At 47.2% G+C, this 72089-nt stretch overlaps 1 protein-coding gene across 1 annotated transcript; it reads right to left on the bottom strand.

The window, feature by feature from the left end:
- Window positions 1-16067: 16067 nt before the first annotated feature.
- Window positions 16068-59740, bottom strand: Emp2 (epithelial membrane protein 2). Its single transcript, XM_057776927.1, has 5 exons — window positions 59615-59740; window positions 27308-27470; window positions 21970-22075; window positions 19398-19544; window positions 16068-18613 (listed from the first exon to the last, which is right to left on the bottom strand). Exons 2-5 carry the CDS (start codon window positions 27383-27385, stop codon window positions 18426-18428), a joined length of 519 nt encoding a protein of 172 aa, XP_057632910.1. The 5' UTR covers window positions 27386-27470; window positions 59615-59740; the 3' UTR covers window positions 16068-18425.
- Window positions 59741-72089: the final 12349 nt, after the last annotated feature.

Below are 72089 nucleotides of genomic sequence, written 5' to 3'. Positions count from 1 at the left end.
TTATGACAATGAGACATGTCTGCTCCTGGCAGCACCAATCTACTTCAGAGACAATAATGGGCCTTGAAGAAACTCCACATAGAGTTTACTTTCTTTGTGGCAAAAGTAAGCCACCAGGCAAGAAAATTCCTTTGCCTCTACTGCTGACAGTATGCTGTCCTAATTAGACAAGCAGGACAAAAAAGAAAGTGACTGCCAAACATTGTCAAGACATGGAGGAACAGCCCATCAGAATATTCTGCTTCACAGAAAAGTCTGTCGGATATGCTAGTCCTGTAGGCCAGAGATGGATGTCCCGACTTTGTAGAGGAACTTTGTGTGACTGTCCAGGCAGCCTGCTGTTTCTCACATTTTTTTGGAAGTCGCTTGCACTTCCTGCTTAATCAGTTAACATTATTTCCTTCTTGGGTCTCTGAGGGAGCTGAAGACTAAATAGTTATAGTTTTTCTTGTTTACCTGATACAGAAAGCAAGTTATAATACAAAATAAATTAGGTACAAGACTTTGGACTCACCAAGATAGGATAGATATGGAGTATTTTCTCTGAATTTGTCAAATACAAATGGACTAGATATTGTTGATGTATTTATTGCCTTATATATTGTATATAGTCATTGTACCATATTGCATATAGTTTTTCTTATATTAGTTATAGCCTTTTTATTTTTAGACAAAAAGGAGAAATGTAGTGATATTTCATTTGTATTTTAATAAATAAAGCTTGCCTGAAGATCAGAGAGTAAAACAGTCACACTGGTCAGCCTTACAGACCAGGCAATCTTGGCACACACCTTTAATCCCTGCAGCTACACTAGTTAGCCATAGAAGCCGGGTGCTAGTAGGGCATGCCTTTAATCCCAGCACTAGAGAGGAATATATGATGGGAGAAAACAGGTTTCAGGCTCAGTCTCATTCTGAGGACTCATGGAGACAGGATTGCCATTTCAGTTTGAGGTAGAGGTGGCTTGGCTGCTTTGCTTTTTCTGATCTTCAGGTTGAACCCCAATATCTGTCTCTGGGTTTTCATTGTTCACACTACAGCTGGAACACTTACATAAACTTTAAAATTTTCCCAGTCATTTACCATGAGACACATAAACTTTAAAATTTTCCCAGTCATTTACCATGAGACAGGTAGTTGATTACTGACAGCAGTAGTTATAACCAGGTTTCCTTAAAAAAAGTTCTTTTCTTTTTTTTTTTTTTTTTTTTTTGGTTTGTCAAGACAGGATTTCTCAGTGTATCAGTGTAGCTCTGGCTGTCCTGGACCTCTCTCTATACAACAGGCTGGCCTCAAACTTACAGAATCTTCCTTCTTCTCACTCCCAAGTGTTGGCAGAGTTTCCAAATAAACATCAGCAGCTTCCAAATAAACACACAGAGGCTTAATTAATTATTAACAATATTAATATAATTAATAATAAATGCTTGGTCAATAGCTCAGGCTTATTATTAACTAACTCATACAACTTAGCCCATTTCTAGTAATTTATGTGCTACCCCAATTTTGTGTGTCTGACTCCTGTGTCTGGCTCGTGACCCTCTCTAACTCTGCCCTCTTTCTTATCATTCTCAGTTTGGCTTTCCCACCTAACTTCCAGCCTGGCTACTGGCCTGTCAGCTTTTTTTAACCAATGAGAGTAATACATATTGACAGTGTACAGATGGATTATCCCACAACACACAAGTGCTGGGATTAAAGGCATATACCACCACCACCTAGCCTGGTGACTTTATCTCTTTTCAGAGTCTGGTAGCAAAGTAAACTGTCTCAGCTGGAAGTCTAGGAAAGAGAGGCATAAAGCCTTATTTTTACATATGAAGAGAACTGAACAGGCAGCTCAGTTAAACTGTTAAATTGCTGCTATTAAACTGGCAAAGCTGTCACCAGACTAGTCATCAACACCATCAGAGATCTGAGAAGGATAAATTTTACCTGAGTAAACAGGAAGTACAGACAAAGCAGCTTCTGAATCCATTAAAAATGGCAGAGACTTACCAGCTACCTGGACAATCACCCTAGGTTCTTCCATGATCTTTGCAGGCAAAGGTCCCAGGGCAGTGTCAGTCTTTGGCTATTAGACCTGAAAGTCCAAGAGACTTTCCTGTGAGGGAGGAATTTGAGGGGTTGGCCTGCCTTGTCTAGAATTGTCCACAATTTGGACAGGGTCCTGACACCAGGCGAGATGAAGGACAGATTTTCACTCAGTGGCCTGCTTTGCCACATTTAAAGCAGGCTCCTGGTGGAGTTCTTCTGTGCCCTGCCATCTTCTTTGTAGGAGATCTTAGGGCTACTGCCAGGAGCTGGCACTTCCTCTCTATCATGGGAAGCTTTTATACTAAACATTTTAAATGCCGTGGTCGGCAGATCTCTGAATAGTTTGAGGACCATCTATCTATTAAGTATATCTAAATCAAACAAATGTTGCTTCTTTCTAAACCAGAGTTGAATCACATATATAGTATGCTGTAGCAACTATAACCTTAAATTTTTATCCTACAAAAATCCATGCCAATACAAAGCATTTTGGAGACTTATTGCTTCTTTAGTCTAAAAAGAGATAGAATGATAAATTAAGGGCTCAGTAAGACTGAGAAGTTTTATAGTTGTTTCTTATGCCACCTTAAGATGGTGAAGTCATGTGGCATATACTCTTAACCTTAGTAAAAATGACTGTCAGTCATGTGTTGCTTCCATCTTGATGAGGTCATCAGCTAAGATGGAGGCAAGCCACATAGTTGCTGTTTAAAACATGTTTTCCTAGTCGATCTACTTTTTAAAAATAATTGAATCCAAGTTACATATTATTAACTATAGTTGAATCACATACATAGGATGTTGTAGCAAGTTAAAATTCCTATGGTTAGGTTTTCATTATAAGCCTTTGTTATAAGTTTAAAGCCAAATTTAGTTACAGATTCTTTAAGCACACCCAATGAATTTACAAATCCTGAGATAAAGACTTAAAATATTTTTTGAGAGCAAAATTCATAAAAATAGAGATAAAAGATTTAAGAGTAGAAAGTTGTAAAAATCTTAGAGATAAGAGACTTTGGGATCATTAACTTGTGTGGTGACAGAAATTTTTTCAATCTGCAAGAATTTGGAACTGAAGTGTGCCCTTTGGCCATCAGGCTGTACTGGAGCCAGCCATTTCCAGGAAGACAACATGGCTTTAAGAAACCCTAATTCCAGTACTCGGGAGGCAGAGGCAGGAGGATCTCTGTGAGTTTGAGGCCAGCCTGGTCTACAAGAGCTAGTTCCGGGACAGGCACCAAAGCTACAGAGAAACCTTGTCTCAAAAAAACCAAAAAAAAAAAAAAAACCCAAAGAAAGAAAGAAGAAAAAAAGATGCAAAGAAACTCCACAGGCCCTCCTGATGCCATGCGGCTCAGGCAGGTGAAAAACACCCACATGGGTGCGTGGACCCTCACAGTCTGGCCTGCCTGAAGCATCCACAGGCCCACCCAATGCGCAGGTGGGTGCCATCATGATAAGCAAGTATATGGGGGAGAAACGGTAGGGAAAGAGGCAGAATGGTTCATGTGTTGTGGTAAAGGACAGTTCTGAAGACGTGAGAACGGTGAGGAATGGACCAGGACCAGGATGATGTCCAAGCCTGGGCTGCTACCTAGGGCCATGTCTGGGTCCATGGTCCTATTGCAGCTGAGGTCCATATTGACTTCCATGACCCTTGTCACCACCAAGGCCAAGGGGATGCCCAGGGTCTGGGTTGCCACCTGTGGCCATTTTGGTGTTCCGGAGCTGTGGTGCCACTGGGGGACATGATGACATCCAGGCCTGAGGTGCCATCATAGGCTATGTCTAGGTCTGTGACCCAGTAACAGCCACCAGGGTCTGTTGATATCCATGGCTTCAGTAATCACTGAAGGCTATGAAGATGTCTGGGGTTCTTGTCAGACACTTGAGTACATGTTAGTGTCTGAGGGCACACTGCTGCCAAGACCCTGCTAATCTGGATGGCCTGTGATGTCTGAGCCCAGGCTGTGGCAAGGACCATGTCTGAATCCATGGCTCTACTGCATCTAGGATCTGGGTTGATATCCATGGCTCCCGACACCAGCAAAGGTCTTGAAAATACCCAGGGTCTGGGCTGTCACCTGAGGCCAGGTAGGGATCTGAGGGTCATGCTGAAACTGGGGTCATACAGATCTGAGTGGCTTGCATTAACACAAGTTGCCATGGTAACATCAAATCCCAGGCTGCTTCAGAGGACTGGGTCTGGGTCTGTGGTCCTACCACAGCCTGGCTCTGTGTTGATGTCTGTGATTCATGGTACCAAAGGCCACATGGATGCCCAGAGTGGCAACCTATGACCATGTTGGTATCTGAGGTCTGTACCACCACCAAGGGCCATGCCGATCTGGGTGACCTGTGCTGCCACATGGGGCCACAGTGTCACCGAGGCCCAGGCTGCTGCTGGGGCTGTACTGATCTGGGTGGCTTGTGCTGCTACCAGGGCTATGGTGCTATCTGGGCCCAAGCTGCTGCCAAGGGCATATCTGGATCCATGTTTCTGCTTTAGCTGGGGTCTGTGATGATGCTCATGGCCCTTGTTACCACAGGGCCTCATAGGAACCATGTGTGTCGAAACTCCAAGGGTCATGCTGAGCTGGCCCCACCTATCACCGGCCCTGGGGATAGCTGACCCTATCCCTCAGTGGACACTGTAACAAGAGAGCTGTCTCCCCCACCCCATGAGAGATCTGACTCCATCCCTGCACTCCAAAGAGATAGCCCCACTCCTCACCAAGACATGGGAGAATTGGCCCAGATGGCCTGGGCCTAGGAGAGCCAATTCTGCTCCTTACCTGAGAAGGGTGGTTCCAGTGGCCCAGACTGACCAGTTCAGCTACCACCTAGACCCACATCTTGGGCCTTGGGTTAGTCCACCCTAACATCTACCCCATCTATGACCTGCTAGAGGGTGAAGGGACTGATCCTGTGGAACAATAATCACAAAATCTCCTTGACCTGGGCAACAGCAGGGTATCCAAGAAGAGTCTAGGTAAGGGTCCCGTGATGCTGTGCAGAGAGCCTGAGTCAGACTCATTGCAGTGGACATTTTAAGGGTGGGGTGATTGGACAAAACGGTGTACTGCGTGGCACATTGCAGCTCCCCATGCCTACTTTGTGAGATTAGAGCAAATGCTCCAAGCGGAAGAGAGAAAGGAAGGGGTCACAGACCCTGTGGGATTTAGTAGGCAGCTCCCAGGGAGAGCTGAGGAAGTTCAGGAAAGAAGGAGCCCGAGGGAGCAGAGCTAGTAAGTGCTGTGGAAACCAGAATTTTAATCCTGGCTGTCCCCAAGAGGATGGAGAGACTTGTCAGAAAGGAATGTCCTAAAGTGTCTCTTTCCACATGGTGGGGACCTGGGAGGGTGAGAGGGGCTTCCTGGCCCACCAATGTGGTCTTCATAGGAAAGGTAGACAAAGCAGGGAGCTCCAGAGTAACACACAATAGAAGGCGAGGGGAACAGACAGCTGGAGATGCTAGTGTCTCAGCAAGCAGAGGTGCCTGCATGTGGGGCCCTGAGGAGCACAGCAGGGAAAGGGGACACCTAGTGAGTAGGTGAGGAGAGATGGTTGCTTGGCAAAAGGCAGCAGAAACTAATGAATCGTACATACCTTAGGATACTTAGGATGGCAGCTTGGCTGGGAGTGGCCAAGGCCCTCAGAAGGGAGCTCCTTTATGCTACTCCTGTGGTTTTGTGCACCAGATGAATGAAAAATAAATAAAAATAAAAAGGAAAGAACATGACTGTTCCTATGTTTGGTGGAGGAGAAAGTTTATTATAGATAAAAGGGACACCCGGGAGAGTCCAGAGTGGACATGACCAGACTGAGCTGGGCCATGTGAGAAGTTGGGGAAGGAGAATGGAGATGGGAGAGAGTACAAGGAGCTGCAGCCAGGAGGCTAAGGGTACAAAAGCGTGGATAACCAAACAGGCCCAGATGTCTCTTGGTGGGTTGGATCCTAGCCCCAGATAAAAGATAGATTAGCAGTTGAGCTGGGAGAATTAGCTTTTGAATGATTTTTACACTGATTGGTTGACTGATTTTGTGTGCATGCGTATGAGTACTCGGGTACCAAATGGAAGTCAGCAGACAACTTGCAGAACTCAGTTCTTGCCTTGTGTGAGTCCCAGCAATCAAACTCAGGTTGCCCATCTTAGCAGCAGACCCCTTTACCAACTGAGCTCTCTTGCCAGCCTGAGCTGAAAGAATTATGACATGATAAGGGTCTGGTACACACAGACACACATACACACACATACCCATATACACAGAAACACGTGCACACATATGCACAACTCAAGCAACCTAAGCTATTCTATCACCCATTTGTTGAATTTTCAGAGAGGGATCTATGCATTTAATTATGGCACATCTGAGCAGATGCTGCACCAGGCACGGATGTGGTGAACTCTAGGCAGGTTCTACCCTCCCAGAGCCTGCTATCTGCTGGGACAGCAGGGCTAGGACAAGCAGAGAGTACACATAAGATGCCCTGTGTAACGAGTTGTGATCTGTAAAGACAGTAAGCAGGAAGGCAGGAACTTTTAACTGGAGTTGGGGACCGGGATGCTCAGGAATTCGTTGTCCTCTTGCCTCTACCTCCTCTGTACTGGGATTGCAGGTGTGCGGTACCCTACCATTTCTATTCGAGATTTTAATTGAAATTAGAAAATGTGCATCTCCCAGGTCAAGATCCGAGGCACAGAACTCACCTGGAGCACGGATGGGTTTATCTACGGCTCTCACGTACACAGCTCAGTCTCTAACCCCTGTGTTATGCAGACACCACACCACCACTTTTGTGGGCTGCTGTGATTGAGCCCATGGCTTCCTGCTCTAATCCTTGAGCCACACCCCTTGTTTCATATTTATCTGTGTACAGAGTAACAATTTTGTCCCGTCTAAGAAAACAATTCTGGCAAGTGACCACAGGGGGCAGCAGCGTCTTTCTCTTTTCTGCCGCCGACCACTTGCGGTACTAATTGGCCTTCACAGCGCAGCTAAACAGTTCCATTATGCTAACGGAGCCAGAAGGCTCTCAGCTGACACCTCTATCCAGCGTTATTCTCCCCAGGTCGCCAGGCAGATCTCCTCTGCTTTTGTCCTTTGAATCCTGAATCTTGCCTGGAATCACCTTGCTGTAGTGTCCCTGCTCTTTCTAAGCCTATTCTAAGTCTGGAGCCTCTAACCCAGAAACAAGTCCTCAGGGCTGCGGAGTTTTAACCTTAGGTCACACAAATGTTCTTGCCTTCTCATCAAATCTCTGCCCAAACGACACAAGAGTCAAACCAATTCACTGAAGATCCAACATACATGAACAAAGATTGAAAGCCCGCTGAGGCCATGGAAGCTACTGCTGTGTAGTAAACTCAAACACACACACACACACACACACACACACACACATTAATAATAATAATCTTTAAAAACAAAAGCCAGAGTACTCAGGGCTTAGTGAAGCAGAAAGAAAAGTAACAAACATGGAGCAAAGGAGTCTGGAGAAGAGAAAGAATACTCTAACCCAGTTAGAGTAAATCAAGACTCTGAAGATGCAGAGCAGAAGGAGCAGGCATGAAGGCCCAGCATAGTGCTCCCTGGTGGTGGCTATGGGGGTGCTGTGCTAGCACCCTGGGGGTCTGCCTGTCCTTTGGGCTGCAGTTGGGATTGTACTTTCCCAAGTTCTCCCTGGGCTCTGAGAATTCACAGTCACTCTCTAAATCTACTGATAGCTGGCTGGTGTTGGCCATGCAGGGGCTGGGAAAGCCCTCCAGTTCTTTCTAGACACCAGGATGTACACCTTGTGAAACAATGTGCCAAGACTAAAAAGGAAAAGGGGAAATCAAGACCTACCTGGGAAGTCTGGTGTTGCCACTATCATCTGATATAAAATACCACACAGGACAGCTTGGAGTCTCCTGCCCCCCCACCACATCCCATGATCCCATTAGGCATCCAGAAAAGTGGAAACCACACAGAAAGGAAAAAGAAGAGGACTGGGGCATGTAACCATATGCCTGTGGTGCAGGAAATTCTAGGGTTTGGTGAGCCCAGTAAGAGCTCAGTGGTACCAGGAAGTTTTATCGATGCCACCATTTATGGTTAATGTCATGTGGTCCATTAGCCAAGATGGCAGTTAAGTCTCATGATCATCACCATCTTGATATCACTAACCAAGATGGTGGCCAAGTGACCAAGCCAGCTCCACCTTGATGAGGTCACCCTGTCACGATGGTGACAAAACTACTGGTTACTTTTCCCTTATGGTGAGCTCAGGGCAGAAGTCCCTATGGACATAGGAGCCAGCAGGTGAGATGTAGGTCTAGGCATGCGGGCAAGGAAAAGCAAAGCAAAGAAACAGAGGAAGGAGAAAGTGACCTTGGTGTCATTTTGTTCCACCCAAGAATAAAATGGGCTGAGACCAGATGGATCTATGAACATTGAGTAGGGTGGGGGGCTTTTGGGCCAGAGGAGTTGCCTGCTCCCCTAGCTTGGGGGAGGCCTCTTTCCATTCTGGCTTCATGAGAGCTAAGCTGCCAGAGGTTCAACTTCTCACAAGGGAAACTTTTCACACTCTGATAACCAACCGAGTCACCTCCTGCCGTACAAGTTTCTCTTATTCTGATTCCAAATGCTTTATCCACTCCCTTATTGGGTAGGTGGGTGGGTGTCTGTGCTAGGTGCTTCTCAATCAGAAACTACTCAACACACTAACAGAGCTAGGGCTCAGGACTCCACTGTAGGCAAACACATCTCATTTAGTTTCCTTATTTAACCTCCAGGGACCAGCCAAGAAGAACTTTGCCATTCTTTGTGCCCACTACCTTGGTCTCCTGCACAAGAGTTACCTGGTTGCCTTGGTACTCTCTTGGTCCCTTCCTGAGTCCTGAGAAACTTCTGTCCTGGAATCTTTATTGATCCAAAGGAATGTCATTCACCCAAGATCACTGAAACAAGGGTTGGGTGTGCCTCCTCCAAGAGAGGAGACCTGAACACCCCCAGTGTATTTGAAATCCCAGACAGCCTTGAAATCATTGGAAAAGAAAATCTTGGTGTCATGCAAAGAACACATGAGCAAAGGAAAGTAATTTGGCAAGGTGATTTGATCCAGCAATAGGTGCATGCCACAAACAACAGGGCTAGGGAGCAGCACACCAAGCCAAAAATGGCCTCCGTCTTCACCGCTGGTGTAGGTTAGCGTCGTCTCATTCATGGGTGGGAGCTCAGCATCACAGTCTGACTGGGTGGCTAATTGTCACAAAGGAGGAGGAGGTTTGGTGTAGGAGGTCCTTCTGTCTGTGTGCAGCTTTCATTGGTCAATGAATAAAGAAACTGCCCTGGCCTGTTGATAGGGCAGAACTTAGGTAGGCGGGGAAGATGGAGTTGAATTCTGGGGGAAAGAAAGCAGAGTCAGAGAGATGCCATGGATCCGCCACCAGAGTAAGACATGGTGCCAAAACTTAGCCGGTAAACCACTGCCATGTGGCCATACACAGATTAATAGAAATGGGTTAAACTAAGATGTAAGAGTTAGCCAATAAGAAGTTAGAGCTAATGGGCTAAGCAGTGTTTTAATTAATATAGTTTCTGTGTGGTTATTTCAGGGCTAAGCTAGCCAGGCAGCTGTGATGAACAAGCAGTCCTTCCCTGCAACAGAGGTTTGGGACATATGAGCGCACATTAGGCTAAATGCCTTTGATAAAAAAAAAGTAAACAAGTAAACAGAATGTTTCTCATATCACAAAAACAAAAATATGAGGAAATTCTCATTCCCCAGAGAAAAGTAAAGCAGGACAAATCCAGGTACAACAGCACACATATGTAATCCCTTCACTTGGGACATAGAGTTCAAGGTCAGCCTTGGCTACATAGAGCTGGAACCTGAACTAATTGAAACCCCAAAAAACAAACAAACAACAAATAAAAACCAAACAAACAACAACAAAACCACAAACCAAACCAATGAACAAGACAGGAGGGGAGGTGTCAGAACATAAGTTGTCCAGGGCTCTAGAGCCTACACATCCCACAGAGCCTCAGAGCATGGTATAGAAGCTTCAGGACCTGACAGAGGTTCAAAGTGTGTGTGAGGGGGTCAAGGTGGAGATGGGGTGGAAAGCAGCTGTTCCTCACCCTCCCATCACCAGGCTCTTGCTAGGGGATGTGAGTTCCAGGCCTGGGTTATGTGTAAGGTGGGCTTCATGAAGAGACAGTCAATAAAGTAAGAAGGGTTTAGCAGCACAAAATGAAGCAAATACCACATTGGGGGATTAGTATGTATTTTAAGGTATGCATTTTTAAAATTTCTAAACTATAAAATGAGTTTCATGTTCATAAAAGTATTTTTGGCTTTACGATGTTAAACCAAGATATTACATTTATTTTTTTTTAATTTTTTTTTTTTTTTAATTTTGAGACAGGGTTTCTCTGTAGCTTTTGGTTCCTGTCCTGGAACTAGCTCTTCTAGACCAGGCTGGCCTCGAACTCACAGAGATCCGCCTGCCTCTGCCTCCCGAGTGCTGGGATAAAAGGCGTGCGCCACCACCGCCTGGCAAGATATTACATTTATTTACTTTGTTTTTTCTATGAGCATGTGTGCTTAGAGTCTAATGTAGCCCAGTCTTCTAAACACATCACCAATATTGACCATGAACTTTTTTTATACGTGTGTGTGTGTGTGCCAGGGCACATAGTATGTGTTTCTCAGATCAGAGGACAACTTGAAGGACTCAATTCTCTCATTCCAGCATGCAGTTCCAGGAATTGCACTTACATTGTCAGGTTTCTGCATATGAGAAAAAGCCATTTCCTCTTCCTCCCCACGTTACTTTCCTGTCCTGCCCCTCTGTGCCCCTTCTTCCCTGACATACTCCACCAACATCCTTCAGGAAGGCATGGTAAGGCAGTGGACTCCAGGGTCCCAGCCCCAAGGCTCCCATAATAACAAGCCTGGGATTTGGCCCAAGGATCTGCATCTTCTACATGTCTAGACAAGGTGTCCCCAGAACTTGTTTTCAGCTGGCAAATCTGGAGTTCTTCTAAGCACAGAGATGGGGCGGGAGGAACCTGCCCAGGAGAGGCGCTGCTGGAGTGGCTGCCATGCCCACTGCCGTGCCCGCTGTCTGGCCCGCTGCCGTGCCCGCTGCCGTGCCCGCTGCCGTGCCCACTGCCGTGCCCACTGCCGTGCCCGCTGTCTGGCCCGCTGCCTCCCTGTATCAGTGTCACAAGCAAGAGGGCAGCTGACTGCCATGTGGAGGCAGAGGGATCAACTACCGTCAACTTACAATCAGGCATGGATGCAGCTGCAGCCAGGCCTCTCTGAGGTGTGGAGGCCACCATGAGTTGTCTGCAGGTCTGGAGGCAGCTGCAGATCCTACTGGAAGGTCTTCTGTACTCAGTCCTCTCTTTTATCCCAGAGGCAGCGCCCTGGTGCCAGCATCTGTCCACCCACCCACTTCCCAACTCCCCTGTTCTACTCATCTGTTGTTGGTGGACAGCTGCTGCCTCCAGGAAGCCTGTTAGATGCAATCCTCCTGTCCATGGTCTCCCATGAATAACATGGCATCAACATCCATAGATGTGTGCGTAAAGAAATGTGGTCCAAGGGAGTGAGACAGCTCAGCAGTTAATGCTCTTACAAAGGACCTGAACTCAGTTTCCAGAACACACGTCAGGCAGCTCACAATCCTATAACTCCAGGGTCCAAGAGATCCAACACCTTCTTCTGTGCTCTGCAGAGACTAACACACATGTAAAAACACAGACACGAGGCAGAGACAGGCAGATCTCTGTGAGTTCGAGGCCAGCCTGGTCTACAGAACAAGTTCCAGGATAGCCAAGGTTACACAGAGGAAACCTGTTTCAGAAAACCCAAACACACATACACATGCACACACACATGCACACATACACGTGCAAGCACCCACACATGCACACTAAATTAAATTAAAAATTAAAAAAAACGAGATCTTTGATTACTGTTTCCTGGTTTATATCAAACCTCATTGTAGAAGGCCATCCAGGACAATGGTACCCAGCTCCTCAAAGGGGACATTTAGCAATGTCTGAAGATGATCTTGTGACACAGGGGCATGGGAGAGTGTTCTGTGATCATCCTGGAAGCCAAAGCTGCTGGGAGAAGTATGACGGTGCCTAGCACAGTCCACACTGGAGAATTCTCCACCTCAATAGCATACTGAGGCCAAGAACTCTGCCCACAGGGACAGCGTGAAGCACCTGCCAGAAAAATTCACCCAAGAAAAATGCACAAAACACTCTTTACAGCGTGCCCACTTCAAAAGACCTCAAAGATGTTCACACCAAAACCAGAGCCTTCTCTTGAACATGTCTGATAAGGCCCAACAAGCCAATCACGCAGACCCAAATACCCAGATGCATAGCCTACCCTGCTGGGACCAAGAAGCCAGGGGACTGAAGGACAGAGGTCAGACTCAAAGAGCCAAATGCATGGATGCTCACATCCCTTGAAGAAAACTGTTGTGTGTGTGTCTATGAAACCAAGCACACTTGCATCCAGAGCACTTTTTAATTTTTTTAATACATATGGTGTGGGAGGTCCTTCTGTCTATGTGTTGTTTTTATTGGTTAATGAATAAAGAAACTGCCTTGGCCTGTTGATAAGGTAGAGCTTAGGTAGGTGGGGAAAAACTGGACTGAATGCTGGGAGAAGGAAGGCAGAGTCAGAGAGATGCCATGGATCCTCAGCTGGAGGTAGATGTGCTGAAACTTTGCTGATAGGTCACAACCTTGTGGTGACATACAGATTAATAGAAATGGGTTAGGGTCTGGAGAGATGGCTCAGTGGTTAAGAGCATTGCCTACTCTTCCAAACGTCCTGAGTTCAATTCCCAGCAACCACATGGTGGCTCACAACCATCCGTAATGAGGTCTGGTGCCCTCTTCTGGCCTACAGGCATACACACAGACAGAATATTGTATACATAATAAATAAATAAATATTAAAAAAAAAGAATAAAAAAATAGAAATGGGTTAAATTAAGATGTAAGAGTTAGCCAATTAGAAGCTAGAGCTAATGGGCCAAGCAGTGATTTAATTAATACAGTTTCTGTGTGATTATTTTGGTTCTGGGTGGCCAGGACAAACAAGTGGTTCCTTGCAACATTTTTTTTGACCTGCATGTATGTCTGAGCACCAACTGTGTACCTGATGCACATGGACACCAGAAGAGGGCATTGGGTCCCCTGGGACTGGAGCTAGACAGCTTTGAGTTACCATGTAGATTTTGGGAACTGTACTGGGGTTCTCTATATGAGCAGTATACATTCTTTTAAAAAAGATTATTTATTATTTTTGGTTGTGAGCCCAGCCTTTAATGGTTGAGCCATCCCTCCAGGCCTACTTTTTTTATGTATACAGTTTCCTGCCTGCATGCCTGAAGAGGGAATCCAATTTCATTATAGATGGCTATGAGCCACCTTGTGATTGCTGGGACTTCTGGAAGAGCAGCCACCTCTCCAGCCCCAAGGTATGTGTGCATTCTTTTTTTTTTCCTTTTGTATGTGTGCATTCTTAATTAACTTTAAAACAAATTAATTAAAAATTAAAAACAAATTAATTAAAAAATAAAGGAAAGGAGAATAATCCAGGAAAGACACTGCCATCCACCTGTGGACACACATGTGTGCCAGTGCAACCACCTACATACAGCACACACACACACACACACACACACGTGTGCAGGTGTACCCACCTACACTGACAAGTACATACAGCACACAAACACACACCCCAAAATATTATTTTATTGGAGAGTGACTTGATCCAGGACACATGGATGTGGAGCCTACAGAGAGTAGGGCCACTGTTGGTAGTTTTAAGTTGGTATCTAATTACCAACTATAAACCTATCTCAATGCAGCAGTACTCTGTAAGGGGAGGAAAAGAAACCAAACCCCACGGCTAATAATGACTACACTGAGATTAGGAGAAATCAGCTCAGGTTGTGTTCTGTTGGTAGCAGACTTACCTGAGGAGGAACTCCCACAACTTCATCAGCAGATTTTCCCGATGGGGGTGGGTGTGTGTGTGCAGGTGGGGGTGGGGGGGTGGGGTGCGGATGGGGTGGGGATGCAGGTGCGGGTGTAGGTGGATGTGGGTGCAGGTTTGAGTGGGGGTGGGGATGCAGGTGTGGGTTGGGGTGGGGGTTGGGGTAGATGTGCAGATATGGGTAGGGAGTGGGGGTGTAGGGTTGGGGTGGGAGTGTAGGGGTGGGGGTGGGGGTTTGGGTGGGGATTGGGGTCTAGGGGTGGGTAAGGGTGGGTAGGGGTGGTATGGGGGTTTGGGTGTGGGATTGGTTTGGGTGGGATGGTCTTTGCTGTTGTCGCTATCCAGCACCACTAGGGAGGGTGGTGGGAACTGCTGGCTCTTCTGCCAAAATGTATTAGATTTTGTGTTCAGATTGTCTTTCTCCTTTCTCAACAAAACAAAACAAAAACAAATACATCCCTCAACTTGAGCTGTTGCTACATCTCAGAAGACCAAGCACTTGCTTGCCTTGCTAACACAAGGATTTAAGTTTGATTCCAAGAACCCATTTCTTTTCTGGAAGAAAGGAAGGACATATGGGGCTCTTTGCTCCAAGAGCGCTAAGATTTTTGTTTTTGAGAAAGGATCTCATGTGATCTTTAAGAATTTTCAGAGAGTGCCCCATCATCCACATCCACCACCAGAGAGTGCTCCGTCATCCAATCCACCACCAGAGAGTGCTGTCATCCACATTCACCATCAGAGTGCCCCGTCATCCACATTCACCATCAGAGTGCTCCGTCATCCACATCCACCACCAGAGAGTGCTCCGTCATCCACATCCACCACCAGAGAGTGCTCAGTCATCCACATCCACCACCAGAGAGTGCTCCGTCCACCAGAGAGTGCTCAGTCATCCACATCCACCACCAGAGAGTGCTCCGTCATCCACATCCACCACCAGAGAGTGCTCTGTCATCCACATCCACCACCAGAGAGTGCTCCGTCATCCACATCCACCACCAGAGTGCTCAGTCATCCACATCCACCACCAGAGAGTGCTCCGTCATCCACATCCACCACCAGAGAGTGCTCTGTCATCCACATCCACCACCAGAGAGTGCTCCATCATCCACATCCACCACCAGAGAATGCTCCATCATTCAGAGAGTGCTCCATCATCCACATCCACCCAACCACCAACATCTGTGTGAGCAGCTACTATGCCAACCCCATGATGGAAATGGATGGAGTTTTTCCTGTGATGAGCCATCAGTCACTGGTTGCTTGCCATAAAATCTATACACTACTCCCCATCTCCCAGTACTAAGGCCTGAACCAGCGCCCTGTATGCTAGGCACGACCTCACCTCCGAGCTACAGCCCTCTACTGACTTTTGCTTTTACAGAGGGTCTCACTGAGCTTCCCAGGAAGGTCCTGAACTTGACATGACTTCCCGAGTACTGGGATGCAGGCTTGTATAACCAGGCAGGGCTCACATCACTGTGTCGATGGGACCTCCTATGGCTCCCCGCCACTCCAGAATTTGACCTAGGCTCTACCTTCATAGACAAGGTAGCTTTGGAGAATTTGGTTGTACAGTTCTTCATGTACAGTTATGGGTTACAGCAAACGGAGTAAGACCACCCTACAGTATCTTACTGCCTGAAATCACACCTGTCCCCAAACAGGATTCAACATTAAGCTCTCAGCTTCCAAGGAACTTCCCTGCCACCTCTGCTTTTGGTAGACAAAATTCTGCCTTGCTGTGTGGTAAGCGACAAGCCCCGCTTGGGTGGGCTTGCTGAGAGAGCTCCTGGGGGAGGAGGGGTGGCTGTGTGTAGTGAGTCTACATTTGGGCAGAGTGGGCCCAGCTTCAGCTCACAGGGAACATTCTAGAATGTCAGTCTGTTTGCCTGGGTACACACAGGCCCACAGCCCTTGGCAGAGGGTAGAAGGGAACACAAGGTATCTTCTTCTGCATCCAGGACCATGAACACACAACACACAAACATTATCTGAATTCTTTAAACAGAGACCCAAAATAATTTTAATGCAAATGACAAACATGGGTTAGTCTGTCTCTGTCACATGCCCCACCCATGAATTACAGTACTTTATAAAAATGTTGTAAGATGCGCAAACTAAAGTTCCTTTAAATACAGTGATGGGTTTGGTCCTAATACATGCTTCTTGGATATCCCGGCTGACTTTGTCATTGTTCTTTGGTAACTAGTGATGAGCACCAATTTAGAGCTGATCCCACACAGGAGAAGGGTGGATCTGTTCTCCCTCACACCCCTTTCTCTTTCCTAGCACTCCAGATGCAGGGCACAGAGCAGGAGAGAGGCACCTCTCATGTCACAGGGAGATGGCACCGAATGCTGGCCACAGTGGCAAGCAGACAACCCCCATCCCATTCCCATTGCATCTGATGGTTTGCTTCTGTAGGCCTGGGCTCTCTGAGGTGGAAATTCATGTTTCGTGCCTGTGGTTTGGTCTGTTTGTTTCCATCGTGACTACCAGAACATTATTACAGAAAAGTCCCCAAGGGAAGTTCTCCATCAAGGCAAGGGGTGGCCACCTGCCCTATCTCTGTCCCATGCCACCTTGGCACTCTCCCCAAGGGATGGACGGAAAGGAGGATAGGAGAGCCGGAGGGAGGGAAGCCAGTCTTGTACTGAGGAGGTGTCCATGGTGGCTCTGAAGCCACTCAGCCCCAACAACCCCAGCTCCACTGGAACTGCGGTACTCAAACGACCCCTCACAGAAGCTCACATGTAAATGTGTTTAAACAATGCAAATCTACACACCCTGTCCCAGAGTCACCTCTCCGACTTGATGCTAACAATGGTGAAGGGTACCAAAGGGAGAAAGGTTGCCATCTTAGAGTCCTTGGATCTCTAGTATGATCTTCTCATGGCCACGTTTATCAGGACATTCTTACTGACTGGAGGGCAGCTGGGTTCTCCTCCTTGGATGCCTATCTTGAGAGCCATGGCTCTGGGAATCCTTTCCTGCTGTCTCAGTGTGGGACATGTGGGATCCTCTACTAAAGTACCCTCTGGGGAAACCCCAATGAATGGCACCTGTTGAAGCTGAGTGTAACTCTGTCTAGAGCAGTGTAGACGCCACAGGGCACTTCAAGGCAGGCATGCAGAGAGTGGGCTTCTTCTCGCCCCAGGAGGTTTTGACTGGTGACGTTGCTGCTGCTCCATCACAGGTGGCAGTGTTTCTGAGTGGTTCTGGCGTGTTCTTCACTGACCCGAGTCTCACGAGGAATGGTTTGAAAGGTAACCTTTGCACCTGACATGTGGCAAGACTCATTCATGTTGAATGATGGGTAGATGAATGGATGGAAGACAGATCTTCTGAGTCTCCAGAAACAGGGGCCAATGGAAGCACCCACGTTAGAAAGAAGGGCAGGAAGGACAGGGCAGGGAGGAGGCTGCCCAGTCCTCCTTGAGGATGGAGGCTTATGGCCTGGGAGTACGACACAAGCCAGATATCAGCAGCTGTGAGAGAAGTAGCAAGAGCTAGTGGGGCCAAGATGTGGCTGGCAGTGGGGCCATCTTAGTGTGATGAGACTGCTAACATTTACAGGGCGACTCTGCTCCCCTGGCTCTAGGACTCTGCTCCCCAGTTTCAGTGCATCTAAGAATATCGCAGGGAGATCATCGGAAATTCAGACATACGGGTTCATCCCGTTGATGGATTCTGAGGGTCTTCGAAGTGGACCTGCGACTCTGCATGTAACAGATGCCCTAGGGAATTACCTACGGAGACTCAACATGACAACTATCCTTAAGGCAGACAGGCGACTGTCAGGAAGTCTGCATGATGACCTAACTCACCGCAGAGGGACTGGGGCTCTGGGTCCCGGACAGACCAAAACCAGGGCTAGCCTTTGCCCTCTGCTTACATGAACTAGGGGTTAATATCTGAGGATATGTACTCCTCACTCGGGCCCCTCATCATCCTACCTGTGGCTGCCAGAGTGGCGTGGGCAGGGGGAAGGGGCCGGGGGAGAGGGGCGGGGCAGAAACCTACAGAGAGCCTGTGCAGGAAAACAGGCTTTTTCCACCTTTGGCCACACCCCACCCCAGGTCCACCGGGGAGAAGCATCCTGCAGATTCCACATTGCTGGGTCTTGCTGGGCCTTGCTGAGACTCTCGGTGGGCTTGCATTCTGAATGCCAGCCTTCGTGGTCTGGTCTCAGACTCCAAGAAGGCAGAAACTCCTCTTTCTCTCTCTCTTCTTTTTTATAAAAGCTTTTAAAGGAAACAATATGTTTGCTAGAAAAACCACAAAAATGATTATATACAAAATGGTTATGTGAATGTGTATGCCATACTGTGGGGAGAGAGGCTGGGCTTCCGCAGCCTACTTGCGCTTCCTCAGGATCATGTACATGAGGCCACTGATGAAAGTGAAGGAGAAGGAGACCCAGGCTAGAATGAACGAGTAGCCATAGCTGCCTTCCTGCGTCAGGTGATAGACCTTGTAGTTCTGTTGGTGAAGGTCTTGGCGCCGGTCTGTATAAATGGAAGCCCCGATCATGGCACATAAACCTGTCAGGAACCAAGCCGGGGGTCAGATATATTGCAGACCATGGTGTAACTTGGAACTAGCCTAACACTTGGTAATGTATTCCCACCAGCTTAAGAGTCAGACCTCAAGTCCCTTCCCCAGCCTCTGAGAGCCCGTCAGGTCTGAGCCTGCACATTCTAGCCCTCACAGTTCCGGGCTCTTCATCCGAGGCTTCTACCCGGCACACTGCTCCTTCCGCTGTGTACCCAGACAACACACTGTAGATTGTGGTTGTCGTGCTCATAAAACTCACGCTCAGGCTTCATGCTTCGGGGACACCTTCCCTTCCCTCCAACTAAATCCAAACTCCTCCATCGTAAGTGTGTGGCGCGCTTCTCCCTTCTGGGTGTTCCTCGGCTTCTCTCCTCCAGTCATTTTGATGGGGGCACAATGCAGGCACAGCATAAGCTACATAAGAAGAGCACGCGTGTGCTCCTTTCTGCAGGACGGAATCTGCATGTACCTGCTGCTAATGGTCTACTTGTTCTGAGTTAACCTTAACTCTAGATGTCATCCAAATCGGCTACTGAGAAGAAATGCAAGGCTTGGCGGCCTTGGTGCCTGCAGGAGAGCTGATGAAGAGGGAAAGGGGAGGCTTGGAAACAGGAACTACCCAGCAAGAAGGAGCCCGGGGAAAGGACCAGAAGGCCCGCTTTGCTCTGGCTCCCAAGACTGCCAGCTACTGGACTAACATATGGTTTAAAGACTCGGTTCTCAACTTCTGTTTCTGCGGCGGCAGTAGAGACTGCTTCCAGTTTCACTTACAGGACATGAGCTGGATGATGGCAGTCAGGATGAACCTCTCTCCCTGCTTGAGGCGGAAGAGCTGGAGCAGAAAGATGAGGAAGGAGAGGCTGCAGAGGATGGTGGAGAGGATCATGGTGGCCTGAACGGCCTGCATGATGGAGTAATCTGTGGGCAGAAGAAGGCGAAGGCATATCTGAGGACCGAGGCATCACAGAGGGGTCCCCAAGACTGCCTACAGTCAGGCATGTCCGCCCAACCTTTGGACACGGCAACACAATACTGCCATATATAAACCACACTGAGATCCGCACAGTCTTAAGGAAATTTACAGCATTGATTGGGCCCCCCTCAGCCCTAGCTGTGGGCTGCAGGTCGCAGATTGGATACACCTAGCCAGCCGAACGTTCCCGCTGCTGTGGAATCTTGCGCCCAGCTCCCTCTAGTGTCCAGCCAGGCACTTGACCAAAATACCAATTTGGCCAGAAGATGGAGCCAGAACTCTGACTTCTGCCTGCTCTGGGTCGAACTTGACCTGTTTGGCTCAGGAACAGAGAAGTACAGCCCCGGAGCTCAAACTGCAGCTTCCTTGCTTGCCTGAGGCTGGCTGGAGGGAGCACCGCTCGCAGAGGCCCGACGAGAAATTTACAGCAGTGGAATTTAATGCATCCCAGCTGCATGTACATCAGGGGCCAGCAGAGAATGCCTGGCTCCGCTTCCTAGGGGACAAACATATTCTCAAGCACAAACGCATCGCCTGATTCCACTCCTCAGGGCCAAGATCAGGAGCAAGAAAGCTGTGGGGGCGGGGTGTGTGTGGCAGGGCTGCCTGGATAGGAACTGAGGGGAACGGGCAGACGGACCTTGTAGGGTGTTAAGAATGTTTCCTACTTAGTTTTCAATGGTGGCTTGCTAGGAAGGAGTATATAAAATTGTCAAAACTCATTGAGCCCAGGAGCCCTTAAGAAGTGTATATCCCCATGTTTGCTAATGACAGCTCTGTTCTAAAATCTATTACCAAACTTCACCGAGACAAAAAGAACCGGAACACCGGACACTGAGAACACTCATCTGGGGGCTTCTAGAGTCTCCTGGGGAATTTCAAAGTGGGCCAAGGTTGTGACCCTGTGGCTCTGAACATCACTTATTAAATTTTCCACGGAGCCACCGAGAACGGCTTGTTTGAGCTGCTCTTCCTCTGGGGTGGGTGCCTAGAATCTGTATTTTTAGCAAGTGTCCCAGGTGCTTCATGCCTGGTGAGGAGGCAAATGTAGAAACTGGTTTTGTGAGGAAAATGACTCTGTACTTTCAGCATAGGCTTTCTTGGCATTGGATTGCAAAGTGTGCCACTGGCGGCTAGCTGTCAGTGAGGCCGAGGCTGAGCAGGCATGGAGAGCAGAAACTCAGTGTGTGTGTGTGTGTGTGTGTGTCGCCTTGCTGTGGCTTCTTCATTCCTGGAGGCCTCAGGAATCGGCTCACTCACAGGGTTAGCATCTCACAGCACCTGCTAAGAGCCCTCCATATGCAAAACTTCTGCATTCCTGGACTCAACAACCGTTTTTGAGGTATGTGGATTGGGGGAAAGCCCAGAAAGTTCCGGAAAGCAAAATTTGAATTTGCCATGTACCAGACCGAATCCACACAGATGAAATGACATACAGCGATTGTATCCGATGTCATAAGTCATCTAGAAACCAAAGCATAGAGGAGGGCAGGCATAGGTTGCATGTAAATTTGTGTCATTTTACATCCTTTGGGATCCTGGGGGAGGGGCAGAGGGCGTCTCAGAGCCAGTCCTGCAGATTCAGACGCACAGCTACAATTGCATGTAGGGTGCTTCTGTTTTTGTTTTAACACAAAGAGAACTGGGGACAGACGGGCTGGAGAGAGCTCAGCGGGTTACAGCGTCCGCCACCTGGCTAGACAACCTGAGTTATGGAAGGCAGAGAGAAATGACGCCCACGGATTGTCCTTTGATGTCCATGTGTGTGCCATGCCCTTTGATGCAGCCAGTGTGGTCAGACTTCACCGAGGGTCTCTGGCTTTTAGTCTAGCATTTTCTTCTGCTTTCATATGACACCAGTTTACCACTGATGGTAGGACCGGAATGAATTAACATATGGAAATAAATTTACATGTGGAAAAAAGTCTGAGCTGGCAGGATTTTCTTTTTATTCAGCAAAGAGTCAGGCAATACATAATTTAAGCTTCTGGTCACATTTCTTCTTTTTTTTGTTTTTTTTTTTTTTGTTCCTTTCACAACTCTTAAGATGTCAGAACTATCCTTAGCTCCTGGGCCATACCAAACAGGCCTTGGGCTGAGTTTAGCTGGCAGGACACAGATCCCTGCAATAACATGGAAATAATCCCACATGGAGAGCAAGGGACACAAACAACAGAGGCCCAGAACCCCTGTCTCTGGGCACACAAGCTGTCCTGACTGACCCTGGTTACCACCACAGTGGACCCTTCCCAGGGCTCACGTCAGCATGACAAACAGGGACAGAGAGCAAGCGCAGCGCCCTAGGTCTGCTGAGGTGGTCCTGCCTGGGTCTGCCTGGGTCTGTTAGGGGGGCACCAAAGCTCCGCTCACCTGAGAACTCATCACTTCCACTCAGGTCGTTGATCTCTGTGCAGTTTGTATTGTTGATGCACACTCTCCAGATGTCTGCTGAGAAGTCTTCTCCAACCCACCAGGCCTGCAAAGGCAACGGGAGCTGCTGGTTAGGATGCAGCCCCTGAGTGCTGCTGGCCTGAGGAGTAACTGTGGGCCCTTCGCAGAGGGCAGAGCACGGCGAGTCTCCTGGAGACTTCATTCAAATGCACACTCCTAGTCAAGAGGCCTCAGGTCAGCTCTGGGTCAATACTGAGTACCCTGGGATGCCAGGCTATAAGTCCTCAGAAGGACCTGAGGTGGCCCGTGTTCTCATGGCGTGTGGGGGGAAACACTGAGTTAGCAGCCATCGGAGTAAATGGAGACCAGCTCCACCAGAACGGCAGGGGCAATGTGTACAAGAGAGGACGACAACAAAGGACAGCCTGCTGCAGTAACGAGGGAGTGGGACCAGGCTGGACGTCTGGATGCTGAAAATGTGGCACATGTACAAAATGGAACTGAAATAAAGCCATGACGTTTGCAGGAAAATGGGTGAACACGCCAGGCTCAGGGAGACTAACACTCATGGTTTCTCTTAGACGAAGAACTAAATTCACAACTGTGTATGTGTGCATATTTATGTGTGTGCTTATAGGCCATGGGACTAGGACTGGGGTCAGAGCCCAGGAGAAGACTTTAAAAAGGAGGGAAATAGAAGGTAATGGAATTCACATGACCAGACAGCCGAAGGGGCTCACTGGGGAAGAAGGAACTAGCTGGAGGAGGGGAGCCAACCAGAACAAAGGATGATGTCACACCTGTATGAAGGTGCCACGAGGAAACCCATTACTCTGTATGTTAACCCTAAAAATCATTTCAGAAAAGTATCCAAGGCCTGGCAAGAAGGCTCGGGGATGAAGAAAGGCTCTTGCTTCTGAGCCCGGTGACCTGATTTATTCCCAGGATCCACATGGTGGAGGGAGAAAATCAGCTCCAGAAAGTTGTCCTCTGACCTCCACACATGTGCCCCCCCCCCCGCAAGCAAGGAATGAAAAATAGAAATGCTTAATTTTTTTTAACACTCAAACAACAAACAAATTAAAATAAAATGAAAAGGGGGGCATCCTGCGATGAGCAGAGGAGACTCCGCCTTGGCCCCGTGCCTTTATTTCCCCTTGCACTTCTATTCCTGCCCCTTACCCTTGATGGCCCACCTCCTACTTTCTGTCCCTCAAAGGCTGAGTGCCTCCTTCCCGCCCACTGGGCCCACAAACGCTCCATGTTCCCACTTCACATCCAGCCTCAAGGGCAAGCACAATTTCAAGCACATACCAAGCACAGGCTGACTCACTGGCTGGCACACCTCTGTCCATCATTCTAGTACCATGCTAATATAAACACCCGGGTGTGGGAGCGCATTCCAGCACTCCTCCCCTGCCCCTCCCCCGTACCCCTCCTCTGTGCCCATCTAATCTTTCACTAAGCCTGGGAAATCTCTGGGATCCTAAAGGACTAGCTGCAGGAAACACACACACACACACACGTGCACACGCACACACACACTCTAGAAGACCTTCAGTTTATGTTTTTTACACTGTAGGCCCTTTCCTTGGAGGCTCCAAACACTTCAAATCAACACATCTATGTGACCACAGCCTGGGCCACCCAGCAGCTCGGCAAGACCCTCGAGGAGGCTGTGTTCACATCCTCCGGCAGAGCCTAATAAGGAGCCTCTGGGATGGTTCAAGTCCTTGCTCCACCTCTCACTACAGTGTACATTCTGGCAAGGGCCAGAACTGACTAAAGGTTCAGTCCATCTAGGAGCTATCAGAGGCAAGCCCCTGCCTCCCGGATAGCCCAAGATGATGCACACAAGAGGGCTGAATACTGCCAAGGAGATCGCTGGAGTGACGAATGTAAGACTTAATGGTGCCACTGTTGTGACTAACCAGGAGGTAAATATGCAGGCAGCACTGGGGGCCATGTGCGCAGTGCACGTCAGCTCTCGGGATTAAGGAATGTGGCTGTCCACTTGGTTAGACTGAGGGATGACTAGAGGCTAATCACACCTCTAGGTGTCTGTGAGGGGTTTCCCAACAGAGCTGACATGGGAGAGTAAGGGGAGAAAATAGACACCCCGCATGGGGCAGTGCTATCTAACCAATGAGCTGGATGGGAGGACATTGGAGGAAGGGCAGTGCAGCTCATGTATGTGTCTGTCTGGTGTGTGCGTGCGTGCGTGCAAATGCTTTTCTTCATGAGTGATGCTGTCTGTCACTGCCACCATCCTTCACTGCCATGGCAATGGAATGTCTTCAGCCATCCATCACGGGCTGATGACCTGTTCTCCACTTCTCCACACTTCAGTGCCAGCCTGGGGCTGCTGAGGCATCCGGCCTTGTGGACTTAGCCGCTCTGCGCTCTTGACCTCTCCAGTGTGAACGCTGATGTTGCACCACTCTGCTCATGTCAGCCATCTAAAGCTCACATACGCACCGCTCACACAGTAGACAGACACACAGCATGTGCGCGCACATACACACACACACACACCAGATAGAGAACACCGCAGTAGACATACACCACACATACCAGACATACACACACACACACCAAATAGAGACACACCACACATACCAGACAGATACACACACCACACACACATCACACACACACACACACACCAGACAGAGACACACCGCAGTAGACATACACCACACATACCAGACATACACACACACACACACACACCAAATAGAGACACACCACACATACCAGACAGATACACACACCACACACACATCACACACACACACACACGCACACCAGACAGAGACACACCGCAGTAGACATACACCACACATACCATACATACACACACACACACACACACACACACCAAATAGAGACACACCACACATACCAGACAGATACACACACCACACATACACCCACCAGATAAGATACACATATACCACACATAAACACACACATACATATCATATGGATATACTCAACACAAATACACACACACACACACTCCTATAGATGACCAACTGGTTGGCCTTCTGAGCAGTTTTCTTCCCCTTAACAGTCTCTGTGGTTTGAAATGACCAGATGAAGCCAGGCATGGGACAAGACCAGATCTCCATTAGAAACATCACCTCCTGCCTGGGACAAGGAGCTATCAAATACTCTCTTGCTAATTCAGCTGCCAGCTGGACCCTGAAGGAACAAGTTACATGTCAGGGGCTTATGGAGAGTTTAGAAAGTTCCACTCAGGAAATTTGATGGGGAGTCTGTAAGTGGGCAAGTAACTCAGGGCCTGGCTAGGAACACAGTGCTTGGTTAGTAACACAGTGCCTGGCTAATAAAAAGATGCAGGGGACACGGAGGAGGTGGCTGGATTGGTCATCCAGGCTGATTTTGCTTCCTGCAGGACAGCTATGAACATCTGGAAAAAACATCCCTTCGACTATGAGTGGATCACAACCTAGTGATGAAGGCCAGGAATGTTGCTAGACCACTGCAAGGTGCAAGGTGGCCTTTGGCGTGAATGATCATGCCATTAGCCACCGTGAATAGAGCAGCAGAGATCATCGGCGTGCAAGCAGCCCTGTGGTAGGATATAGGCCTTTGAGAACACACCTTCTGGGTGTGTAGTATTGTTAGGGGAGTGGCAGTGCTAATTTTAGTTAAATTTTACCTTATTTATTTGTTTGTTTGTTTGTTTGTTTTTTCGAGACAGGGTTTCTCTGTGGCTTTGGAGCCTGTCCTGGAACTAGCTCTTGTAGACCAGGCTGGTCTCGAACTCACAGAGATCCGCCTACCTCTGCCTCCCAAGTGCTGGGATTAAAGGCATGCGCCACCACCGCCCGGCTACCTTATTTAAAAAAACCAATCAGGACACACAGCATTAGGTGTCACTCTGCCACTGTCAAAGTAAGTTTGTTCTCCCTGATTCTCCTCCCCGCTTTTCCTCCATCCTCCTGCTCCGCCCTTAACCATGCCCACACCCATAGCCTCCTTTCTCTTGCACCTCGCATGTCCTGCCATGCTCCCTCTTTACCTCCTAACCTTCGGGTGGGTTGTTGTTTGTTTTTAAAAAATACTTTGACTATTTCATACATGTATACAATGTGTTTGGGGCCCTTTGCCCGCATCACCGTCTCCTCCTCCTCCACTCGCACAGAACCCACTTTGCTCCAGCAAGTGCCATCACGCTGTCGTGTCTTTCCCACTGAGTTATCTGGTGGTGTCTGTGTGAGCATGGGTCATGGTTATTTGCTGGCACACAGGCAACTTGCCAGCAGCTACACCACCGAAGAGAATGCTGTCATTTGTTTTCTTGATGATAGTCACTCTGATAGGGGTGAGATGGAATCTTACAGGAGCCTTTAATTTGCATTACCCTGATGGCTAAGGATGTTGAATACTAAAAAATATTTACAATATTAACTCCTTGTCTAAAGCAAAAGAGGCAAAACCTTAGCAACCATATTTTGTATCCTAATTTTAAAAGCAAAATAGTAGTGGGGAGAAGGTTCAGTGGTTAAGGACATTTGCTGCTCTTGCAGAGGAGCCAGGTTCAATTCCCGGCACCCACATGGTGTCTCACAACCATCTGTAACTCCAGTTCCAGGGGTCCAAAGTCCTTTTTCTGACCCCTTTAGGGCACCAGGCACTCAAAAGTGGTCCATAGACAGGCATGTAGGCAGAACATGCAAATACACAAAATAAAATAAATAAATTTAAAGAATAAAATAAAAACACTGAGTAGAAAAAAGGAATTAGGGGGCTGGAGAGATGGCTCAGAGGGTAAGAGCACTGGCTGTTCTTCCAGAGGTCCCAAGTTCAATTCCTAGCAACCACATGGTGGCTCACAACCATCTGTAATGAGACCTGGTGCCTTCCTTGCCAGCAGTACATTGTATGCTTAATAAATAAATAAATGAATGAATGAATGAATGAATGAATGAATGAATCTTTAAAAGAAAGAAAGAAACAAAGAAAGAAAGAAAAGAAAAGAATTATCTAGCTCTGAATGGCAATGGTGCTGAGGCTGAGAACCACAGAGAGCGGGACTTACCCTCGGGGCAGCTGGAAAACACACATCACACCACCTAGCCCAGGCTAGCCTCAGCCAAACCTGAGCACAGGATGCTCCCAAAGTTCCATCCGTGCCCAGGATGAGAGCACCGAGGCCTGGGCTGGGGAGATGCCTTAGCAGAGAGGACACCCACAGATCACAATCACACCCTCCCCGTTCTCTACCCTGCTCTGTGGTCTCTACTGCCCCATGACTTCAGGGTGGTTGACGAGGATAGGAACTCACATTGTTAATGGTGGAAATAAACAGCAGCGCCGCGCAGATGATGTGGAAGATGATGATGAAGGCTAGAATCACCAACATGTTCTCAGGGCGGTGAAGGCCAAGGGGCAGCTGGAAAGTCCAGAGAGGGATGAAGAGCCAGAGGATGGCAGAGAAAAATCCACACCTGTCAATGACAAGACAAAATTCAAATCAACAACTTTTAACAGGATCTCAGAAAATTTAGGACAGCTCTTCCTGTTTTCCTGCCTTGAAGCCCAAAGGCTCTGCACCGCTGGATCCAAGTGGAACAGGAGGGTGAAGATCGATTAAAACTTCAAATTCAGAGCTGGGACAGTGCTCAACTTGTAGAGCGCTTGTTTAGCATGCATGAGACCTGGGTTCGATTCCCCACCACTGCAAAAGCATGGGGGCACATGCCTATAATCCCAGCACTTCAAAATGGAGGAAGCAACACAGTGAGTTAGAGGCCAAAGGCCGGGCTGAGTTGCATGAGAAACTGTCTCAAGAGCAACAGGGGCCAGACACATGCATCTACAAGTACCTGCCGCATCAACAATGCTGGTCTGACGACCTGAGCTCAATCCCGGGAAGAACTACTCCACAGAGCTGTCCCCTGACCATCACACGTGTGTTGTGTCACGCATGCCTACCCACAGCACACAACAGACATGTACACATGTACATTTTGTTTTAGGTTTTGGGTTTTTTTTGAGACAGGGTATCACTATGCAGACCAGACTAGCCTGGAACTCATGGAGATTCACCTGCCTCTGCATCCCAAGCGCTGGATTAAAGGTATATGCCACTGAGTTCAGCTTACATATACATTTGAACAATGTTGGCTCCTGACAGGTGTGATTTCATTTTCATCGCTGATCGCACGGGAAGACTACACCTCCCGGAATCCCTTGCAATTAGGGTGGGCCAGTGGAGCTAGGTGATGTTGAAGCCTCACACCTTGGACTGAGATTGTGATTGACAAGATTCTGGATGTTCCTGAGATTTCTGGGTAACTTTTGAAAACTGGAGTAGGCCAATCTGAATAGTATAGAACACGAAGCAGCTGCAGAGGAAATGAAAGCCGTGTGCCATGCTCAGGAAAGACAGGCCTGCTCAAGGGAAAGCAAGACACTCGCCGTGTGAAACCTGTTGAAGCCAGGCTGCTTCATGCAAAAGAGGGAGAGTGGATACAGGTGACGTGTGAGGTGGAAAGAAAAAAAAACATTCAAAGGAATGATTTGAATATTCCAGAGTTAAAGGTCACATGTGGGAAAGTCCATGAAACCTCTGAAGTGTTTTACAAACGTGACCATTGTGTTGGTCGACAAAACCCAAACGTCATGTGAACATGTCACATTAATGGGGTTGGAAAAGTTCACCCCCAAATCAATACACGGCTCCTTTCATGTCAGTAATTTGCAATCTGATTCTATTATTAAAATCTGTAAGAAATAAAATTGACTTTTAATCTCTTTGTTTAAATACAAGGCAGACTAGGCCTTGTTTATGCTGTGATTAAATCTTAGTTTTTAGTGAACTATTACACATGTAAGTGTGTAATAAGTGTGTGTGCGTGCACACCTGCACACACAGTGTTTCTGAAATACTTGAAAGTTGTTAAACCCAACCTTCTTTTTATTTAAATGCTTTACTGTGTATTTCTGAAAAATGAAGATATTTCCTTACATAGCCAAAGTGTAATAATCATAATTAAGAATTTAATACAAGGGCTGAAGAGCTAGTTCTGTGTAAATGTGCTTGCCAGGCAAGGGTGAGGACCTGAGTTCAAATCTCCAGATCCTACTCAGAAGCTGGACCAAGTAACACAAGCATCTATGCTCTTCCTGGGAGACAAGAGAGAGAAACAAGAGAAGTCCTGGGGAAGCTCAGGGACCAGCTCCTGGCTCACACAGCGGAAAAACAACAAAGAGGCCCCAATGGCAAACAGGGTGAAAAGCGAGTACTGACCGCTGAGGTCCTCTGATCTCAGCATGCATGCTATGGCACATGCAAGTTCACTTTCACATACACAAATGCATGCACGTGCATGCACTCACCACCAAATCTACCATGATACAATGCCAGCATCTCATTTATCACTCATATAATAACCTCCAGATAGCCCACACACATCTCTGTAATTTTTCTACTCCGAGATGATAGTCTCAATTTGCCCCTCACTCTCTTCACTCTAGAGTGGCCCCTCACTCATTTTCATGGCAGTGACGGGATTTAAGAGCGAGCATTGGCCATCTTTGTGGGATGTCTGACATGCTGGTTGCTGTGGTCTGAGTATGAAGTGCTTGGCTGCCAGCTGGGAGGCATTTGGGATTTGAATGGGTTTTAAGGACTCTGACCAAAGGAGTGGATTCATCCCTGAGTGGATTCATAATATATTAGTTAGCACTGGGATGTGGAATCATTAGGAGGCGGGGCCTAGCTGGAGGAAGATCTCAGAGGGTGTGCGGGATCCTTAGTCCTCTCTTCTCTGTTTCCCATCTCTGGGAGATCCTCTCCCTCCATAGATCCTTACTGCCACAATGTCCTGTCTCACCATAGGCCTAGAATCAACAAAGCCAGACAGAGCCCAAACGAAGCCGTTCTCATTCAAGCTGTCGTCTCGGTTACAGAAACAGAAAGCCTGACCAACATTTTCAGTGCTTCTCCATTTCTTCCCTTTCCTGTTGCTGTGCTAAGGTAACAAAAGCAGTTGATGACGGCTCACAGTTCAGGGCTGTAAGCCATCACACAGGGAAACCAGGGGCAGGAGCATCGAGGGATGGGTGCCTGAGGGAAGCCACAGTGGTAGCAGCATCTGCGGTGAAGATGCAGAAAGGGATGGATGCTGTGCTCAGCTCACTTGGTTCTTTTTGTGCAGTGGAGGATACATCCCAGGGAATGGTGCCACCCGGAGTGGATGCCTCTTCCCATTAGCTTAGTCATGATAACACCACAGGTGTGCCCAAAGTCTGTCTCCCCAGGGACTCTAGATCTCAGCAAATTGCCGGCCAAGACTGTTATCACAGCCACGATTCAATGCAGGCTGTTTTCTTAGCAAGAATGCTACATAATGGATGTGACTTTGGTACACCCCACCAGCAGCCCCGGAGTGTCAATCTGTCCCATGGGTGATGTGACCAGCTGGTAAGCTGGTTACGGCTGCCACATTCACTTCCCTCTCCTTTGTAATCGCAAAGCCATCTGGGGCTGGAGGTCTAGCTCCATGGTAGAGTACTGACCAAGATGTGCCAGATCCTGGAGTTTGAGCCCTAGCACTCATGTGTGTGTGTGTGTGTGTGTGTGTGTGTGTGTGTGTGTGCGCGCGCGCGCGTGTGTGTATGAGAGAGAGAGAGAGAGAGAGAGAGAGAGAGAGAGAGAGAGAGAGAGGCAGACAGAGACTAGACAGAGGAGAGATAGAAAGAGACAGGTATAGAAAGACAGAGAACAAGAATAAGGAGAGGGAAAGAAGAGAGCAGAAAAATGCAAGGCTTCAACAGTTGTCTATAGGCCAGGGAGCCTTGCAAACTGAGGATTTGAGTCCAGATCCACATAAAAGGTTGGGTGTGGTGAAACACACCTGCTAACTGCCCCCCACACCCCATGCGATGGGGAGGGGATGGCCAGATCCTGAGGGCTTCTGGGCCAGCCAGACTAGCCAAAATGGTGGACTCCAAGTTGGTGAGAAACCCTGTCCTGGAAAAATAAGGTGGAGGAAGACCTCTGGCCAATACAAGTGTGCCCATACACCAGTGAGTGGGTTAACATACGTACATGCACAACACACACAATTATTTTCAGGGAAAGATGTTTTATTGTGGTAAAGTATGAATAAAATGTAATTGGTCCCTTTGTCTAAACACTGTATCTCCATCACCGCCACCCAGTTCTAGCACAGCCCGTGACTCTATCATGAAACTGTTACCTGTTACGCAGTCATCCCTCCCAACTCAGCCCTAAGTCTCTGGATGCTCTCCTGGACAGTGACAGTCGAAGGGACAGCTGCTGAGCTTCTGTGCCTGGCTTCCTCCACTCAGCTTTGTATTTTCCACATTATAACATGGTCACGGGGGTTTCCTGAGATGAAGGAAGGGCCCAGCTGTCATGAAGCTTTCACCTCAATAGTCTGAGTGCCTGCAGGTGGTTGTGAAATGGAATTGTTCAAGATTGTACTTTTCTGACAGCGGCTGTCCTGCCGCCTCCCTCTGGCGGACACGCCTTGGACAAACCCTTCACCCTTCTCTGCCAGCTCTCCTCGCTGATATCTTACGACTCCCCCATTATTCCCTAGGGGACTGACCGAGACTCATGGGCTCACACGGGTGGGCTTATCTCTGAGACCAGGACTGAGCACACGAGCCAGGAGCTGTGCAGCCACAGAACACATTCAGGGAGGTCCAGGCGCTATTCCTGCAGCAGCTGGCTCACCAACTCAGATTCCTCCAATTCTTTACCAGGGGACAAACTCCCCTTTGTTGAGGCCTGCGTCATGCCCAGTGCCACCACACACTGCCTCCAAATGACTGTACTTCTGACCTTCCAATCAAAGTGCACCCGCCAGGCTGAATGCCACAGTACTGCCATATGCTCAAAGGCCCGTTCACCAGGACAAAGCTCGAGGACTGGACTGGTGTTCTTCAGCGTTCTGCTTACACAACACAGACATACACACAAAGCTGAAACTCCTAAAAACGAACAAGAACTGTAGCCTGAATCCTTTCAAATAAACCCGTTCAGGTTCTAAAGCAACTAACTGAAGAAAACGACAATGTTAAACTTTTCGTTCAGATGAAGGTGGGAGGACCAGGAGTTCAAAAGTAGTTTTGGCTGCATAGATAGTGAGTTTGAGGCCAGCTTGGACTACAAGAAAGCCTGTCTCAAAAACAGAAAAAGAGGAGGAGGAGTGGGTGGGGGGAGAGGAGAAGTGAGGGAGAGAAACTGCTGAACACAGGGATTGCAGCTCCTAACCGGTTTCCCCGTGGACTCTGAAGCACTGAGTTCAGCTCCTCACACTCACAAGGCAGGCCCTTTATCCACCAAGCTGTGTCCTCAGCCCCATTATTAACTTCCTTTGAAAAATGCTTGTTACATTTATTTATTTATTTATTTATTTATTTATTTATTTAATGTGCAACTGTGGGCATGTTCATGTCACAGTGTGTTTCTGGAGATCAGAAGGTAACTTTGGTAAACCAGTTCTCTTCCCACCATGTGGGGCCTGGGGCTCGAACTTACGTAGTTAGGTTTGGAGGCAAAATCGCCTTTACCCACAGAGCCATTTGACAGCCTGTTAACTTCTTTGTGTTGATGTTGTTTGTCTATTTATTTATTTAGCATGTTGGATGTACATATGCTGGTCAGGGACAACTTTCAGGAGTGAGGTAAGTCTGCCTCCTTTCTGTTGCACAAGGCTCCTCTTCCTACACACCCACCCGTAGTAACTTCCTGCTTAGAGAAGTGTTCCCTTGTGATCAATTGCCTCTCCCTTTCTCCTGTCACCTAAGTGTCTCTATGTAGGTGACAATCATCATTGTCTGATCATCATGCAAACATCCTGCTCTCTTTCCTCCCAAGAATGCTACCCCTATCTCTCCGTCTCTGTTCCTCCATCTGTCTGTTCCCTTCTCTCTCTTCCTCCTCTCTCCTCCCCACCCCTTTCTCTCTCTCCCAATGTTTCTTCCTATGTTCTTTCTACATTTGTTTTAAGTCACCCCAGGGCCTGGTTGCAGAGCCCAGACACGAGTCCACCCCTCGCAGAGTGCGTTCCCATCCTCTCTGTTCCTTTCCTGGCTCCATCCTCCTGGGCTCCCTGCCATAGGCAGCCTCAGCAGCTGCTGCCGCCCGGAACTGAGCCATCCACACACAGCGTTTTTCAGGGAAGACCAGCAAATCCCACTGTAGGTGGCTAGAACTCTAAGATCTGTAGGAGCTGGAGCAGATTCCAGGAGATGGGTGCCCAGAGGGGCCACCCCACATGAAAAACAGACGCACTGGGATGAAGGGTGGAGCTGTATTTACACAGCATGTCTTGGTGTCAAGCCTCGTGAAGCTAGCTGAGCAAGGGCTCATTATCCCCATTTCACAGATGACAAACTGAGGCTTCAGAAGAGGGCCCAACCCTTGGTTTTACCGTCCTGAATGCAGGGCACTTTTCTGTTCTCTCTCCTTCTCTTTCACATATTCAAGGACGAACACAAGCATAGAAGGGCTGCTGACTCAGTGGCCCTCCCGTGCCCAGAATTGTGGGATACTGCCAGCAGGGTTCTGACGAAGGCAGCCTGGGGTCCCCTCCTGTTCTTCCTTCACATAACCCAGGCCACGGGCCCAGGACTTTGTCTTTCGCCAAGAGGAAGTGGCTTTGGCACAGGCCGCATCCGTGCAGAGGAACCAAAAGTCCAGGGAGGGCCTGCTGATTGGATGACAGCTCTGTCCATCCAGCTCCATCCCACCTCACCTGACCCCGAGGACTGGGCTAGGACCATCCCCAAAGGACAGGCCCAAGGCAAGGCGGAAGTGTGGGGCCTTGCAAGGAGACCTGAGCTACTTGATGAGGTCTGGGCAGTCCTCCAGTCAGAACCCTCCACTCACAGTCCTGCTTCCCGGGCACTGGCCTAGCTGGGGAGACGCTGGGCCACACTGATCGAGGAAATCTGGTATCCACCCTGGAACTGGTGCCTCCACCCACGTCTGGAACCCAGGCCTCTCCTACTCCTTCAGTATCCAGCCGAAAGTAACTCCTGCCTCTGTTTTCAGGAAGACAGAGACCAACTCTGCCTCCTGTCTTGGAGTTTGGAAACCCGCCAGAAGGGAATATTGAGGCTTCCGGGATGCACTGGGGAAAGTGGAAGCCCGTGGGTCCCGGGCAGCCGAGCTTCACACTCTGGCTTCACTCTGGGGCTCTGGGCTAAAGGCCAGCACTTGGCTCTGTCCGGAAACGGCCACAGGCGGGACACTGGGATTTGGCAGAAGCCATAGAGAAAGAATGGCTTGTCTGCACCCCTGTAGGTCTTTCAACCCAGTGGCATAAAAACCATGACATCAACGGTAAAGGCAGCCAATGTGTATTGCCTACAGTGTAGCAGCCTCCCCAAAAGGGGTCGTTATACACGCGATGAGCGCTGGTGGAGCACCTGCTGTGCTTCGTGCCACTGAGAAACACGGACACCTGAATTCAGGGGCTCTGTGCATCCTAGAGCATTTGGGTCCAGGAAGTCCAAGGGTGTTTAAATATACAGACATGGCTTGGTAGGCATGTGTAGTGGTATGGCAGGCCTAGGTGAAAGAAAAACAGTCCAGTGTGGTCTTTGAGGTGAGCAGTACCAGGCAGAACCAGAGAATGCCCACAATGCCAAGATGTACCCATGCAAGGGGAGCATGTACCCCACAGGAAGTGAGCCTGATGTTGGCAGAGCTTAATAGGTCTGAGGAGTCATGAGGCAACCACAGGGAGAAAACTCTGGGCCCGACAGCCTCACTGGTGAATTTGGCCAAACATTAAAGGGGAATAACCCCAAATCCAGGAGGCTGAAGAGGGGTCCAAGAACCCTCCCTACCTTCACCGTCAGTCTGTGAAGCCAACACAGATCACTGACCAGACTAAAACATTACAAGAATGATGAGCCCTTAAAACATACATACAAGTAAAATTGTATGGGATGAACAGGTTATATTTAAGAATATATATGCATATACATATATGAATACAATAACATTGGAGAAAAAAGGCTGTGAATTTGAAGGAGAGCAGTGAGGGATATATGGAAGTGTTTAGAGGGGGGAAATGAAAGAGACAAATGTTACAGTTAAAATATAATCTCACAAAGGTGGCAGACCAGAATCCCTCATGTGCATGAAGGGAAAAGGTGAACGTTTCTGTTCTGCGATATTTTATTTCATTCTGACGCCCCTGAGACTGACACGAAAGCATGTTTTGACCCAGAGGACGGAGCTAGTCACTATCTGACCAAAATTAACCATAGAGGTTTTAGAGGACTGAGGACAGAGAGAGAGACTGGCAGGGCAGGATTTAGAGAGGCCGCGGCCCTTCTGGATAGAGGAACCAGGGGAGGAGGAAAGGAGGCCATGGGTCGCTTCTCCACTGCTTCTCTGACCATTCAGGTCCTTATCCCATTATCTTACCCCTGAGTTTTTATTGATAAAGAATAATTATATAAACACATCATCTGGTGTTCAACTCGGGTCACAAAATTACAAAGGAGATGCTCACTCCTGGCTTTGCAGCCACCTGAGCTCCCGGGGTGGCTGGTTTCTCCGCCCTCATCCCAAGTCCTCTGAGCAAGCCTGGGATTTTCCTGTTGCGGCCACTCCACAACAGCCTCCAGCCGCTGCCACTTCCTGGCCTCCATGTCCACAGGTGCCTGGGCTCCAAATCCTGATGGAGTTAGGCTCTGACCGCCACCGCAGGCTCATGACCTCGCTTCCTACCACACGTGCATCTTCCACACGCTCCAGTGTCCGCTTTTCAGGCAGCTGACTCCCTCTCACCATGGGTTATGAGTTTCCCTGGACCCTCTCTTCATCCCCTACCACACCAGATCAGTTGGCTCAACAGCCACTTGGGCTTCTATTGTTGCTGCGACTGCTACACACTCTTGCCCCCTTGCTACATGTAAGCTGCTGCAGCTGCCCCTCAGCCAGCTGTGCACCACCTGTGTTCTCTGACTGCCAGACTCATATTTCACTGTTGTCAGCAGATCTTGTAAGACACCTGAGAATTCTTAAAGCGGGGGGGGGGGGGGGGAGGGCACATTTGTTTAAAAAAAAGAAAAAAAGTTTTCTGTCATGTTAAAAATGGGGAACAATATCACAACGTAGGGAGGTAGACCTCTCTATGGTTCTACAGTGGATGGCTTGAAAATGAAACAATTAAATGAAGGGATAATCAACTTAGCTGAGATTGACATAATTGATGTCAATTATAATCATTATCAGATTGGTCATTCATGTTTTGTTTCCTAAACGTGGCTTGATATTGGTGCCAAATACGAAAAACTGACTGATAAGATAATACTCAGAAAGATATACTAATGAAACTAGGAAAAATATTCACACAGAGACAGAGGTGTTTAGAGCAGAAGATACTGCATCATTGCATTATGAAACTGAAGAGGAGAGGCCCAAGGTTATTAGAAAAACCAACCTAGTTTATCCAATTACCATTCAAAACCACCCAAGGCTATGCAGAAGTTAACTGGGATTCTGTGCGAATGTTACTTGAAAGATTTAAGGAAACAATAATTTCATATGGTATGCATTCAACTTTTGTAAAGCAGATGTTAAATTAATGGGCCACTCACAACAGAATTATTTCACAAGACCAGAAAGGTTTAGTTACAGCAATATTGGAAGATGGTCCTCAGTTACAATGGAAAACATGGTAGAGAGAGGAAGCTAGGGTCATAGAACACACAGTAGGGCTAGAGCTATGTAAATTTTCCAAGAAAGGCTTCTTGGTGAGGCCCAGTTTAGATTTGATTATCACACCTTGATCCTATGCCATACAGCACTTTGAATGCTTGGGACAGGGTTGAAGAATCGGGAAAGAGGACTGAGTTGTTTACTAAAGTTATACAAGACCCAAAGAGGCCTTCACTGTTTTTTTTTTTTTTTTTTTTTTTTTTTTTTTTTTTTTACAAAAATTTACTTCAGCTGTAAATAGAATGCTATCAGATCCAGAAGTCAGACAAATATTAATTGAATCCTTGGCTATTGAAAATGCTAATTCAGAAAGTAAAGGTGTGATTAGGGCTTTAAAGGCAAGATCAGCACCAACAGAAAAATGGATTAGAAATACAGCTGATATTGGATCTCATGACTATGATGATACTTGGATAGAACTGATTTCTAAAAATTTTAAGAAAAGTCAAAGAGTTAGATGTTTTAATTGTGATAATTCAGATAAACCAGGTTATCTGAAAAGTGATTGTAGGCAAGGCATGCCTAGGAACAACATTTTTTTTTTCTAGAGCTAGTCCAAACAAAAGCCCTAGCCTTCTGGAATATCCAGAAGGTGTGGCTAAGGCCAACACTGGACTAATGAATGCAGATCAACATGAGACAGGCAAGGTCACCCTTTGCTATTGGGAAATATCTTAGGGTTCCTCTTGCAGGTCCCTGTGTCAAATTTGATTCATCTTTCTCTGTCAGCATTGGGGAAACTTCTCCAAAGAGCAATTAAAAGACATAATGCCTATTGTGAAAAACCATACTTCTCTGGATGATAGAACAACTTCATTTGATAAAATTTTCAGGAGAGACCAGAAAACAAGTATTTTGACAAACTTCTATAAATGATCAAAGACTAAAGTTAAAAACACAAATCAATGGCAAGGAAACTGAGAGCTTAGTAGACATAGGGGAAGATGTAACAATAATTGCAACAAAATCTTGGGATCCAAATTGGCCTCTTCAGGAGGTAAATTTCAGCTTCTAGGGATTGGAACTTTATCTCAGGTAAAACAAAGTGCAAGATGGGTTGAATGTACAGGGCCAGAAAGACAGAGAGGAAAATCAATGCCATATGTGGCTAACATAGTAATGAATTTATGGGGCCATTTATTGTTAAAGCAATGGAATGCCCAGATTAGCATTCCTCCAATCTCAGAAACAAACCATAAATAAAATAACTATGAAATAAACTAATGTATGTTTCTGAGAAAAATATTAAAATGTATTATCAAGAACAGTCACCACCCATTCAGGTTATACACAAACAGGACACAACAGCCCCTGATTTATCAAAGGTATCAACAACCATATCTTTAAAATGGTTAATTGAAAAACCTGTCTAGGTGAAACAATAGCCTTTTAAATCAGAAAAATTACAGACATTAGGACAATTTGAACAGGAGCAGCTAAATGCTCAACATATTGAAGAATCAACCAGTCCTTGGAATTCTCCTATATTTGTCATTAAAAAGAAACTTGGAAAATGGAGAATGGCAACAAATCTAAGAGCTGTTAATAAGGTGATTCAGCCAATGGACTCTTTACAGCCTAGAATACCCTTGCCTTCTCTATTACATAGAGAATGGTCTATTACAGTGATTGATTTAAAAGACTTCTTTTTTTTTTACTATTCCTTTACAAGAACAGAATAGAGAAAAATTTGTCTTCACAGAGCCTACTTACAATAATTCCCAACCTGTTAAAAGATATCAGTGGAAAATTCTCCCACAAGAGATGTTAAACAGCCCTACCTTGTGTGGATATTTTATACAACAACCATGGGAAATAATCTGCAATCAATTTCCCTAACCTATTATTTACCATCATATGAATAATATCTTATGGGCTGATTCAGATACCTTAGAGAAAATTTTTGAAGTAAAGACAATTATTGTCATATTAGGGATTACAAATTACTCCTCAAACAATACAAAGAGGAGATTCTTTTAATTACATAGGATATGAGATAGGGTTACAAAAATTTCAACCATAGAAAGCACAAATCCAAAGAGCTCAATTATGAACTCTTAATGATTTTCAAAAATCCTGGGAGATATTAACTGGCTACATCCTACAACTGAATTGGCAACCCAAGAACTAAGTAATTCATTTCAAACCTTACAAGGTGATAAGGACTTAAATGGTCCAAGAAAATTATCAGCTGAGGTTGAGAGAGACTTGGCTCTGGGTAGAAAAGAAATTACAGAATACACATGTGGATCATCTGGATCCAGAAACTGGACTGTATTCTGGTTATTTCACCTTCTACACAATCTCCTACTGAAATTCTAATGCAGAGAGAAGATAATATTTTAGAATGGATATTTTTACCACATAAACAAAGTAAAAAAAATTTAAGGCCTATGTAGAAAATGTTTCTGAATTGATCCTGAAAGGAAAATTAAGACTTTGTCAATTAGCAGGAATAGACTTAGCAGAAATTGTGGTATCTTTTACTAATGCCAAATTTCCTCATTATAGACAGAAAATGAACATTGGCAAAGACCTTGCAGTAATTTTTGGGGGGAGAGATTGGCAACAAATATCCCCCAAACAAGAGACTGCAGTTTATAAAGAGAATTAAGTGAATCCTTCCTCACATTGTACACAGAATGCCAATTTCTGGAGCCCTGACATTCTATATTGATGCAAACAAATCAGGAAAGGCAGGTTATAAGTCAAGAAACTTAAATAAAGTGGCTCAAAGCCCTTATTATTCAGTTCAAAAGTTAGATTTATATGCTATTCTCATGGTGTTACTGGATTTTGCAGAACCTCTCACTATAGTTACTGACTCTCAATATGCAGAAAGAGATGTTTTATATATTGAAACTGCTGAATTTATTCCAAATGATTCAGAATTAAATTTGTTATTTATTCTATTACAAGGAATAACCAGAAATAGAAATCATCCATGTATATAACACATATCAGATACCATATGGGTCTACCAGGCCCTCTAGCACAAGATAATGATGAAATTGATCAGTTATTTGTAGGAAATATGCTGTAAGCCTCAGAATTTCAAAAGAAATAGGAAGAGTTTGAAGAAATATTTTTTCATCACCTGGCAACAAGCCAAGAAAATGTCCTACTTATTTTTTATATAACCAAACTCCACTACCTGCAGGAAGCAACCCAAAGGGTACTCAAAGAAATGAAATTTGGCAAATGGGTGTACTTCATTTTGCAGAGTCTGGAAAATTATATTATGTATAGCACACTATAGATACATATTCAGGATTTCAATGGGCAACTGCTTTGCATTCTGACAAGGCTGATTCTGTACACATTTATTAGAAGTTATGGCCATCATGGGAATATCTGTACAAATTAAGACTGACAATGCTCCAGCATATGTAGCACATTACAGATATACCACACGATCCTACAGAGCAAGCAGTTATAGAAAGATTTAATTGCACTTTAAAAGATATGCTTAATAAAAAATAAACAATAAAAGGTGTAATAAAGACCCCCCCAGAGAAAGATTGCACAATGCTCTATTAACTTTAAATTTTTAGATGTTAATGAAAAAGAACAGCAGCTTTAGAGAGACATTGGATAATAATAAAAATAAAAAAAAAACACCTGCTTAGTTCAATCAGCCTATATACTTCAAAGATGTGTTGATTTCAGAATGGAACCCAGGATATGTGTTATGTTGGGGAAGAGGTTTTGATTTTATTTCCAGAGGAGAAGAAAAGCTATGGATATCATCAAAATGGATAAAGATTAGATTTGAACAGAAGAGACCTCTTAATTAGAAAAGGTGATAGTTCATCAAACAGCATGGCCATTAAATCTAAACTAACTTAAAAGACTAACAAATATCTTTCATTTAATCAGATATAACCTGCCAAAAAGGAAACTCCTCAGCATTAGGGTTGGGGCAGCATTTTGTTTTTGTCTTTTCAGGAGAATGAAGGCAGTCAGCTAAGGAATCTGAAGATGACTGAACAAATGAGACACTTGAAGAAAAAGGATGAACCATTCAGAGAAAATGTCCCTAGAAAAGAGTAAATTGGCCTAATGGTATAGCACATTTCCAATTTCATAAATCTTCCCAAATGTTTGTTCCTGCTGTTCTTTACAGATATATGTAGACATATAGAAGGCAAATGGTCTTTTTTGTAGTCCCAGTTCAATTAAAAATAAAAGTTGGCTTTGGAGTTGGAGTGTGGCTTTCTCCTCTAAACCTAATCATGCCTGTTAAAGGAAAACCAAAAATCTCTGTCTCATGTCAGAAGAGTTATCTGGTATGGTACGGAAGAAAACCAAAATTAAGGGACTCTATATATCATGATCTCATATCTTTGGTTTTATTTTGACTCATTAAAACTTTTCTTAAGGTATAAATATTATCTCAAAATTTACAATAATAATATGCATATATATTTAAATTTTCTGTTGTGGTATTACTGGTCACATAGAGTACTAATCCTAGAAAAGGTTTAATCTAGCTTCCTGTACATGATTTCAGGCTTGAGTAACATATAACTAGGAATTAAGTTTGTGTAATCCAGATGTACTTAGCAAATGGTGGTCCTTCAACTTCTCTGAGATCTGCTCCATATGACATTTAAAATGTTTAAATTTTCTACAGTGAACCTAAAATGTTTAAATTTTCTACAGTGAACCATGACCATTCACAGCAACCTTTGAAGTCTCCAAAAGGATGATGGGGCCCCCATAACAATTCCACCTGTATTGTGGTAAAGTCACTAAGATGACAAATACTACCCAAAGATCAGCTTTGGACTACAGACTGCTCAGGGTAATCTCAAGGTGGCTAGCTAAGATGGTCCAGCCTCACAGACTACTCCAGCCAGGACTTCAGGTAAGCCCTACACTTTCCCATTCCACAGAGACTGGCAACAAATGATACAGCTAGCTCTCCCAGGACTTGACTATTATCTCAATTTTCTCAGGATTCCCTAGAAATGCCATCACCTCGTAGACAACAGGAAGCAAACTAGAAAACACATGGCCACATTTCTAAGAGGTGGAATGGTGGGTTTTGGTTATTCAGTGGGCTATGGACATATGTCATCATTTAGGGGGTTGGCTACAAGTTTGTGATTGGTAATGGTCAGGAAATAAAAGATGAACAAAGGAATCTTGTTCTGAAAAGAAAAATGGGGATATAGAAATGACAGGATAAAAGGGTAGATTATTGAATCAACTTTTAAATCAAAAAAGCAACTACTAGTCTTAAATATTTTAAATATTGGTATGGATTTTTGTATATTGATACAAATTTAAGGTTATTTTTGTTAGAACATACTGTTCATGTGTTTCTACTCTTGTTTAAGGTATTATACCTCTGCAGCTCATTTAACAATGTAATATAAATTTCTAGTCCTTGAAAGTTATTATTACAAAAACTATTTAGGATAATAAAGAAATGCATGTTAGTGGTTAGTCACCTTTTACAATCAAATTTGTAGTCATGTTAGGTTTGTTTTAAGGTCAAGCAGAGATATATTTTAGATAGACAGGCTGTTTTCAAACACTTCAGGGATCTACAAAAGGTGGCATATAAGATGTCTTAATTACATAAAGCTTTTCGTTACAATGAGACACATCTGCTCCTGGCAGCACCAATCTACTACAGATGAGATAATGGTTATTGAAGAAACTTCATACGGAGTTTTCTTTCTTTATGGCAAAAGTTAGTCACTGGGCAAAAAACTGTCCTTGCCTCAACTGCTGGCAGTATGCTGTCCAAATTGGACAAGCAGGGCACAAAAGAAAAATGACTTGCTTTGCCAAGATAAGGTAGGACAGTCCTTCAAAATTCCTGCTTCACAGAAAAGCTTGACAGACATTCTAGGCCTGTAGGTTGAAGAGGAATGTTCCAGAGCAACCTTGGGTGATTGTCCAGCAGCCAGCTGTTTTGTCATTTCTATAGTCCTGGAAGTTGTTTGCTCTGCACTTCCTGCTTACTCAAGTAATATTTTATTCTTCTTGGGTCTCTGATGGAGATTCAAGACTAGATAGTTACAGTTTTCCTTGTTACCAATTTCAAAAAGAAACTCACTAAACAGGTATAATGTGAATAAAGTTGAGAGAAATAAATTGTTTATCTAAGAAAATGTTTGAGGTCTAAAAAATAGTTTTGGGTTGGCAATACAAGTTAGGATCAAAAGTAAATTAGGCACAAAACTTTGAACTCACCAAGATAGGATAGATAATGGAGTGTTTTCTCTGAATTTGCCAAATGCAAATGGACTGGACATTGTGAATCTAATTCTTACCTGATAATTGCTCTTTTTGTATATAGTTTTTCTGTCAGAGTTAACACTTTCTGTTTTAATTTAGACAAAAAGGGAGAAATGTTTTGTGATATTTTCATTGCATCCTTATGCTCCCAAGACTGACAATAATGTTTGTTTTGAATCAGAGGGCAAAGCTAGCTACTACTTGACCAAATTTAATCATAGAGCTTTTGGAGGACTGAGGATAGATGAGAAAACAGGAAGTAGTAGGGCAGAGCTTATAGAAATGAGAGAGAGAGTTTTTTATTGATAAAGAATAATTAGATACATGCATTGCATTTCAGAAACCTGGAAGTGTGCTGGGGCTGCAGCCTGGCTGCTGGAATGCTTCTGAGCATGTACAGAGCCCTGGATTTAACTACAGCACTACATCACTGTACTGGGGAACACCTCTGCAACCTCCACACTCCCAAAATGGCAGTAGGATGATGAAATGACTCTGCCCCCATGAAAAAGTAGCACTATGGATTTAATTAAAATGGCTCTCACAAGCCCATGCTTGGTCCTGAGCTAGGGATTGTTTGGGTGAACTGTGGGGTGTTCATTCGTTCATTTGTTTGTTTGTTTAGGACAACTTTTGGAAGTCAGTTCCCTCTTTCCATTGTATGGGACCTGGGGATCGAATCAGGTCACCAGGCTTGGTGGTAAGCAGCTTCACCAACTGTGTCATCCTACTGCCCCGAGCTGTGGGAGCATTAGAAGGTGGGCCTGCCTAGAAGTAGGTAACAAAGGGTGGGCCTTCAAAGGTGAGAGCCTGGCCCCTAGTTCCTTCAATTAATACTGAGAAGCCCTGCTATACATGCCTACTGCCATGCCCTCCCCATTGCCACAGGTTGAAATCACTCTAACATCATGGGCCAGACCTTTCTCCCCTTAGATTATTGTAGCTCTTTCATTTCCCAGTTTCCCAGACCCGAATAATCACACAGAAACTATATTAATTACAACATTGCTTGGCCTATTAGCTCAGGCTTCTTATTAACTAACTCTTATATCTTAAATTAACCCATTTCTATTAATCTGTGTATCAGCACAAGGCTGTGGCTTACTGGTAAGGGTTCGGTATCTGTCTCCTTTGGCAGCTACATGGTGTCTCCCTGACTCTGCCTATTCTCTCTATATATCTCTGTTCAGATGTCCCTCCTGGCTTTATTCTGACCTGCCATAGGCCGAAGTCACTTCTTTATTAACCAATGGTAATAAACCATATTCATAGACTACAGAGAGAAATCCCATATCAGATTGTTTCTGTCGAGAATGCAAAAGTAGTGAGACAGGTGGGATCTTTCCCACCACTGAACCCTGCTGACTTTGTGACTTGCTTATAGCAACAAAGGGTGACAGAAAGCATGCTGCCCCAGTTCTGACTGACAGCTTTGACAGGTGCATATGTCGCTACCCCTTGCCCTCTGTCCTGAGACCACACGAACAAGACCAGACTGGCTGGTTCATAGACAGGCTATTCTAGAAAAGACTACCTAGCCTCTATTTGAATACAGAGACTCAGAAACTGCCCCTCCCCAGAGCTGCCCAACTGAACACAGCCCAAAAGGCCCACCTGGGGAATCATAAGCTGAAGCCATGTTCTGTTGAAGGTGTCACATTCCAGAAGGTTTGTATATAGCAAGAGTTGACTGATACACCCGAGACAACACTGCTTCATTATAGTCCGAGTTCCTCAAGGAAAAAACCACTTCTCATCTCCCCCAGTGTCAAGGCTGCTCAGCAAATACTTGCTGAGCTTGCGTGGAGGTCCTAGCAGGGAACATGCTCTAGTACATTCTAGCAGGTTCTAGCAAGGAGCTAAACCCTTGAGTGAAGGCCAGCCTGGACGAGTGGCATGGGCCTTGAGGGAGGAAGGGGTCCAGCAATCCAGGATGACCAGTGTTGCAGCCAGATGACATCACACACAATACTTGTCGAATGCTGGCGAGTCTGCGCAGAACAGCTAATTACTGTTATTTCACCAGTGACTGCTTCCTGCCCAAGACAATGACAGAGCTCACTGCTGGCTGTGATCATCCAAGGGGCTCCCTGTAATTAACAGTGCTCAGTAAATTCACCAGGCAGCCCAGGAGAGGGTGCTTATAGCACACGTGTGCGGAGGGAGCTAAGAATAGGCTACGAGGGGTGAGGAAGGTGTCAAATTCAGGGAGCTCCCATTCTGTTTACCCACGAACAATAGTCATTCCTTTCTAGAGCATTTTGAATTAGTGACTTGGAAGAAATTCCAGGTGACCTCTATTTAATGGCCACTTCCTCTTTCGTAACAAGACAAGAGCTGTGTCACTTCTGTAGATGGATTTTTCAAGCAACTCATCCAGGAAAACAAGGATCCATCCGATTAACTAGGAAGTTAATAAAGGACGGATCCAGAAAGCAGACTAGGAGTGGGAAGTAGCTCTGGCAAAAGGAGGTACGAACACAGGCTGGGCTGGAGATGTGGCTCAGGAGGCAGAATGCTTGCCTAACATGCACAAGCCCTGGGTTTGATCCTCAACAACACATACCACTGGGCACAGTGGCACATGCCTCTGTACTTGGAAAGGGGAGGCAGGGAGGCAGGAGGATCAAAAATTCAAGTTCATCCTTGGCTATAAGCAAGTTTGATGCTAGCCTGGGTTACCGGAGACCTGTCTTAAAAAAAAAAAAAAGGCTGCAACCAGGCACACTTGATTGATCTAGCTGAATAACTGCTGTGTCTTGTTTTCCCCATTCAAAATAGTAGGGATGGCATGGGTACATTCACCTCGTGGGACTGGGAGTAACAAATAAAAGGGCTTTTACTAGAGCCTGGCACAGTGCAGAGACTAAGGGCTTGTGATCATCACTAGTCAAGGAGCGGACCCTTGCGAGCACAGCTGCCCAGAACAAGGCCATGCCTGGGGTAAAGTCCCACAAGACTGACTGATGATGGCATTGCGAGTGTAGTCGGAATGTGGCAGGTCCAGAGCCAAATCGCCTCGCTCTATCTCCGGTCCCCATTAACCACCGACTGCCACCCTCTGTGCTGGACATCACATCCTGTGACCATCAGATGGATCCCTGTGGGACACACAAGCTTACAAAGCACTAGCACAGCCACACAAGCTAAGACGGCCTCCAGACAGCACCTGAAACCTCTAGCAGAGATGAGCCGCTATCACCCTAACTAGTGCATCTGAAAAGTGCCTTGATTTGAAAAATGACCTTTTCTTCTGTGACTAGAGAAAGCTCAGTAACCACTTCCATAGGAGAGCATTTCCTCCAGGGCAACCTAAGTCTGTGTTCCCTGGGTCGTGGCTCCCGTTCCCCTTGACCTAGAGCTGTGTCTTAATCCCCCTTCCGCACCCCACCCCAACGTTCTCCCCACCTGTCCACCACCATTCTTGCAGGGCAGGTAGCAGTAGCTGTAAACCCCTGAGCTGTCTCCAGGAGGACGGAAACGGGAAGCTGCTGGATATGAGGGGGGTTCAGGAATTACCCCAGCTGGGGTCCCTGTTGTCCCAATGCTGCCAAATGAGCAGTCATTGGCTCACGTTTAAACCTGCCGCCTTACAAGTGTCGGCTCACTGGAGAGTCAGCCTCCGCCCCAAAAGTCACAGGGAAGCCACCTTATGGGTATCTGATCCCATCCCCTTACTGTTAACAGCTCCAGGTGCAAGGCCAGCCGGTTCTCTAATCTTGGCTCAAAGCCAAGATTCCGTCTTGAAAGGGTCAAGGGGAATTGGAAAAAAAAAATTGCTTTATTTAATGTTAAGTATATGGTGCCATTGAAGTAGTGTTGGGGAGGGAGCGACAAATGGCTCAGTGGGTAAAGGCACTTGCCTCATGCCTGACCATTCTACTTCAATCCTCAGAACCCACACAGAGGAGGAAGAAAACTGACTCTTCCAAGCTGTTCTCTGACCTTCACACATGTACCTTGGTTGACATGCACCCATCCACACACATATAAACAAGTAAATGTAATCAAAACAAATTAAGTAGTCCGTGGGGATTCAGTTTCTGATGGTATTTTTGCGGTACTGAGGACTGACTTGACCTTATGCAGGCCAGGCAAGCACTCTGCCACTGAGCTACACCCTCAACCCCCTCTCCCCATCACCCCGCCCTTTAAAATGATTCTCAGGTAGGGTCTTGTGAAGCTACTCAAGCTGGTCTGGAGCCAAACCAGTGCTTCTCTTGCTTCAGACTCCATAGTGCAGAATTCCAGACCTGAGCTACCAGGTCTGCTGAGAACACGTTACAGGTCAGTTAGGCTGCTGTCCCTGGGACAGTCCCTGGGATGACACCTATCACATTGGAATCCACGGGCCCTGGGGCAAACAGAGGGCCTTTCCTGATATGTGTGGGTCTTATTCAATCAGCTAAAGGCCTGAGTAGCCCAAAAGGCTGACCTTCTCCAAGAAAGCAGGAAATTAGCCAGCAAAGAGCCCTCGAAATCAGCCAGCAAAGAGCCCTCGAAATCAGCCAGCAAAGAACTCTCGAAATAAGCCAGCAAATGCGCAGACTCCTCCCTGGGTTTCCCATCTGCTGCCTCACCCTGCAGACTTAAGCATCAAGAGCCAGCCTTAAATAAAATCTCCACCTCTCTCTTTCTATACATACATACAGTAAAGCCTCCCTTACCCATAATCCCACTTCTATTTGCAACAACTCCATCTAGAAACCACAGCCTAAAAATATTAAGTGGGAAATTCGAGATATAATACATGTTTTTTAAACTCAGGCTTCCCTCTGAGAGGCTTGTTGAAATCTCGAGCCCTGTGTCCAATCGCCAGTCATGCCTAGCATTTGGAAAGTTACTACAGCAGAACTTCTGTGAGTTCAAGGCTAGTCAAAGCTATGGAGTAAGACCTTGTGTCCATACCCCCACCTTAACATCCCTAAACAGTAAACATCTATTGTCTTGTTCACCGTGATTCGCTTCTTCTGATCCTGCCTCTCTGGCCCAGGAGCTCCCTAAGGGGGATACTCACTCACTCACTCACGTCTGTCTGGTCATTGATGAGTCATCCCCAGGGCTCCACACACAGCACATTGTCAGAAGCACTCTTCTTTCCACTCGTGCCTCCCATGAGGTGCTCCAATGAGGTGCTCCCATGAGGGAGCCTCATGGTAAAGGAAGGTACTGCCCTAAGAAGCCCACATGCTGAGACATGTCATGGGTGTATTCAAACACCCTCAACCAATGCTTGCAGATGGCAGCCAAGGTGCACAGTAGGGGTAGGGGAAATGCGTGTGGCCCCAGACAGATGTAGCGCACACCAAGGCCAGTCCACAAACAAGCTGTGAGGTTAGAGCAGCAATGGAGGTTCCGGGCCTCTGCTAGGATGGGGCTTTAGGGGTCTGAGTTCCTGTGAGGACAAAGATGAGGCATAGAAAGGGGGCTGGGCTCCCTCTAGAGGACCACAGGCTGGACCTACAGCAAGCAAGGACCTTTGTTCATCATCATTTTATTTTATTTCAAGACAGAATATTATTTTACCTTATTTCATTTTAAGGCAGCTGGCCTTAAATGCACAATCCTGCCTCAGCCTCCCAAATGATGAGATTATAGGCTCTCATCACCACAGTTGGTTCATAGGCCTTTTCTTTTTCTCTTTTTCTTGAGGCAGGTTTCAGCTCTCACATTTGTGGTAACCCTTCTGTTTCAGCCTCCCAAGTAACCTTACAGGTTACAGGTCTAAGCCATCATGCCTGACTCAGGTTTTTATTATTATTTTTCCATCCTGATGCCTGCCAGGACTGTATGCGGGCTTCTCCTGTGTGTGGCATGAAAATCCAGAAAAAACAAAAGGCAAACAAAGAATGAAAGCCCCAAAGATACTGTTGGAATTGGAATCTCCTGGGAGTTCAAAGATAACAAACCACATACAGTTCATAGATAAGAAAATGGAGAGGTGTTGGTGATAGGAGCCCGAGATCAGGCTCGGAAGGTCTGCGGTTACACAGTTATACCTTGAACCCTCACCTGTCCAACAGAAGCCATAGGAAAAGAAAAAGACTCGGAAGACAGGAAGGCCTGGACCCAACCAACATGTGATCAAATAAGAGTTATAGAAAAGCCAGGCCCGCGCCAGAGAGATGGCAGAGCAGGTAGGGGCCCTGCCACCAAGCCTGAAGAACTGAATTTGATCCTCAGGAGCTGCATGCTGAAGGAGAAAAATGACTCCCATAGGTCGTCCTCTGACCATACTTAAAAATCTTTATGTCATTAATTATCATATATGTGTGCACACCACAGCACATGTGTGGAGGTCAGAGGACAACTCTGTGGAACCAGTTCTCCCCTTCCACTTTTATGTAGGATCCAGGGCTTGAACTCAGGTCACCAGTCTTGCTCAGCAAGCCTCTCTACCCCCTGGCCCTTATGGGGTAATATTTCTAAGGCCCAGTTGCTCACATTGTGAACTGAGGTTGAGCTTGAATGTGCATACAAAAATAAACAGACTCCATTTCCACACACTATATATAAAAAGAAATCTCACTTTCCAGACAGTCTTGAGACTCAAGGAAGGAATGCTGCCTTCCGGGAGAGGAAATAGGTTTCTTTGTGCAGTGCTGAGGGTGGAATTCCGGGCCTTGCCTTGCTAAGCAGGTCCTTGCCTGCATCCACAGCTCTCTTCTGTTGCTTCACTACATCACCCAGGCTGGCCAGGAATTTTCTCTGTAGCCCAGACTGGCCTTCACCTTGCAATCCTCCTTGCCTCAGCCTCCGGAACAGCTGGAATTAGAAGTTGGTACCACCAAGCTCCACTTGGTTTATGCTTCTCGTACCAAGACCTACGGATAGGATGGTGCACACCATACCATTAACACTGTCAGGGAAGGCAAGCTCTTTATCCGGGCTTTCTTCACCTCCTTTTTCCTCCAGCCAGCTCTTCCTCTGAGCAACCTGTCAGATTGTATCTGCATGTCTGCGTGGCAGCCCCTGAGGGCAGCAGAGACTGAGTGCCACGGGGCAGCCTGTGAGGTTTTTCTGGTGGTGACTGACTCTTTGGTGAGAAGTGACAAGAAGTGAGGAGGTACTGTACACTTCCTGAAGACCCACCTTTACCAATCCTGCAGGGGGCTCCAGAAGGTGAGAAGCACCTACTGTCATCTGTCCTGTCCCGAGACCCAGGGCCTGGGCCTCGCTCCCATGTCTCCCAGCAAGTTGTGGGGGGTAGACCCGGGACAGGGTATGACTGCACAATTTCCCAGAGGCAGATGACAGGGAAGTGGCGTTCAGCGCCGCGACCCTGCCTGTCATCTCTTAGTCGTTTAGATCTTCCAAGCTGTCCCTTGCCTCTCACCGTTTTCCCAGCTCAGACTGGAGTCTCTTTCGAGACTCCTCCCCAGGGGCCTGACCTGTGATAGCTATTGGGGATGCCACAGTGAACTCAGCAGACAGACACAAGGTCCCTGTGCCTGCTGTCCCTAGCCACTCCTAAACAATGCCACCGAAAATGAGGGCCCAAAATGGATCTGCCTTGCCCCGGGGAGGAAGCATGCCATAAGGACAGTGCCTCTGAAAGGAGAGAGCACATGGTCAGAGAGAGGAAGGGGAGGAAAGCAAGCAACAGTAGAAGGATGGTTGAGGAGATCAAGATTTGCAGAAGGGGCCGACTGGACAAACACCGCAGCTCCAGAGCCACTAGGGCAGATGGAGAGGGTGTTCGAGAGGTGGGAAAGAAGGAAGACTGAGGTGTTTTCGTTTGTTTTTAATTCATTGGGGGCGGGGTTCTTTTGGGAGGGGATACTGCAGGGGTGAGGGGTGGATATGGAGAGACTAGAAGGTGAGTGGGTTTGGGGTGCATGATGTGAAATTTCCAAATAATCAACAAAAAATTGTGTTATTTTAAAAAAACAAACAAGAAAAGAGTTGGAGCTTGGTGGTGGTGGCACATGCCTTTATTCCCGGCACTCGGAAGGCAGATACAGGTGAAGCGCAGAGTTGGAGGCCAGCCTGCTCCACAGAGCGAGTCCCAGGGCAGTTAGGGCTGTTTCACAGAGAACCCCTTTTTCAAAAACAAAAAACCCAAAACAAACAAAAAGAGTTGGAGAGCCCGCGGGGACCTGTAGGGTCTGGGGATGTGGCTCAGTGGTTGAGTGCTTGCCTCATTAGCATATCCCAGGTATGGCAGTACAGACCTGTAAGGCTAGCGCTCCACAGGTGACAACAGGAAGATGACAAGTTCAAGGCCATCTTCGGCTACCTTAGAGTTTGAGGTCAGCCTGACATACAGTTGAATTACTGGCATCACAGGCTATGGGACACCTTAAAGGTTGGAGTTTATTTATAACCTCAGCTCAGGAGGCTGAGGTAGGGGACTGACAGTTCAAAACCAGCCTGGGGAACTTAGATCCAGTGTCAACTGTTTAAAAAAGTAGAAAGAAGGCTGGGCATGAAGCTCAGTGACAGAGTGCTTGTCTACCATTGAGGGGTGCTGGGTTCAATCCCCGCATCACCAGAAAGAGTCAGAGGAAGTAGGTGAGGCCAGGTGGCCAGAGCAAGAAGAGGGTCTGGGGTGGAATGATAACAGTTGATGAGTTCGGGGAGGGAAGCAGTCCTGTGCCCAGCCACACTTGGGGGACCTGAAAAACTACCTGTGAGTGACCCCACCCTCCTGAGAGGCTGATGTCATTATCTCCAGGTGGGGACTGGGAACTGCATTTTATCATGACTCCTTGGGCGGTTCTGATGGGCAGCCAGCCAAGGATCTTGGCGCCAGATCAGGCAAAGCCTGAGATGCTTTTTTTATCCCTCTTTACTTTAGGAGCAATTGAAACCACTGAGGAGTCTTTGCATAGGGTAGGTGAGAACCACCTAGCTAGCTTGGCCTCTGATCCTTCTGCGTGAACGTGAAAAATGGAGTTGAGGGCCAGAGCGAGTGGCTGTGGGACAATAGTCAAAGCGTTTGGATGGTTATCAGTGAGGAAGGCCATGGTGGTCTGGGCCAAGATGGTGCCCATGGTGAAGAAAGCAGGGCTGGTTTCAGAAATAGGGCCTGCAGGAAAGAGTGGAGGGTGTGTCCTGGCGAGCTGAGATTGTTAGCAGGCTCATGGAGGGCTCGGACCTTGCTCCCAGCCGCCTCCCCTAGGTGCTTGGGTCCATGTCCATCTGGCTGGACTCTGGGGCACATTCTACAGTAATAAGAGGTTCTCCTACCAAAAGGGAATATCATCTAATGACATTAAATATATTCACAGACATATATGAAGGAGAGGCTGGGGGGTGGCTCCATTGGTAAAGGGGTTGCCTTGCACAGGACGACTTGAGTTCAATCCACAGAATTTATGATTTTTTTTGCTTGTTTGTTTTTAAAAGCTTCGAATACTGGTGCATGCTTGTAATTACAGTGTTGGGGAGGCAGAAACAGGGGGCCTCTGGGGTTCTCTGGCCATCCAGCCCAGCCTACTTAGGAGGTCCCAATCCATTTAGAGACCCTACCTTAAAACCAAGGTGGGAAAAAAGAGAAGCAGCAATAGCGGAGGCTGTCTTCTGGCCTCATGTACACACATGAACCCACACACGTTCACATACAGAGCATGCTAAGGAGCCGGAGAAGAGATGACTCGAGCCATCGTATCATAGAGGAGGGCCTTGGAGGATTCAGACCAGCTATTCTAGAGGAGGCATATTTAATATCCAGGATACCCATCAGGACTTCTGGACCAAAAGAACATTCTGGACCCAGACGACCAGGATTATTTCAAGGAGAAAGCATATGTTGAGTTTTGGCAAGAACAGAAGGGAGTCGGTGTGTCTAATGGCGCCCAGGAGCTCCGAAAGTGAATCCTAACTTGCAAGCTGTGAGATTGGAGCATGTTCCTTAACAGACTCACTCATCTCTGAGAGCAGAGATAATAACAGTTTCTACTTTTAAATGAGTGCAGGGAGGAACTGCACGTGGCCAGCAAACTGCTCTGAAGGCAGCGATGGTAATTACTGTCATTACTACTGATAACACTGCTAAGTAGGGGCCATTTTCTCCTGCCCTAAGTAATGTCAAGCTAATGCATGGTGTGAGACTCAGGTCTTCACCCATTTGCTTGAGTTCTTCGCCAAGCCCTGGACACCCAGTCCTGATGCTATCACCTGCTTGGATGACCGCCCATGACCACACTAGTTGGTCTTTCTTCTCCAAACCAGTGCTAGCATTCACCCACAGCACCCAGAACAGAACTTATTTCACTCACGGGCATCCACTATGAAGATGCCTGCGGGGCTGGATGACACCTCAGCTCACCATCTTACTCCTGGATGACTGTGACTGTCTGTGGTCCTTCTGATGCCCCATAGCCATGAACACCCTGTGAAGCCTCCATCCTCACACTTGCGAAACCCCACTGCTCCCCCCATGCAGGGAAGACCCACTCATTGTTGCTGCAGTTCAGACACAGAGGCAAGTCATGCATCTGCTCCCTGTTAGTGATGCGACAGGCTACACCAGTTCCTTGGCCTCCCCTTTCATCAGTGGAAATCATATTCATCTATCTGGTGCATCCTTCTGGCCATTGTTTCTGAAATGAATATAATTCATATAGGGACAGAGAGCATGTAATGAGACTTTTTGTTTATTTTATATAAATAATACATGCTTTGATATATAGCTTTTGTTATTGTTCTTCATGTGTGTTTGTGTGTGCGGTGAAGTGGGCATATGCACGCCACAGCATACATGGGTATGTCAGAAGTCAACTCAGGATTGGTTCTCTCCTCCCACCGTGAATTCTGAGGATCCAGTTCAGGATGGTAAGCTTTCATAGCAAGTGCTTCCACCCAATCAGCCATTTTACTGTCCCTCACATACATTCTTGATAATCTGCGTGTGTGTTCATATGTGTACAAGGGCAAATGGCTCATGTATGTTTGAAGGTCAGAGGACCTCAAGTGCATTTTACTCCTCCCTCCCTCCCTCTCTCCTTTCCTCTTCCTTCCTTTCTTCCTTCCTTTCCTCCCTCCTTCCCTCCCTCCCTCCCTCCTTCCCTCCCTCTCTTCCTTCCCTCCCTCCCTCTCTCTCTCCCTTCTCCTTCCTTCCTTCCTTCCTTCCTTCCTTCCTTCTTCCTTCCTTCTTCCCTTCCCTTCCCTTCCCTTCCCTTCCCTTCCCTTCCCTTCCCTTCCCTTCCCTTCCCTTCCCTTCCTTCTAACTAGCCTGGACTCATCAGTACTCTAGACTGGACTACCAGCAAGCCCCAAGGGTCCACTATTCTGTCTGTCCAGTACTAGGATTGCAAGAACACTCAGTTTTGTTTTATTTTTGTTTGTTTCTTTTTTTAACGTGAGTCTTGGGGGTCAAACTCAAGTCTGCTTTTGTTTTATTTTTTTTTTTTTCTGACCGAGCTATCACTACATCCCAATAATTAAAAGAAGATTCAATGATACAGGCCAGAGGTAGCTCACCTTTCCCCATTCCATCTTGACAGCGTGAACCTTGTTCTTCTTAATGCTATAAAGCCTTCTGCAGAATGACCGAAAGACAGAGCCACCTTCCCCCAGAAGCGTGGCTACTAGGGAACACTAAAGAGCCTCCAAGCCCACGTCCAGACTCCCTGCCCACCATACTCCAGGTTTCTCTGAAATGGAATCCGGCAGCCCTGCAGGACGCACACTCGGACTCAGCACCCCTGACGAGAGGGAACCTCTTCCAGGCTGCTCCTAGCAGACAGTTGCTTAACAGTATTCGCTAAGACTGAAGCGCGCAAGCCCATCTCCCTCAGCCTCACGTCACGTCAAGCAAACCCCAAACACTTTAAGCTACTTCCTCGGACATCCACCATCACCTCCTCTGACCCTCAGAACAACCAGCGAAGGTCATGGGACCCTCACTGGAGATGAGGGGAGCGTCGCGCACTAAGTCGGTGGTTCCTATCTGAAGCTGGGTGTGGGACTCTGCTGAAGGGGAGAGTGTGTGGCAGCTCATGGGTGTGTGGGGGTTGGTTCTCTCATCAAAAGTGTCTCCAAAAATATAAACAAACAGCATAAAAATTTGTGAAAAAAAGTGTGAAATGGGGCCGGTGAGATGGCTCCCTACGGGGCAGAAACACTTGTGGTACAACAAGTCTATTTTACCTGACTGCGATCCCCAGGGCCTGTGGTTGAGAGACCCAACTCCCAAAAGATTTCCTCTATCACAGGCACATGACGACATGTATATGCCTTCACATACACGCACACATACACACACACACACACACGTAATAATAGTAATAATAATAAATTAGTTATTTAAAGTGTGAAATGGTCAAAATACATTACATGCATTACTAAATTCTCAGAAATTAATACAAATGTTGTATTAAAATGTGTGAAATGCATCCACTTCAGTCACCACTAGAAAACACCTTCCTAAAAGGCAAACACCCTGCCACTAAGATTTTTGCCAAACTTGAGATCACCTGTGCTTATTGATTACTCTAATTAAAAAAATATTTCAGAGTTTAAAAAACATTAGCTATAAAAATTTGACCCCACACAGCAGTGTCGGTGAAACTATAGGTTCATATGTTTGCAAGATTTTTCAAATGCCAATCAAGGAAAATAGATGATTAATCTTTCTTCTTTTTATATCATGCCATAGACTTTTAATTTTAGAATCGGCTTGGGCACTAACAGAAATGCATAACACTTGGAGGAAAATTCATTAACTCAAATCAATGAGATCATCTTACACTGTAATTTTTTTTTTAACTCAGTGAAATGTTTAAAAATCCTTTTATTTTCAAGAAAGACAGGTCAGACGATTTGTGACAGAGGACCAGCAAGATGGCTCAGTGAGTAAAGGCACTTACGAGCAAGCCACACTGGACTACCTGAGTCCAATCCCCAGGAGCCACAGGTAGAAGAAGAGAACCAAATTCTGCAAGTTGTCCTCTGACCTCCACATATGTATGCCATGGTATGTGTACACGCCAACACATACATGCATACACACACAAAATAAACACAGTAACATTTTTTTAAAGGGAAGAAAAAAATGTTCCCTGAGGGACTCTGCTATGGGGGATATCATATTAGACTATGAGCAGTTTGCAGTGCGCCTGCATCGTGTGCCGTAACAGGCATCCAGCATCCCTGGTTTCTGAGGGTAGTGATATCACACTGGTGACTCAGCTCTGAACCCTAAATCCTAGGATCCTTCTAAAAACTGCTGCAGTCAAGACTGGCAGGAATGGAGCACCCAAGGTGGGTGGTGGTGGCGCACACCTTTAATCACAGCACTCGGGAGGCAGAGGCAGGTGAATCTTCATGCTTCAGGCCAGCTTGGTCTACAGATCAAGTTCCAGAACAGCTAGGGATACAGAGAAACCATGTCTCAGAAAAGAATGGTGCCATCTTCTCTTCCCTCTAGAGCCCTCAGCCCCCATGGAACAGAAGCCTGGCTGCCCAAGGAGGGTGACGGTCCGGGAGCTCCATTCAGCATCTGACAGGTACTTACTTATTAACGAATGGAGCCAATAGTACCTCAGCTGGGAAGAGGAAGGACCATCTACTTGGTTTTTGTCCAGCCTCCCTCCTCCCTACATCCTGCTCCAAGATGATCCAGCTTCTCTAGAGCCTGGCAGCTGCATCTGAAAGATCCCAGATGCTCTAAGGAAAGTGACCCACTCCTTGAGAGTGTTTGGCCTAACATTCCTCTGCCAGAGTACTAGACACACGACATATGCTACAAGACTCCCACAACCATGCGGCTGGAGTCCCACTGACCACTTCCTGGGACCTTGGACAACTCATACCACCTCTCTCAGTTAGTGCCTAGCTCTCGAAAAAGGAGTTTGCTAGACTCTTTAGGTTCCGAAATTCTCCAGTTTTTACCCACGCCAGTGAATGCAGAGAGACTCGCCTTTGCGGCATCTGTCCCCAGGTGGGCTAAGCCTGGAGGAGTTCAAGGGACAGAGAATCCAGAGGCCTGTGTTGTCATCACCATCTGTCAGAGCCACCAGCCTCACTGGGGGTGTCGGGTTACGAGCGCTCACTGGCTGGGTGGCAGCCCCGACTCTGATATTTTTAGAGTCCTCCTGGGCCTGGTCCTAACAAGAGTCAGATGTGTTCAATCCCTGACTGCCAAAGGCCTGTCTACATCCTACCTAACCCATGCTCCTGGGGCAGCACCTGCAGGGAGCAAGACAGCACCTCATCAGTGATGGAGTGAGGAGGGGATACCTCTTCTTCCCACCCTCTCACATGTACCCCGCCCCTTTCCAGGCACAGACTCCTGTTCTTTCTAGTACACAGGAGCAAACATTCCTGCACAGCCTCTCTCTGCCGACCTTTGAGAGGTTTGCTCCCCAGTCCCAGAACGGGGACCCAAACCCACCTTTGGATCTCGATGCCCAGGTCCATTTGAGTGACCCCTGGCTTAAGCACCTGCCCCACTTCAGCTTTTGAAACCTGCATCAGAGATCCCACCTGAGGACAGACATGGCACCAGCCACATATTTCAACAAGTACATATCAATTAGCTGTCCCCCAGGAGGTGGCTGCACTCCACGCTCCGGTCATCCTCAATCCCAAGCCTGCAAAGGTTTTTATATAGTTCTGTCTCGACAGACTTCCTTCCCCATAGTGTCCCTTGGAGTTAGCTCACGGTAACAAAGAACTGCCTTCCCTTGCTCCTCACGGATGAGCAGGGAGGCTCTGGGAAGAGGAGAGGGAACCATGGGCAGCAGAGTGTCAGTTTGTACCTGTGCATAAGCAAAACACTGGCAAACGGGCCCTCCCTGCACTCAAGATAAGACAAAGGGCGAGAAAGAAATCTAGATGCCATTACCTGTAAGGAGGGTGTGTGTGTGTTTAATGTGTGTGTCTACGTGTGCGCGTGTGCACATGTGTGTCTGGGGGCTGCTAAATAGATACGCTGTGTATTTACAATTAAATCCTCCCTTGGGGCAGTGTCGGCTTGAGAGGGGGGCCTCCCCTGTAGGTGGGGCAGCACCACCCAAGCTAACCTCTTCTTAGAACTGTTTTGCCCAGCCTTGCCCTCCTCTCTCCCTCCCTCCTGGCTCCTTCCTCAGCTTCCCACACCGACACCCTTGCCCAGATTGCAGGCCAGCCTCAGCTTCTGCATTTGAGGGACAGAGAAGGCTCTGGGCTGTGTGTGCCCAGCTCTTTCTGCCTCCCAGCCTGCCTCCTCAGTTCCTGTGGGGGTGGTGGTGGTAAGGATCCAAAATCCCTTGGAGGAAAAACAGGTTCGGCACCTTCTGGCCACCCCTAGTGCCTCCCTAGGCTGTGGGCTGGGCATCTATCTGCCCACATACTTTGGAGGGGACCCACACCTCTTAAAGGTTCTCTCCCCATTTTCTGCAGCCCACTGAGGTATCTCCTGGTGGGAATGGAGGAGGACACAGAGAGACAAGGAAAAGTTCTGGCCCCACAGTCTTGAATTCCTAACTCTACCAGGTCTCTAAGCCAGGTTTCTCCACCTTCAACAGGAGGGTATTCTGTGCTGGGGACAGGAAAAGGCTCTCTGGGAGGAGGAGGCATGTGGAGCCAATGGCACACCCCCGTGGGTTTTTCACATCCTATTCCCTTGGATCTCCCCTGTAACCTGCACCTCTACCCTTATTTGAAAGAGACATTCCAGGGAGAGGTGGGCAGGTTTCTGGGACTTCTCGTCTCTGATTCAGAAGGACCAAGCAGAGGTGGCTAGAGGTGTCTCTAGTACCTTTCATTGTGATAAAATACACCTAGTTTTTATGAGTTAAACCATTTGTAATTGTACAAGCCGATGGCCCAAAATGAACCAGCAATGTTGAGCAACCTATCTGTACTCGAAACATCCCATCGTTGTCAACCAAAACTGTACCTGTTAAATATTACCAAGTCCCACCCATTCCCATCCCCTGCAACCACCGCTTCCCACCACTTTGTCTTTGAAGTTGCGGATTCAAGATGCCTCCTAAGAGTGTGGTCGTCCTGAATTGAGGCTAGAAGCTTCAGTCCTTCTCCAAGCCCGACATGTACCTTCTGTGGGGACTCAAGGGGGCATGCCTCCTTCCCTTTAAAGCACTCAGATCTGCCACAGTAGGTAAGAGTAGGCAGGGGCGTCATCCTTGGCATTTCCCCCCAGGCTGGGACACCGTTAAGAACCCAAGGAAGCTGCCCCTCGCCGCCGTGGGGCGCCACGGAACCCAGGTCCGGAGGAGCAAGCTGCCCACGGGGACCCATGGACCTCGCCTGGTCGCGGCAGATCCTGCCTGATTAGCCCTGCTTGGGGCTCAGACGCTGAGTACCACAGGCGAGAAGTGAGCTGGCTACCCTGGACTTTCAGAGCATTGGGCCAGAGGTGGCGGGCGGGGGGGGGGGGGTAAGGGGGGCTGACTCTTCCCCAAACTTTTCCCGCCCGTTTGGGCGCAAAAGGCGACGGATGCCACCCAGGGATGGCACGGTGGCCTTGGGACCCAGAAAAGGGAGGCCTGCGCCCCAGGGGTCTGGAGAAAAGAGCACCGGGGCTGCCGCACAGACCGCACCCCGGCCCCTCCCTGTCACCCTCGAATCCCCGGGCCTGTCCCGGTGCCTAAAGAGGACGGACCGCGCCCCTGTCAGCCCGGAACCCCGACATCACTGCTGTCCCCAGGCGCGCCCCCAACTCACCGGACGCTGGCGTCTGGACGCGGGAGCAGGCTGTGCGCGGGGTGAGGCGCCGGCTGTTTTGAAGCTCGGGCTGGGACGGCTCGGCCTCCTCCGCCCTCCTGGCCGACGAGCCTCCTCCCCGCCGCCCTCTCCGGAGCCCGCCTCCCGGGCCGTGATGTCAGGAGCCGCCGATCCAGGGGGCGGGACCCGGGCAGGCCGCCGGGGACCCCCCAGCTCCTGCCCGCTGGCCGCCCTGCGACACTCGCAAAGTTCAAGGGAGCTGAAGTCTCCCGCTGGAGACATCGCTCCCCTCTTCGTCTGTGTTTCCCGCCTTCTCCTGACTTAACTGGGACCACAGATTCCCGCTTTCTTCCTAGCACCCTTCTCTTTCTCTTAGTAACCTAGTGAGCTAGTTGTTAATATCTCCTACCTCAGTTTCTCCGATGAAAACGGAAGGCATGGTGGGATCTTGTTCTGAGGCCTAAACGCAATACTTACACAGTGTCTGGCTCCTGGAGAGGCTGAGTAGCTGTAACTGAAAAATTAAGAGTTCCTCTCCTGAGGTAAGACCACCATCAGGACCTGTCTTAAGATTCTGCCAAGTCAGGCTGGAGAGATGGCTCAGGGAGATTAAGAGCACTGGCAGCTCTTCCAGAGGACCTAGGTTCAATTCCCAGTCACAAATGTCCCAAGGGTTCTTGACATCTTCACACAGACACACATGCAGACGAACCAATGCACATAAAATAAATAAATCATTTAAAAAAATATTACTCACACCTGTAAATCCTAGCTACTGAGAAGTCTGAGGTAGAGGGTCCAAATTAAAGGCCCAGAATGAATTAAAGGCAACCCTTGATACTTAGTAAGACCCTGACTCAAAAATGAAAAAGAAGGTCAGATTCCATGGTTTCCCGCTTGCCTGGCACGTGGATTCCACCCCAATAGCCCCTCCTCCAATTCCTCCCTGCAACCTCCCCAAACTGATACACATACACACCCTCACACAAATCACTCTCAAAGTCCTTCCAACTCCTGGGAAAATGACCATAAGACACCAAACCACCCTTTCCTTTGCCTCACTTTTCTCATCTGAAAACAGCAGAGGAACAGACAGTCCAGAAGAAGGCTCTTAGGGGGCCCCGGAGGAGGCCAGGGCCTGAGAGCCATCTATATGTTGAAGGGAATGTTTTAAAATTGAACACACTCAGACCCAGGGCCCAGCATATTACAACATCGTTTTAGACTTCTAATTCCACTGGTCTGTGTTCCTTGTACAAACCAAAAATAAAAGGCACCTGCTTGTGCCTCTAACTACCAATGGGAACTTAACGCACAGTTGTGTGGTTTCAATTGGGCATTGTATTCTTTCTCTCTTTTTCTTTTTCAGCATATTTTAAAGTGCTCTCTCTCTCTGTCTCTCTGTCTCTGTCTGTCTGTCTGTCTCTCTCTCTCCCTCTGTGTGTGTGCGTTTATACATGTGGAGTAAGAAAACGACCTTGTAGGGTTGATTTTCTCCTTCTCCTTTATGTGGCTTCTAGGGCTCTTCAGGCTCGGTGGCAAGTGCCTCTATCTGCTGAGCTGTTTTCCTCCTTCACTTGTTTCTCCCTGTTTACAACATTTTTATTATCTTTACTTATTTATTTATTCACTTGTGTGTGTGGATAGCACACATGGAGATCAGAAAGAACCGCACAGGTCCTGGGTATAGAACTTGGGTCCTCACACTTAGTGGCAAGTGTCCTTAGCCTGTCGCTGTGATAAACGCCAGGACCAAAGACAACTTAGAGAAGAAAGGGTTGACTTCAGCCGACACTTCAGGGACACAGGAGTTCAGCGTGGGAACCTGGGGGCAGGAACTGAGCAGAGACCATGGAGAAACCCTGCTTACTGGATTGCTCAGCTGCTTTCTGTAGCCCAGGCCCAGCTGCCCAGGGATGGCCCCGCCCACAGTGGTGGTCAAGAAAATACAGCCCCAGCACCAACTCGATGGAGACAATTGTTCGGTCGCTAAGCTCTCTTCCCATGTGTCTCTGGGTTTGGGTCAAGCTGACAGCTGAGCTAACTATGACTACCATCTTGCCAGCCCCGAATTTATTTTATTTGTTTATTTATTAGGTTTTGAGACAAGGTATTGCTATATAGCCCAGGCTGCCCTTAAACTCTTAACCCTCCTGCCCCTCCACCTTCCAAATGCTAGGGTTACACAAGGCAAACGCCACCCCCTCTACCACTCTAAGCCATGTCGCTATATTTCAGTGACCGTGGGCCTCATTTTAAAATCTGGTTGCAGAGTTCTGTAGACGGAAGCTCTCACTGGGTGTAAGCTAGAGATTCCTTATGAGACATGAGGCCTCATATTCTGAGACCCCTCAGGCCTCCAGCTGATGTAGTTGGTCTAGGATCCCACTTGCACGGGCAAGGCAATTCCCCAAGTGAGGGTCATTGCACAAGGCACAGGAGGCACTATTTTGAGCTGAGGCCTGTCCGTCCCATGGTCATCTGGAAAACAGAAAACCCAAAGGTTTTTCCAGAAGGGAGAGTTCCTGTGCCTACTACCATTTAATAAGCATTAGCCATGTGTCAAATAGCTTACCAACATGAGCCTATTATTATTGTCATTGAGACAAGATTTCCTGTAGGCCAGGCTGACCACCAACTTGTCACTATGTAGCCAAGGATGACCTTGAAGTTCCGATACCCCCGCCTTTACCCAAGAATGATAGACGAGCACCCCAGAGTCAGTTTATGTGGTGCTGGGGGTGGAACCCGGGGCTTCAGGATTTGGGCAAACCTTTTACTGACTGCTAAGTCCTGGACCTGACAAGCATCAGCTGGAAGGCATCGGCCTTCAAAAGACACCCTCATTTCATCCCTGAAGCTGAGAGCCAGGGCGAGCTATGAAAGGACCCTTCAAAGACCCTATAGGAGTGACATTGTGGATTTGAATCCAGGCCAACTGCATCAACCCTCTTTTTACCCTTTCTTTGCCGAATAACATAAACTGTTTATTTGAATATATTTATTTGAAAGGAAACTCCGTGTTGCCAAACAGGAAGCCAGTGGCATCATCCAAAAATAGAAGACAAACTTAAAATATAAACACCACCAAAATACAAGTGTTAGCAAACTGAGTCCAGATGGTGTTGACTGAAGGGACAACAAGCCCGGGGCAGTGGGAACAGTGGCAGCAGGCTGGCCTAGAGGATGCTGCCAGCTGAACTCAGGCAGAATGGAGGAAAATGGACCAAGACCTCACCCCGAGAGAAAGTTGGGTGTTGCCTCCTCCCTGTATCTTCTCCCAGGCCTCCTGCTGATGGGTGTGTCTCGAATTGGGAAGGAAAGAATGGGCGGACTGAGTCTCTAGCTTTTCCAGACCCTCTGAGGAGGGACCACCCACCTGGTCCCTTCACCTGCGGCTGGTCAGTCTTTATTTTCTCTGAACCTACACGGCTCTCTTCTGGGGTGAGGCAGAAGCTTGCCTTATCTATGCTGTACTTTTGCTCCAGGTATTTCAATAATAAAATACCATGGTGTGGAGAAGAGTGAAGGTGTGTTCCAGAGAGTTTCACTCCCAACACTTTGATGACATAGGACACATGCCCACTCTTGCTGCCTTAGGTGGGCAGGGCACATTCTCCCACACCTGACTTAAGCTGGAGTCCCAGCTGGACCACGTGATTTACTTCAGCCAATGAGCAAATAATAACAAGGCACTTGGGAAAGCTGGCAAGTCTTTGGGCAGTAGTTTCTTCCTGTTGCAGTTTTGCCATTTCCATGAGTAAAATAGTGTTCTGGTACCCGGCTGGCTCCAGAAAAATTAAAGCAGCTTGGAGCATAGCAACCCTGGGTAAGCTTCAGGGTTCTCCACTGAGGCCCAGAGCTGCAGGGAGGTGGATGAGATACACATGACCATTTCTGTACGCCACGGTAGCCTCTTGGTTAATTGTCGAGAGCTAGTTAATAACAGGATCATCTAGCTTGGAGACAGGGCATCTGAAGATGTGGAGAGCCATGGAGAATGATGCAGGAGCCCACAGAAGTGGGTCTGTTCCACCTTGATCAAAGGTCAGAAAATAAAAGCCCATTCCTGCTCCTTCAAGGAATCGACAGGTTTGAGCCAGAGAGTGGCTATATAGGATGCTTGTTCTAAGATGTGGTCATTATGCGTTCTGCCTAAACAATAGACTATTTAACTCAGGATACAGTTGCTTGATGCTTCACGTATTGAAGCATGCAATCTCCCCCAACCCCCGCTTTGAATTGGGGTATATAAGCATATGGAAAATAAACATGGGGGAGTTCAGTATTCACTGGATTGCCCCCCGGTTCTATTCTGCATCTCCATCTTTTTCTTTCATATCTCTGTTCTCCTGCCTGATATTTCTAATCCTCACAACCCTACCCTGGAATGTGCAAACCCCATTGAGACTGGACTCCGACAGATGGCTCCCAACGTCGGGCCATGACAGAATGACAACATGAGGGGTTGGCTGAGGGTTGGGGAAAGAGATAAAGAGGCTATAGATATGATTAAATAGTTAAAATCACTTAATCCACAACTAAGGGGACTGGAGTTTAGTTCCAGCACCCATGTAACAAGCTGGGTATCCTTGGGAATGCCTATAGCTGCAGCTCAGAGGGTCAGAGACAGGAGGATTGCTGGGGGTTGTTGGCTTCTAACCCAGTGAAAGCTCCAGAGGACTAATGGGAAAATGGTAGAGGACATCTGACACGCTCTTCTGGTCTCTATTTGTGTACCTGTACACACGTGCGCACACACAGAGATCACACACACACACACACACCACACCACATCGGTGTGGGAAGTCCTTCTGTATATGTGTTGCTTTTATTGGTTAATGAATAAAGCTGCTTTGCCCAATGGCATAACAGAGTAAAGCCAGGTGGGAAATCCAAACAGAGATGTAGAGAGAGAGAGAGTAAACAGTCATTGAGGAGCCATGTAGCTGCCACAGGAGACAGGAGTTTCTACAGGAGCCCTCCGAAACTTTGCCAGTAGGCCACAACCTTGTGGTGATGAACAGATTAATGGATTAGTTAGTTAGGATATAAGAGCTAGCTAGCAATACGCTTAAGCTATTGGCCAAAAAGTATAGCAAATAATATAGTTTCTGTGTGATTATTTCACTTCAGAAATGAACAAGCGACCTCCGATCATACCACATCACACAGATTTTCTTCTTAAAGAAAGAGACCAATGGGCTTAGTGGTTCATGGCTTACATCCCAGTCCTCAAGAAGCAGAAGTAGACACATCTCCTTGACTTTGAGGCCAGTCTGATCTATGTAACATGCTCCAGGCCAGACTGGGCTACACAGTGAGACCCTATCTCAAAAGAGAGAAAGAAAGAGAGCTAGGGATGCAATGGTCTCTCACTAGCTGTGTTCCAGCTGACACATTGAAGAGTCTTGTCAGCTTCTTGTTAATGTTTCTATTGGCTCCTCTGCTCTCAAGAGGAGTGCAGAGAGTTAGCCAAGCCTGGAGCAGACTGATCACAGCCTGAAACAACCTGTGTTAGTTACTCGTCTTATTACGGTGACGGTACATGACAAAACAACTTAAGGAGAGTCTATTTGGTTCCCAGTGTGAGGGCATGGTCCATCATGACGGGGAGTCATGGCAGCAGGAGTGGGGGGCAGCTGCTCACACTGAGGCCTGGTCAGGAAGCAGCGAGAGATGCACACTGGTGCTCAGCTCCCTTCTCCTCTGTATTTAGTCTGGGACCTCAGCCAGACTAAATCATCTGAGGTGCTGCCTACAGTCAGTGTGAGTTTTCCCACCTCAGTTAACACAATCTAGAAAGACCCTGACAGGCATACCCAGAGGTTTGTGTTTTCGATGATTCTAGGTTCCATCAAGTTGGTAATGAATAGGAGCTGTCATATAGACTAGCAGAATAGGTCTTGAGGAAGACAGCCTAGGTTCTTGCCAAAAAGGAGGAAGATTTTAAAGTAATTGTGATTTAGGTTCATAATGTCACTAGAAAATAACCAACTATGAGTGTGGTTCAAGCATCATGGTTGGGAGCTGAGTCCTCACAGATGCGTACTGCTTTCCGTCCAGGGACCATTTCTTTGGAGGACAGTGTAGTGTCTAGGCTGCTTGCTGACCTCTAATGCCCGAGGTGCCTTGTATTCATGTCTGTGTACATCCGTCTTCCCCAACAGCAGACTGGATATGAGGACCTACTTCTAGCAAGCATACTAATAGTGGGTGTCACTTGGCTAAGCTGCAAAGCATTGTGCCTACTGTCTCTCCAGCCAACTCTGTTGCCTTCTAGGCTTGTATGCTTCTGAGCTAGCTTGTTAGCGATCCCTTTTGGTAGAGACTGACAGATGATTTAGCCAATACCCAACCAAGAATGGAAATCTTCAGCCCACTGACCTCCCCCCTTTTGAGACAGGGTTTCTCTGTATGGCACTAGCTGTCTTGAAACTCACTCTTAGATCAGGCAGGCTGGCCTTGAACTCATAGAGATCCACCTGCCTCTGCCTCCCAAGTGCTGGGATTAAAGGTGTGCACCACAACCAACCAGTCAGCCCATCCCCCTTAAAGAAGCACAATGCCCCAACATCATGTGAGCTTTGGAGTGAATCCTTTCCCACCTGAAGTTTCAGGCAATACCCCAGTTGTGGCCAACATCTTGATGGAACCCCTGTGAGAGGACTCAGCCAAGTTCTGCTCACAACCAGACCCACTCAAACTGTGAGATACTGAATCGTTGTTGCTTGGGAAATACTAGACTGTGGGCCAATTTGTCATACAGCAGTAAACAACTGACACATAAAGAACAGAATAAACCCCAGTGACTCAGATCTGGAGGCTTTGCTCTAGCTGCTGCTCTTGCAAGATTGTCCATCCCAATCCCAATGATATCTTGCATATGTCACATGTCCATCAAGGATTGAATGAGACGCATGGTCCCTGTCGTTTTTACTTGGGAACAAAGGCTGGTTTGTCCATTGCTTTCTCTTTGCTGTAACCATAAATCTGACAAAGCAGCTTAAGGGAGGGAGGGTTTATTTGGCTCACAGTTTTGTACGGTCCAAGATGGCTGGAACATAAGCTGGCTGTGAGTCACGCTGCATCCACAGTCGAGACTGGGAGAGATAAATGCTGCACTTGGCTCCTTTCCCTTCTTAATCAACCCATGGGACAGTGCCACCTACTTTAAGGTGACTCTTCCCACTTCAATGAACTCAGTCTAGAAAATCTCTCATGGACATGTGCAGAGGTTTGCCTTCTGGGTGATTCTTGATCCTGTCAAGGTGACAACTGATATAATTTATCACACAACAGGGCCACCTCTCTTTGGAAGCTGCCCAGTCTCAGGGAAGAGGAAGGCTGAACTGAAGGGCCACCCTCTACAGACTCACATTTCCTCATTCATGCTGCATGGGTTTCCCACTAGCTCTGGCTTTTTTGTTGTTGTTTTTGCTGCTTTTTTGAGTAGAGACTCACATAGTCCAGGCTGGCTTCTAACTCCCTCTGTATTCAGGGATGACATTGAGCTTCTGCTCCTCTTGCCTCTCCCGCTGAGTGCTGGGATTGCAGGCAGGCATCAATACATCAAGTTCCTGTGGTGCTGGGTATGGAACCAGGGTCCTGTGCATGCTAGGACAGCTCTCTACCATCTGAGTGACATCCTCTGTCCCCAGCCACCGGCATCATTAAGGACCATGCTGGGAGGATTTGAAAGCTGGCAGTTTAGGGGACACTTCGTGGGAATGAGGTGATGTGGGAGCTTGGTTCTGACTGGCTGTCTTGTGATTCTCCCCCTGCCCCATAAAGTTCAGAAAATCAACCAGAAAGATTAATGGTATGATATTGTCTGCTTGACTTATGACAAAGAGTTTGGTAATTTTCAAAGACAACGATTGCAGAATTTCCCAGCCCCTGGAGATGTAGCCTCAAAGCATGCTGCCTTGAGCTGCCTTGTGTCTTCTAACACTATGAGAGTAACAGATGCAGGACACACATCTACTGTGAAATACAGGGTGTGCCCAGGGCTTTCCTGCTGTCACCGCCGGGCAAATGTGCCCCAAACGCCTGCTGCTCTGACTCTGGCTCCCACATTTATCAGGATCGTTGGCACCATAAGGCCAGAGCTTAGACTTCTCCCTGACTTCAAGTTCTCTGAAGTAGAAAGAATAGCAGGAAGCAAGAAGTGGCCTAAGCTGTCCTGTCCACCACCATCGACCTCACTATGGCCCACACATTTGGAGGCCAGGATGGCTGAGGGGAGGGAGCCCCAATGTGTTCCTCAGCTCAGTGAGGAGGCTATGTCTTTGAGAAAGAGAAGAGTACAGTGTGATATTTAGAAGTCCAGAAAAAGAGAGAAAAAGAAGAAAAAAAAGCTTAGGCTGGGGATGTGGCTCACTAGTAGAGTACTTTGTCTAGCTTGCACGAAATGCTGAGTTTGAGCCCCACAGCCCATGAGCTGTGTGTGATGTGCATGATTGTAATGGCTTCCCATAAGCTGTGTGTGATGGTGTGTGCCTGTAATGGTATCCCATAGGATGTGTGTGATGGTGTGTGCCTGTAATGGTATCCCATAGGCTATGTGTGGTGACGCATGCCTGTAATCTTAGAACTTGGAGGTGGAGGCAGTAGGATCCGAAACACATGAACATTTCCTGCTTCATAGTGAGTTTGAGTTCAGCCTGGGTTCTGGGATACATGAAACCCTGACAAAAAAAAAAAAAAAAAAAAAAAAAAAAAAGCCTTGTCACTAACATTCCAGGAGTGGGCAATGCCATCTAGACATCTTTGGTACCATCATGAATGTACTTCCTTCAGCCTGTGAGCAACCTTTATGCTCTCTAAATATTTCTAATTTTTCAAAACAAAATCCTTCCCTCTGTCAAACAATGTCTCAAGGAAACGATCTATTTGATCTATTTTCCGCAGTCATTCACTAAACCTAGGGTAGCTCCTCTGTGTACCAGACACTGAGGCCTTGGGACTGCTGCAGTGAATAATGCTTCCCCGCAACAACGTAACCAGTGCTGGAAAGTTCTACTTTTACCTTGCTGGTTGCTGCAGGTTTACTTTCCATGATCACTGGGGAGCTTGGTGTGAGTGAGTGTTAATCTCTTAGGCTCTAAGGCCATGGAAATCCCCCTCAAACATAAACCTCAGGTCTCCTGGGCAAATCTAACTGTAAGATCTGGACTGGACTCATGAATCCTAATGAAGTTTGGGGTATGGGCAGTTAACTGGTGAGTTTTAATTGTCAACTTGACACAATGTAGAGTTACCAGGGATGTGGGATCCGGAACCGCAACTGAAGGATTGCCGCCATCAGATTGGCCAGTGGCCTTGTCTGTGAGAGAGTGTCTTACCCAATGATTGATGTGGGAGGGTCCGGCTCACGTAGTTGTCCTAGGAAGGAGGGCCTGAGATTTATAAGAAAGCCAGCTGAGCATGCGCTATAGAGCTTGTTAAACAGCCTGTGCATCTACCTTAGTTCTTGCTCCGACTTCCCGCGATGATGACCTGTGACCTGGAAGTGTAAACTGAAATAACACTTCTCCTCATCAGCTGCTTTCATCACAGCGTTTATACTCAAATCAAACTAGTGTAGGTGCGTGTCCCTGCTTTTTAACAGGAGTCGCCCTTCCATCCCATTTGAGAGTTCATAGGTCACACACAGCTTTACAGAGCTAGATGAGGCCTATACATCCTCAGCTCAGCCATTCTCATGCTTCTACACAGAGAGCTACTGAAGTCCTGACGGCTAACTAAACCTTTGATCTGCAAAACATGTCCGTGGTCCGTGCTTCATTCCTAGATGGGATCAAAATGCTTCTGTTTGCTGTCTGCTTTCTTTCCTTCCTCCTTCAAATGCTTCCTCTAGGCAACCTAGACGTTAGGGATCCAGAATCAGGTAGCCTTGGCCTCCAGACCCTGACTTCTGTCTTTAGCAGCTAGTACAAGTAGAGTGCTCCTTCAAAGGACTTTTCTTCTGGAACACTTGCATTCCTCCATTTTCCACAACTGTAACAAAATTCCTGAGGTTGGGTAACATAATGAAAAGGTGGGTTATTTAGCTCACAGTTATGGAAGTTCAGGGGCACGTACCGGTTTCAGCTTGACTCTGTAAAGTCTTCTGGGCTGATGCTACTGCAGTGGAGACAGCCTGAGCCAGAGGGTGAGAAGTGTGATGAGAGGAAGCCAACAAGAGGGGAGGAGCCAGAAAGAGGGGAGGAGCCAGCTGTGCTCTTTGGTTACATTTCTCTCATAAGAACCGTCAGAGCTCCCAGGAGAAAAAAATCCAATCTCTGCCTAAGCCCCAAACACCTTCTCCAGGCCTTGCCTCATACAGGTCCCACCAACTTCTCATATTGCCACACTGGGGTTAGAACATCTGATGCTTCATCCCTCAGGGGTACAGACCACATCTGAACCATGACAATACTGTTCACATGTTTACAGTCTGTAGTTATCTATATGATGTTTTACACACACACACACACACACACACACACACACACTTTCTTATGCACCTTCATGCCCCAGCAGAAAATGCACTTCCTGAAAGCAGAGGCCTTGATTATCTCACTCACATCTGATGCATGGTGGGCATCAAGGTCCCATTCATCTTTGGATAGAAGGATGATGGATGGATTGATCCATGATGGGTGACGGCCTAATAGTGAATGGATGATGAGTAGATGATGGATGGTAGATGGATGGTTGGGTGGGTGGATGGATGGATGGGTGGATGGGTGGATGGATGACTGGGTGGATGGATGGATGAATAGATGGATGGACAGATGGATGGATGGATGGATGGATGGATGGATGGATGGATTGAAGGATGGATGGATGGGTGGATGGATGGAAGGATGGATGAGTGGATGGGTGGATAGATGACTGGGTGGATGGAAGGATGGATGGATGCCTGATGGATGCATGATGGATGGATGGATAGATAGATAGATAGATAGATAGATAGATAGATAGATAGATGACTGGGTGGGTGGATGGATGGATGGATGGATGGATGGATGGATAGATAGATAGATAGATAGATAGATAGATAGATGACTGGGTGGGTGGATGGATGGATGGATGGACGGATGGACGGACGGATGGATGGATGGATGGATGCGTGATGGATGGATGGGCAGATGGAAGGATGGATGAGTGGATGGGTGAATAGATGACCGGGTGGATGGAAGAATGGATGGATGCATGATGGATAGATGGATAGATAGATAGATAGATAGATAGATAGATAGATAGATAGATGACTGGGTGGATGGAAGGATGGATGGATGGATGGATGGATGGATGATGGATGGATGGGGGGAGGTGGGTGGATGGGTGGGTGGGTAGATGAGTGGATGGACAGATAGATGCCTGGTAAATGGGTGAATTTCAAGTCCTTGGGGATATGTGAATGTTTTAAAACATGCTTTCATGTTCTCTGACACTCAAACTATTGAGAGGTATGCCATCAGTCGGCTTCTGGTCTACCAATAGAATATGGTTGATACAACCATGTGGCTCTCCAAGACTGAGTAATAGGAGGTGAAGCAGGCTGATCTGGTTCTCTGGAGGACTGCTTACTGGGCACTTGCCTTCTGGCACCAAGTCAAGCCTGAAACTCAACAAGGGTTCCTCTCCCACCTTCATAGCTGGACCCATCATTGAACCGCAGGTGTATGTGGAAGTGTCTAGGGAAGCTGAAATGTGTTGTCACCTCAGAGGTAATGAATGGTAGTTCCTTAGCTAAACGTGAACATACACAACAGCGTGTCATAACGAAAGGAGTCAGTTTATGGGCTGGCATTAAGGGAATTTCACTCCCTGTGTTCACTACTTGTCTCACAGCTGTGATCAAATACTAACAAAAACAACTAAAGGAGGAAAAGATTGGTTTGGGCTCACAGTGGGAGGGGAGTGTCCATCCTGATTGGGAATCCACAGCAGCAGAAGCAGAGGCGACCGCTCATATTGCATCTATGGTTGAGAAGAAGACAGAAGAACACTGGCGCTCCACTGCCTTTCTCTTTGTATTCAGTCCAGGACGCAAGCCCATGGAATGGTGCCACCCAGACTTGGGGCAGGTCTTCCCACCCTAATTAACCCAGTCTGCGCAGCCCCTCCCAGACATGCTCAAAAGTCTACCTCCTAGGTGACTCTAGATCCTGTTGAACTGACAATCAATATTAGCGTCAACCGCCACCCCCACCCCCATGGGATATGAGGGCTTCCTCAAGGCAGCAGCGCTGGAGGTTAGGTCTGGAGGTGGGAGTTGGTTCAGCAAACAAGACACTGTGGGTGCAAAGGCTCCGTGTAAAAGAGTGTGGGAGATAGACCACAGAGGGCAGAGCAGAGACGGGGTGCAGACGTGATCGAGAGAAGGGAAGGTGGGCAGCTTGTGTGATGGATCTTCACTGAATTTCTATGTAGAGAAGGCTAGGGAGGGTGAGCCCAGACTCAATGGAAAAATCTGGATGTG

Source organism: Chionomys nivalis, chromosome 7 (genome assembly GCF_950005125.1).
Source record: "Chionomys nivalis chromosome 7, mChiNiv1.1, whole genome shotgun sequence".
Classification (NCBI taxonomy): Eukaryota; Metazoa; Chordata; class Mammalia; order Rodentia; family Cricetidae; genus Chionomys; species Chionomys nivalis.
This window is presented reverse-complemented; position numbering and strand designations above follow the sequence as displayed.

Bases quoted from the DNA above. Each gene is read 5' to 3' on its own strand.
- Emp2 (XM_057776927.1), bottom strand. From the start codon at position 27,385: ATGTTGGTGATTCTAGCCTTCATCATCATCTTCCACATCATCTGCGCG. The intron at 19,545-21,969 runs GTGAGCGGAGCT...TTCTGCCCACAG, and splicing joins TGGAAGTGATGAGTTCTCAG to ATTACTCCATCATGCAGGCC. The intron at 18,614-19,397 runs GTAAGTGAAACT...GGTTCCTGACAG, and splicing joins CATCATCCAGCTCATGTCCT to GTTTATGTGCCATGATCGGG.